Source organism: Tursiops truncatus, chromosome 5 (assembly GCF_011762595.2).
Source record: "Tursiops truncatus isolate mTurTru1 chromosome 5, mTurTru1.mat.Y, whole genome shotgun sequence".
Taxonomy (NCBI): Eukaryota; Metazoa; Chordata; class Mammalia; order Artiodactyla; family Delphinidae; genus Tursiops; species Tursiops truncatus.
Genome location: NC_047038.1, coordinates 87,017,710 through 87,089,798, shown reverse-complemented (window position 1 = coordinate 87,089,798; position 72,089 = coordinate 87,017,710). Strand labels below are relative to the sequence as shown.

Genomic DNA, 72,089 nt, shown 5'->3' with positions numbered 1-72,089 from the left:
GGCACTTGCCCATGTATTGCAGAGCATTTAGCAGCACTGGCCTTTGCCACTGCACATCAATAGCAGCTTTAATCATCATGACAGCAAAAAATGCCTGCAAAAATTGTCAGAATACCCCCAAGGGTTTGTCCCATCTCCATTACAAGGTTCTGTTTCTATACAGCAGTGAAAAAGGCTTAGGCTAAGTTCAGTTGCTGCAAAACTAATGCAATATGGTGGATTTGAAGGAGAGTGAGGACGCCTTCTGTTCAGTAGAGCCAACTGGTAGAGACTTTTAAATCAAAGCCTGCAGAGTTTATTCAAAGTCTTGAGAAGTTACTGGAATGTTCTAATGGCTTAACTTACTCTGAAATTCACACTTTAGTTTTTCATGTTTCATGTAATTTTTATACTGTCATAGCTCAAAAGGATCAAACACCTTGGGTAAAAAAACAGTGAGTTTGCAAGTTGTATTGACTCAATAGTAGATGTTTAAGCAGAGTCCAAATCCCATCTGTCTGTCATGGCCATTTGTGGTTAAAACATCAATTATAGGGAATGTTTATTTAAGGGATGTCATTCCTGGAATATCATGTCTGCTCACCACGTCAAATAGGTAACTACTTGTTATGTAATGAAGGGGGTAAGGGATTTCCCTGCTGGTCCAGAGGTTAAGACTCTGTGCTTCCAATGCTGGGGGCACGGGTTCAATCTGTGGTTAGGGAACTAAGATCCCACATGCTGTGCAGCACAGCCAAAAACAAAAACAAAAAAAAGGAAGAAAAAAAGAAGGGGGTAAGAATAGAGCACCTCTAGAATTTTCATTTCATGGAATTTTATAGTCTTGCAACAATTCAAATCTTGAAATCATGTCTTAAGTTAGGAAAGAATCAAGAACATACCTGACTTTTCTTGGGGCAGCTGACCATATTTTTACCCCAGACTGCTCATGGTTTTGGGTCACTTTTCTCCCTTGTGTCTAGGTCTCTTACTTTATGCTGACTGTCTTGTCTAGGGCAATTTAAAGCTTAAATATTTTAGTATCTTCCAGAGAGTATTATAGAAGGGTGCCCCTGATTTCCACAGAAACATGTTATTTTCATAGCCCAGCATGAATACATACCAGTCATCCTTTCTAGGCAGAGTGGATATTTTTTCTTGAGTCCTAGGCCCAAGGAATCTTCTGGGACTTGGTAATTTCCTAGAGAAAAGTATAGGACAATTTCAAGGACAGGGATTATATCTTATTTCTCTTGTATTTCCAGCACCTAGGATGATGTCTAGCACATAATAGGTGTTCAGTAAGTGTCTTTTTATTGAACAAATGTGGGATAAGTGTGTAGGATAGTTGCTGTGCTTTGTGATTTTCCAGGTTTTTCCTCAATTTGGTCTTCATCTGTTTATGCTGTCTGGCGAGCAGAGGGAGTTGAAGATGCACCTCAGGATTAGAGATCAAAGTGGGGAAAGGAGGAAATTTCTAGCCCATAGAAAAGCAGCTGTCAAAAAAGGAGACAGATAAAGTTGAAATTTCCAAGAGGGCTTAATTTAAATCTTTCAAGAAAAGATTACTTTTGGAGTGTTAACTCATCTTGATACCATGTGGATAATAGATTTGAGGAAAATATCTATTTTTATATGAGTTTGAAACATGGGACTACCAAAATGCTTAAAGATGAAAATAAAGATTGCCCAGAACTAACTTTGACTCATGTTTGACTGTATCTACTTTTGTTTCAGATACCTAATATATAGAATGTAAGCTCCTCAAGGAAAGGGATCTTTGTATTACTTACTAAATTATTCCAAGCAACTATTAGAATACTGCCTGGTACATACAGATACTAAATAATTAAACTGTTGAATCAATTAATCAATTAAAATCATACTGTACATACAGTTTGCATTATTTTTAAATTTAACATGATATTATCCATCAATGGAAGGATGGATAAAGAAGATGTATATATACATACATGTATATATATGCATAAATTTATTTATATATATACACACATGCATTATTGTGTGATGAAATATTATTAAACCATGAGAAAGAAGGAAATCCTGTCATTTGTGGCAACATGGATGGCCCTTGAGGGCATTATGCTAAGTCAGACAGAGAAAGACAAATACTGCATGGTATCACTTATATGTGGAATCTAAAAAAAATGTAAAATTCATTGAGCAGAAAAGTGGTTGCCAGGGACTGGGTGCTGGTGGGGGAAATAGGGAGAGGCTGGTAAAAGGGTACAAACTTTCAGCTATAAGATGAATATGGTCTCAGGATCTAATGTATAGTCATCAATGATGACTATAGTTGATAAGACTGTATTGTATAGCTGAAATTTGCTAAGAGAGTAGAACTTAAATATTCTCACAAAAGAAAAAGAAAAAGATAAGATGTGTTACTTAACTGGATATGGGAATCTTTTTTTAAAATTTTTTATTGGAGTATAGTTGCTTTACAACATTGTGTTAGTTTCTGCTGTACAGCAAAGTGAATCAGCTATACATACACATATATCTCTTCTTTTTTGGATTTCCTTCCCATTTAGGTCACCACAGAGCACTGAGTAGAGTTCCCTGTGCTATACAGTAGGTTCTCATTAGTTATCTACTTTATACATCGTTGTGTATGTATGTCATTCCCAATCTCCCAATTCATCCCACTACCCGCTTCCACCTTTGGTGTCCATATGTTTGTTCTCTACATCTGTGGCTCTATTCCGCTTTGCAAATAAGGTCATCTATACCATTTTTCTAGAGTCCACATATATGCATTAATATACGATATTTGCGTTTTCTTTCTGACTTACTTCACTCTATATGACAGTCTCTAGGTCCATCCACATCTCTACAAATGACCCAATTTTGTTCTTCTTTATGACTGAGTAATATTCCATTGTATATATGTACCACATCTTCTTTATCCACTCCTCTGTTGATGGACATTTAGGTTGCTTCCATGTCCTGACTCTTATAAATAGTGCTGCAGTGAACATTGGGGTGCATGTGTCTTTTTGAGTTATGGTTTTCTCTGGGTACATTCCCAGTAGTGGGATTGCTGGATCATATGGTAATTCTATTTTTAGTTTTTTAAGGAACCTCCATACTGTTCTCCATAGTGGCTGTATCAATTTACATTCCCACCAACAGTGCAAGAGGGTTCCCTTTTCTCCACACCCTCTCCAGCATTTGTTTTTTGTAGATTTTCTGATGATGCCCATTCTCACTGGTGTGAGGTGATAGCTCATTGTAGTTTTGAATCCCTTTTCTCTAATAATTAGTGATGTTGAGCAGCTTTCCGTGTGCTTCTTGGCCATCTGTATGTCTTCTTTGGAGAAATGTCTATTTAGGTCTTCTGCCCATTTTTGGATTGGGTTGTTTGTTTTTTTGATATTGAGCCGCATGAGCTGTTTGTATATTTTGGAGATTAATCCTTTGTCAGTTGCTTCATTTGCAAATATTTTCTCTTATCCTAAGGACTTTTTCCATCTTGTTTATGGTTTCCTTTGCTGTGCAAAAGCTTTTAAGTTTCATTAGGTCCCATTTGTTTATTTTTGTTTTTATTTTCATTACTGTAGGAGGTGGGTAAAAAAAGATCTTGCTGTGGTTTACGTCAAAGAGTGTTCTTCCTATGTTTTCCTCTAAGAGTTTTGTAGTGTCCAGTCTTACATTTAGGCCTTTAATCCATTTGAGTTTATTTTTGTGTATGGTGTTAGGGAGTGTTCTAATTTCATTATTTTCCATGTAGCTGTCCAGTTTTCCCAGCACCACTTATTGAAGAGGCTGTCTTTTCTCCACTGTATACTCTTGCCTCCTTTGTCATAGATTAGGTGACCATAGGTATGTGGGTTTATCTCTGGGATTTCTATCCTGTACCATTGATCTATATTTCTGTTTGTGTGCCAGTGCCATACTGTCTTGATTACTGTAGCTTTGTAGTGTAGTCTGAAGTCAGGGAGCCTGATTCCTCTGGCTCCATTTTTCTTTCTCAAGATTGCTTTGGCTATTTGGGGTCTTTTGTGTTTCCATACAAATTGTAAACTTTTTGTTCTAATTCTGTGAAAAATGCCATTGGTAATTTGATAGGGATTGTATTGAATCTGTCAGTTGCTTTGGGTAGCATAGTCATTTTCACAATATTGATTCTTCCAATCCAAGAACATGGTATATCTCTCCATATGTTTGTGTCATCTTTGATTTCTTTCATCAGTATCTTATAGTTTTCTCAATACAGGTGTTTTGCTTCTTTACATAGGTTTATTCCTAGATATTTTATTCTTTTTGTTGCAATTGGTAAATGGGATTGTTTCTTTAATTTCTCTTTCTGATCTTTCATTGTTAATGTATAGGAATGCAAGAGATTTCTGTGCATTAATTTTGTATCCTGCAACTTTACCAAATTCATTGATTTGCTCTAGTAGTTTTCTGGTGGCATCTTTAGGATTTTCTATGTATAGTGTCATGTCATCTGCGAACAGTGACAGTTTTACTTCTTCTTTTCCAATTTGTATTCCTTTTATTTCTTTTTCTTCTCTGATTGCCATGGCTACTTCCAAAACTATGTTGAATAATAGTGCTGCAAGTGGACATCCTTGTCTTGTTCCTGATCTTAGAGGAAATGCTTTCAGTTTTTCACCATTGAGAATGATGTTTGCTGTGGGTTTGTCGTATATGGCCTTATTATGTTGAGGTTGGTTTCCTCTAGGCGCACTTTGTGGAGAGTTTTTATCATAAATTGGTGTTAAATTTTGTCAGAAGCTTTTTCTGCATCTATTGAGATGATCATATGGTTTTTATTCTTCAATTTGTTAATATGGTTTATCACATTGATTGACTTGTGTATATTGAAGAATCCTTGCATCCCTGGGATAAATGTTGTTGGATTCCATTTGCTAGTATTCTGCTGAGGATTTTTAATCTATGTTCATCAGTGATATTGGCCTGTCATTTTCTTTATTTGTGCTATCTTTGTATGGTTTTGGTATCAAGGTGATGCTGGCCTTGTAGAATGAGCTTGGGAGTGTTCCTCTCTCTGCAGTTTTTTGGAAGAGTTTGAGAAAGATAGGTGTTATCTCTTCTCTAAATATTTGATAGAATTTGCCTGTGAAGCCATCTGGTCCTGGACTTTTGTTTGATGGAAGATTTTAAATCACAGTTTCAATTTCATTACTTGTGATTGGTCTGTTCATATTTTCTATTTCTTCCTAGTTCAGTCTTGGAAGGTTGAACATTTCTAAGAATTTGTCCATTTCTTCCAGGTTGTCCATTTTATTGGCATATAGTTTGCTTGCAGTAGTCTTCTAATGATCCTTTGTATTTCTATGGTGTCAGTTGTAACCTCTTCTTTTTCATTTCTAATTTTATTGATTTGAGTCTTCTCCCTTTTTTTCTTGATTAGTTTGGCTAAAGGTTTATCAATATTGTAAATCTTCTCAAAGAACCAGCTTTTAGTTTCATTGATCTTTGCTCTTTTCTTCATTTCTATTTCATTTATTTCTGCACTGATCTTTATGATTTCTTTCCCTCTGCTAACTTTGGAGTTTTTTTTTCTCTTCTTTCTCTAATTGCTTTAGGTTAAGTTTAGGTTGTTTATTTGAGGTTTTTCTTGTTTATTGAGGTAGCATTGTATTGCTATAAACTTCCCTCTTAAAACTGCGTTTGCTGCATCCCATAGGTTTTGTGTTGCTGTATTTTCGTTGTCACTTGTTTCTAGGTAGTTTTTGATTTCCTCTTTGATTTCTTCAGTGATCTCTTGGTTACTTAGTAGCATACTGTTTTTTCTACATGTGTTTGAGTTTTTACAGTTTTTTTCCTGTAATTGATTTCTAATCTCATAGCATTGTGGTTGGAAAAGATGCTTGATACGTTTTCAATTTTCTTAAATTTACCAAGGCTTTATTTGTGACCCAAGATGTGATCTATCCTGGAGAGTGTTCCATGTGCACTTGAGAAGTAAGTGTATTCTGCTGTTTTTGGATGGAATGTCCTATAAATATCAGTGAAGTCCATCTTGCTTAATGTATCATTTACAGCTTGTGTTTCCTTATTTATTTTCATTTTGGATGATCTGTCCATTGGTGAAAGTGGGGTGTTAAAGTCCCCTACTATGATTGTGTTACTGTCGATTTCTCCTTTTATGGCTGTTAGCATTTGCCTTATGTATTGAGGTGTTCCTATGTTGGGTGCATAAATATTTACAATTGTTATATCTTCTTCTTGGGTTGATCCCTTGATCATTACGTAGTGTCCTTCTTTGTCTCTTGTAATAGTCTTTATTTTAAAGTCTATTTTGTCTGATATAGAATTACTACTCCAGCTCTCTTTTGATTTACATCTGCATGGAATATCTTTTTCCATCCCCTCACTTTCAGTCTGTATGTGTTCCTAGGTCTGAAGTGGGTGTCTTGTAGACAGCATATGTACGGGTCTTGTTTTTGTATCCATTCAGCCAGTCTATGTCTTTTGGTTGGAGCATTTAATCCATTTACATTTAAGGTAATTATCGATATGTATGTTCCTATTACCATTTTCTTAACTGTTTTGGGTTTGCTCTTGTAGGTCTTTTTCTTCTCTTGTGCTTCCTGCCTAGAGAAGTTCTTTTAGCATTTGATGCAAAGCTGGTCTGGTGGTGCTAAATTCTCTTAGCTCCTACTTTCCTGTAAAGCTTTTGATTTCTCTGTCAAATCAGAAAGAGATCCTTGCTGGGTAGAGTAATCTTGGTTGTAAGTTTTTCCCTTTCATCACTTTAAATATATTCTGGCACTCCCTTCTGGCCTGCAGAGTTTCTGCTGAAAGATCAACTGATAGCCTTATGGGGATTCCCTGGTATTTTATTTGTTGTTTTTCCCTTGCTGCTTTTAATATTTTTTCTTATATTTAATTTTTGTTGGTTTGATTAATATGTGTCTCAGCGTGTTTCTCATTGGGTGTAGCTCTCTGTGCTTCCTGGACTTGATAGACTATTTCATTTCCCATGTTACGGAAGTTTTTGACTATAATCTCTTCAAGTATTTTTTCAGATGCTTTCCTTTTTTCTTTTTCTTCTGAGACCCCTATAATTTGAATGTTGGTGCATTTAATGTTGTCCCAGAGGTCTCTGAGACTGTCCTCAATTCTTCTCATTCTTTTTCTTTATTCTGCCCCTTGGCAGTTATTTCACCTTTCTATCTTCCAGCTCACTTATTCACTCCTTTGCCTCAGTTATTCTGCTACTGATTCCTTCTAGTGTATTTTTCATTTCAGTTATTGTGTTGTTCATCACTGTTTGTTTGTTCTTTCATTCTTCTAGGTCCTTTTTAAACATTTCTTGTATTTTCTCGATCTGTGCCTCCATTCTATTTCTGAGATTTTGGATCATCTTTACTATCATTACTCTGAATTCTTTTTCAGATAGATTGCCTATTTCCTCTTCATTTGTTTGGTCTTGTGGGTTTTTAGCTTGCTTCTTTGTCTGCACATATTTCTCTGTCATCTCATTTTGTCTAACTTACTGTGTCTGAGGTCTCCTTTCTGCAGGCTGCAGGGTCATAGTTACTCTTGCTTCTGGTGTCTGCTCCTGGTGCCCTGGTTGGTGAGGTTGGTCTAGGGGCTTGTGTAGACTTCCTGGTGGGAGGGACTGGTTCCTGTACTCTGGTGGGTGGAGCTGAGTATTGTCCCCCTGATGGGTAGGGCCGTGTCAGGTGGTGTGTTTTGGGGTGTCTGTTAGCTTAGTATGACCTTAGGCAGGCTGTCTGCTGATGGGTGGGGCTGTGTTCATGTCTTCCTAGGTATTTAGCATGAGGCATTCAGCACTGGAACCTGCAGGCATTTGGGTGGAGCCTGGTCTTGCTGTTGAGATGGAGACATACAGGAGAGGTCATTCTGATTAATAGTCCCTGAGGAGGAATTCTCTGGTGGTCCAGCATCTTGGACTCAGCACTCTTACCATGGAGGCTCAGGCCTGAGCCCTGGATGGGGAACCAAGACCCTGCAAGCTCATGCCATGGTGAAAAAAAAACAACAAAAAGGAAAAGAAAACAAACAAACAAAACCCAAGACAAATAGCAAAAACAAAAGCAAACAAACAACAATAACAAAAAGAAAAGAAAACAGACAAACCCAAGACAAGTGGTAAAACCAAAACCAAACAAAGACAAAGAAAGAGATCCAAAGAAAAAAACAAAGGAAAAAAACCAATAGAACAACCAACCAAAGAACCCCAAATGAAAACAAACAATAAAAACAAAACTAACAAAAAACAAAACAAAAGCAGAAAGCAAACTAAAATAAGCAGAAAGAAAACATAAAACAAACACACAAAAATGATAAAAAAAGATAACAAAAGAAAAAACAAAAACAAGAAAAAACAACAAAAAAGTAAAGTAAAAATAGAAAAAATATATTAAAAAATTTTTAAAAGAGAAGAAAATAAAAAACAATGGAACAAAATAAAACAAAAAAATAGTAATAATAATATTTTCCCAGGGCCTTAGCTGTCAGTGGGTTTGCCCCCGTTGTGAGACACAGCCAACCCCTGCCTCCCCAGGAGGCCCTCCAATGCCTCTAGGTAGCCCTCTGGACACGCTCTGGGCCCTGTTGGGCAGCTCTGATGCTTACCTGGCCCAAGTCCCTTGTGTACTTGCCCCCAAAGTCTACAGCTGCTGAAGCTAGACCAGTCTCAGTTGTGGGATTCATGCATTCCACAGATGCAGGGTTTACCAAGCTGATTGCTGGGATTTAATCTGCAGCCTGTGCAGCTGCATGGGGAGACTTGCATTCCTCTTCCTTAGTTGCACAGCCCCTGTAGCTCAGCTTTGGTTTTGGCCCCATCTCTGAATGTGGGCCACCCTCAGGCATCTGTTCCCCACCCAGGCAAGAGGGGGCAAAAGCAGTGGCTGATTGGGGCACACTTACTTGCTCAGGCCAGGGAGGGATAAGGCAGCCACAACTGGGACATGTGCGAATTGTCTGTGGCGGCAGAGACCAGCAGTTGGCCCTGGATCACAGGACCTTCTGCAGTGGCAGGCTGTGCAGGCTCCCGGGAAGGTGGGAGCAGTGACCTGCACTTGCTCACAGTATCCTTGGTGGCAGCAGTGACAGCAGTAGTGGTCTGCATCCACCTCTGGGGTTCAAGATGGCAGCTGCAGCTCACTCCCACCCCTGAAGCTCATGGAGGTAGTGCCCTGCCACCTGTGAATGCACGGAGAAAGAATCTCCTATGGCAGGCTTGCCTAGATGGGGGAATTATTTCACAATGTTTATGTCTACAAGATCATCATAACATACACTTTAAATATCTTATAATTTTATTTGTCAACTGCACCTTAATAAAGCTGAAAAAATTGGCATTATATTGTAAACATTTTCCTACATTATATTTTTAACACATAATATTTCATTAATTATCTATATAATCACGATTTTATCTATTCAATAAAATTTTCATTTTCCTTTGATTGAAAATACTATTAGTCCCCACTCCCAGAGATTTTGATTTAATTGTTCTGGAATGGAATCTGGGCATAGATATTTTGTAAAGTTTGCCAGGAAATTTTAATGTACAGCCAGGACTTGGAAGCACTGCTCTAAGTTACACAGCCAAAGTACTTTCCAAAAGGTTGTACTGATTTATATCAGAATGCTATATACAGCACACAGCTGTTTTCACCAGCACTGATCATTATGTTTACAGTTTGAGTGGTCAAAGTATGGTCCTCAGGCTCAGCAACAGTGGCATTGCTCAGAGATTATGAGAAATGCAGTATCCCTCTGGTTCTTTCTTTGCTCCATTGAATCAGGATCTAATTTTTAACAAGATCCTCTGGTGGTTTGAACGCATATTAAAGTTTGAGAACAGCTGATGTAAAATATCTTAATTTGATAAGGCAAAAACAATATATTTTTATTTGAACTTGCAGTGGTTCAACTTTTGAAGTTAAACTGCCACTTCTGGTTCTTGTTTTAGAATTGTCCATTTCCATCCTTTGCCTGTTTTAAAATTAGGGCTATTTTCTGAGATGTTTTGAAGATTTGAAAAACCTGATGGGTTTAAAAAGGAACATGAATGAACTATGAAATAGAGATCTATTGACACTGAAGTTTAAACCTGTCTAGACGCAAATGACACAAAAGAGAGATAGGGGAGAATGTTTTGAACAAAGGAATAACATTTAAACTGATCCTTATTTAGGGCTCTTAGCATTAATATCTCTTTTCTTGGCATTTATGAAATACCCATTCATTCTTTCATGCATTCAGTCAGCATTTCTGACTGTCCCTATATAATACAGTGTACTGGTGCTATGAGTCTCTGTGGCCATAAAGAAATCTGTTTGCTCATCTTTGGGCCTTACATTCTATTTGGTGTGGTCACATGTGTGCAAAGTTATCTAATGGTAAAAATTTTGTTGATTATGGTGGATTGAGTACTAACTGTATGGCTTAGATATTGGGCTCATCTAGACATTAGAAAATGGGTAGTGGAAGGAATGGAACTCACATCCATTGAATGCTTACGCTGTATGTGTTCCATCTTATTCAATTCCCATGATAACTCTGTAAAGTAGTCAGGATATTTGGATCATAAATCATGTGAAGAGTGATTGTTATTAGTGACAAATCAAATAAAATTTATTTGGGGGAAGAGGGGGACAACTTTTCCTTACAGAAGAATTCGAACTAGTAAATGTAGAAAGAATGAGGGAAATAGTAAATTTCCATCAGAATGCCACAGTAATCATTGCTTTAGGCAAGATCCACAGATGAATGCTAAAATTAATGGTCAAAATTTTAAGGAGAAACACAATATTTGCAGAGCCAAAAATTATCTCTCCCAAATATTTATTTAGTCCAAAGAGAAACATAGTAAATTTATAGTGGAAAAGCCTAGCAGATATAACTTCAACATCACATAAGACATAAATGATACCATTTATCCCCCTGAGGAAGGGCACATCACCTCTGTGGAATGCTTCCTCAAAATTTATAACCTCAATCTAATTATGAGAAAACATTGGAAAAATTCAGATTGGGTTAGTCTACAAAACACCTGACCAGTACTCTTCAAAAATGTCAAGGTCATTAAAGACAAGGAGAGACTGAGAAGTTGTCACCAATTAGAAGTGGCTAAGGAAACATGGCAATGAAATGAAGTGTGGGACCATGAATTACATCCTGGAACACAAAAAGAATAGTAGAGGAAAAACTGGTGAAACCCACTTAAAGTCTGTAGGTTAGTTAATAATATTGTGCTAATGTAAATTTCTTAGTTTTGATAATTATACCATAATTATGTGACACGTTAACATTATGGGAAGTTGGTTGAAGAGTATATGGAAGTTCACTGTACTATCTTTGCAATGCTTTTATAAGTTTTAAATTATTTCCAAATAAGAAGTTAAAACATAAAAAACATTTTATACTATCAAGGAAAAAGTCTGTGCCTCTTCATCTTGATTCAGCCTTCAACATAGGACTGCGATCTTAACCATCTTCAAGAAAAAGAATAAATAAAAAATATAAATGTAATTGGGTTTTCCTTTTGTAAAGAGTGACCATTTCATTCCAGAATCCAGAAGTATTGGCTGTATAGAGCCACTTCTTCACTGTCAGAGGGTCTGCAAAGCATTGCTCCTGTGAGATGAAAATTACATACTATACAGAATAATAGGCACTTCTGAAACTTCTCTTCACAATCAATAAAGTTTCATCTTGGTCATCATGTATCCCAGCCTGCTTATTTTCATTTTGTAATTAAAAAAGAAGATGGAAATAACAGTATATGTTTATATGTTACTTTATATTTTGCAAAGGAGTTTTACATTTATATTTTACTTTATCTTCACCAACCCTATGAGACAGGGTAGTTATTATCAGCAGCCTTGCTTGGTGATTTCAAAATATAGGCTCTGAGATATTCATTATGTTCTAAGGACACAGTTATTGGTTGGTACTCTTTTCTACCTCCCTGAAACTTTCCTACACTCTCTGAAAGTGAAAGTGGAAAGTCAAATTCTCTTGTCCTTACAGGTCAGAAAACAGGGTAATACTTATAATGTAATTAATCATCATCATCATAATAATAACACCCAGCCTTTATTGCATTCTTAAAATATGCTAAAGAATTTGCCAAGTATTTTCTAAGCATATAATCTCATTTAATCTTTTTTACAAGGGGGTTGAAGCAGACATGGAGAGGATTGGCATCTGATTGGATGTGATGGACAGGAGAAGAGGGAAGCATGAAGGGTTACGATGGTGATGTGGCATGTGGTGGGACTACTAACAAATATAGAGGGTGCAAAAAGAGGAACATGAGGGAATATAATTTCATTTTTGAGTATGTTGTGTGTACTATCAACCCTACAATATGCCTCCTATTTGGCTTCTTTAAAACACTTAGAATAATTTGTGAAGGCAAAAAAAAATTTTAATGTGCATTTTATTATAGTGGCTCAGAGACTGAGATTTGATCAGATATGAGAATGTAAGCTCATAACTTTCAGCAGACTCTTCCAGTAGCCACTTGCTTGTCATGGTGCGCAAGCTTCCCTAAGAAAGTTTCTGGAAATTGCACTGGTACAGCAATGCAATCTGGGGAGACATTCCTTTGAAAAGCCCATCAGACTACAATTATAGTGTGTGGGTTAGACAGGGCAATGGAGGGGTTAAATGTTTCACAACTAACTATGAGAAGCTTGCTGACACAAAGTCTGATTTGAACAGAGATTAAAAAAAATACGTCTACAGGTATTATCATACGTGGGTTTTCCCTCTCTGTAATCCCACAACTACATCCCTTGGAGTGGAGGACAATGAGGAGAGACACTGCATTATTAAGCAGTCTTAGATCAGCTGATCAAACACACACAACACCCACAGGAATGTACAAAGCCGTCTTTCAGGTCAGAGACAAGTCCTTCAACCCACAACTCCACGGGGCCCAAGGATTCAGTCATCCTCACCACTTATTCACAGACAAGAGACCCTTCATCTCTCATAGAAATATAGAAGCATAGTTTATGATTCTATGTTGCTTTATACTTTGTAGGAGAAAAAACAAATCTTCCCTTGAACTTATATCTTTTCCATGGCCTTTAGATTCGTTTAATCTAGGGCCCCACACTTTCTTGTCCCAGGTTTCCAGAGCAAGTTGATTCCCCACAGGATGGGGCTCCTGAGGGGGTCTCGTCCCATGGGTGGAGCATCTTCCAGCCGGTCAGACCTTCCACACTGCCAAGATGGACCACATTTTAGCCGGTCTTGCATTTGGTATAATCCCTAAAACCACTCTCTTCCCTTCCTTTATTTACCTTTCTTCTCTACCAAATGCCTCGCCCTCCCCCTGTTGCCCTTGGTGGGCATGTCACAGTGATGGGGAGGGATGAAGGCTAACATACTAAATCATCTCACTGATACAAATTTTCAGGTAGGGAAAAGGAGGAAAAGAGGCTTCCAGTGATAGGAAGTTCCAACGTCACTTCTCACACAGACAGATCAACAGAGATCATTAAAGATTTCTTACTGTACAAAAATCCCTTTAAAAATTTAGGGAATTAGGTTGTATAAATTATGGTTAATTGATAAAGTAGAACACAATTTAGACATTAAAATTGTTTAAGCAAAATAATGACAGGAGAAAATACTTATGGTATAGAGTTAAGTGGAAAAAGCATGTTACATAACAGTATATATTACTGCGGAATAAGCTCAACTCTGAAAAAAATACATAAAATATGCACAGAAAAACGTGACTAGAAAGTATTTATCAAAGGGTGAAGGTTAGTAACATATGAATGGTGGGATTTGAGTTACTAATTTTCTTTCTTATAATTTTCTGCATTAAAAAATTTTTCTATCTGCTTCTACTTTAAAAAGCAAAGTCGTGGGCTTCCCTGGTGGCGCAGTGGTTGAGAGTCCGCCTGCCGATGCAGGGGACATGGGTTTGTTCCCCGGTCTGGGAAGATCTCACATGCTGCGGAGCAGCTAGGCCCGTGAGCCATGGCCGTTGAACCTGCGCGTCTGGAACCTGTGCTCCGCAACGGGAGAGGCCACAACAGTGGGAGGCCCACATACCACAAAAAAAAAAAAAAAAAAAAAAAAAGCAGCAAAGTCGTAATAATCAGCTGGTGATTGGCTGAAAGTCTCATTATTTGATAAACTGCACCAGCTCCAAAAATAGTGGATATTTTTATAGTCTTGGTATAATAATGTGTTTTACTTTTTAAATGGAAACATGTATACATATTCAAAGTAAGCAGAATAACTTGTGTAATATTTTGGAGTCTAGCATACACATATACAAATATACTCACACACCCTCCATATCAGAGTCTTGTTCAGTTTCTCTTTATTCATGACAAAAGGGGACCATTAGCATTTAATTTTTGAGAATTCCAGAAGTATTGTATTTTTAATGAATAATCACTTCTTATTTGATATATGGTGACATGAGGCACCATGTGGGGTTGTTCCTAATTTAACAGAATCAGCAACCAAGCCTCAGTTGAGAACAGGGGTGAGTATCCACACTCCTAGTTTCAGGGGTGAGTATCCACACTCTTAGTTTCGGGGGTGAGTATCCACATCAGGTGTGGGGACTGGCCACTTCGTTGAGCATCATACACCTTTTGATTGTTCATAGATCTTCCCCCTGCCAGAGATACTGTGGAATGGGTTAGGAGTAAAGATCAGGAATGGAATCCTGGTTTTCAGTAACGATAAAGTCATTTGGACTGATTCTTCCTGCTCAAGACAAGTAAAAACTGAATGACACACAAAAATTTTAAAACCATCAAAGAGTTAATCAGATAGTGTAGATTACTAGGCTAAGATCCAGGAGGGGATGGAAATCTAGAGAGAAGAGTCCAGCATTTAGGGCCATTTTTGCGCTGATTCTAGTTGCCAATCTAGAAGAGTTTGTTTAATAGTCTGGCCAGCCTGAAGGGACAGCAGTCAGAGTCCAGGGCCCACCAAAGGTGGGAGCCCTGGACCTGCCATTGATTAGGGACCAGTAAGGGTGAAACAGAAGTGAGTCAGCTGCCCTCGAGGGACTGCTGCCTGTCCTTCTGTTATTTGGAGGGCCCAGAAAAATCTCAAACTCTAAAACTGGATTAGGATGATCCAGGTTGTTATTTCCCTGGGCTCCTGGCAGAAACAAACAAAAATACCCTCTGACACTAATTGTTTCTACAAAAATTTTTAGCAACAAAGTTCGACATATTATCAAAGATAACCTGATTCAATAGGAGGCAAGATCCTATGGGAAGAATGAGAGGAAAACCAGAAAATAGAAAGCAACGGATGGGGAATCAAGATAATTAGAATTATACCTTGCTTTGAGAAAACTAAGACTACATTCAAAGAGGTAAAAGCAAGCCTTGAAATCTTTGACAGGCAACAGGAAACTATATAATATGGTGTAGCCGATTTCAAAAAGAGCCAAATATGAATTCTGGAACTGAAAATGTCAATAAACAAAATTAAGAGAACCAATGGAGGGGTTTAACAGCATGTTAGATACATTTGGGTAAAGAACTCATGAATTCATAGGTCCAAAGGTTAGAATGTAGGGTGAAAGTAAACATCCTTAGCAATATATATTGACATCCAGGAGGTTGAATTCAAAATATTGAGGATGCTATCTGCAACATGAATCTGTCCACAACACCAGTGGAATTCACCTGGAATCGTAGTGGGAGGGCAGTGTGTTTATCTGCACAGAAAGTGCTCTCATGTGTGCTATCTTCCTTCTATGATTTCTAGTCTATGACTTCTCAATTATATTCTCAGTTACATAGGGACACAAATAAAATGTCAGGATTTTTGGGTCCTAAAAATATTTGATAGATTCTGTAAGGGACATAAGTACAATACTTGTTGAGATGTTCTTATATGTAATGTCTTCTTGCAGTTTAAAGGAAGTTTAATTCAAATTAGCTGTTCTTTTAAATTTTATTCTGAAGTGAATAATTGTTGCAATTATTTGTCCTACGTGTTGGTCTAAGATCTGTCATGACCCATTTCGTATTGGGTATATGGTAACCTGTTTTAGTTTAACAAATTTAAAGTTTTAACTATATTAATAATTAAAAGTTCAACTTGTGTTTGCTTAGTCCCCTTGAGTTTCTTGAATGTGGCTTCTTACATCTTAGATCTTATATCTTACATCTGCCAGTCAGGTCTGCCAATATTTTACCGGGAGGATAGACCTGTATTTTTATGGCCCTTTAGTGTGACTTCGTTTCCTGGCCTGCAGAGGCCTTCTTACCCAAGGGATACTTAGACAGTTGAAGGAGTTATAGAATTTGGTTTCCTTCTTTCCACACCACTCCCATGGTATTATAAGTCATCAATCACTTATATATGGATACTTTACTCATACACTCTCTGATTTTCCTTAAGTGTTGTCCTTAATCACCCTTCCTCCTGAATACTTGAGTTCTTACTTGGATTTATGTATAGCTATCATATTTGAGACGTAATTTGTTTTTAAAAGTATCTTGTCCCACAAAAGGGACACTTGCTGCTTTTTCTTTGACTCTAGCTGGTTCATTACTTGTAGTTTTCTTTCTCAGGGCCACTAGGGGGTGATATTTTCTATCTCTTAGTCCTCATTTCTAGCAAACCATATCAATTTGCAAACACTGTGGGCTAATATTTTAAAATACTAACCAGTAATTTTTTGGGTATATTTAAAAAAATTAATAGACTTTAAAAAAATCAGTTTTAGGGCTTCCCTGGTGGCGCAGTGGTTGAGAGTCTGCCTGCCAATGCAGGGGACACGGGTTCGTGCCCTGGTCCGGGAAGATCCCACATGTCACAGAGTGACTGGGCCCGTGAGCCATGGCCGCTGAGCTTGCGTGTCCGGAGCCTGTGCTCTGCAACAGGAGAGACCACAACAGTGAGAGGCCCGTGTACTGCAAAAAAAAAAAAACCAGTTTTAGGTTTACAGAAAAATTGAGCAGAAAGTACAGAGAATTCCCTTTTATCCCCTTTTTGTCTCCTGCACAGTTAATCTTATTGTTAACAGCTTGCATTAGTGTGGTACGTTTGTCAAAATTGATGATCCAATAATGACACATTTTTATTAACTAAATCCCATAGTTTACATTAGGGTTCACTCTTTATGTTGTATATTATGTGGGTTTTACAAATGTGTAATTATGTGTACCTACCATCTCAGTATCATACACAGTAGTTTCATTGCCCTAAAAATCCTCTGTTTCACCTGTCCATCCCTCCCTTCTCCCAAAACTCTGGCAGCCACTGATCATTTTACTGTCTCCACAGTTTTGCCTTTTCCAAAATGTCATCCAGCTGGAATCATACAGTGTGTATCTAGCAGATTGGCTTCTTTTGCTTAGTAATATGCATTTAAGATTACTTTATGACTTTCTGTGGCTTGCTAGCAGAATAATATTCCACTGTATGTTGTACCACAGTTTGTTTATCCATTGAGCTATTGAAAGACATCTTGTTTGCTTCCAAGTTTGGCAATTATGACTAAAGTTGCTATAAACATTTTTATGCAGATTCTTGTGTGAAGGTAAGTTTTCAACTCACTTGGGTAAATACTAAGGAGTGCAATCCTGGATTACGTGGCTAAGAGTATTTTAAGTTGCGTAAGAAACTGCCAAACTGTCTTCCAAAGTAGCTGTACCATTTTGCATTTCTACCAGCAATGGATGAGAGTTCCCGTTGCTCCACATCCTTATCTGCATTTGGTTTTACCAGTGCGTGAATTTTAACCTTTCTAATAGATATTCAGTTGTATCTCATTGTTTATGAATTTACAATTTCATGCTGACATATGATGTTGAGCATTGTTTTCCCATATTCCAAATAATTGCCATCTGTATGGGTTTTTTTTTTTTTGGTGTCTGTTCAGATTTCTTGCCCATTCAAAAAATTGGGTTGCTTGTTTTCTTATTGTTGAATTTTATGAGTTCTTTGTATATTTTGGATACCAGTCCTTTATCAGATATATGTTTTGCTAAGATTTTCTCCCAGTCTATGGCTTTTAAAAAATTCTCTTACCCTATCTTTGGCAGAGCAGAAAAATTTAACTTTAACTTACCATTTTTTCTTTCATGGAGAGTACTTTTGATATTGTATCTAAAGAGTCATCTCCAAATCTAAGGTCATGTAGATATTCTTTCTGTATATTCTAGGGATCTTTATTTTTGCATTTTACATTTAGGTCTATGAGCCATTTTGAGTTAATTTTTGTGAAAGGTGAAAGGTCAATGTCTAGATTCTTTTCTTTCTCTTCATCTTACAATGATTTTATATTATTTTATGATCTGGTCTTTTCTCTAACACTATTGATTAAATTTGATTTTTATTTTTGTTAATTTAGAAAAGTTTCTTTCAACTTTATAACTTGTTATGCAAACCCATGTTCAAACTCCATCTCCACCAAATGCTAACTCCTGAGTGACCTTGGAAATGTTACTTATACCAAGCTTTAGATTTTCCTGTTGTTAAAATAGGGGTGTTTCTTTTAACCCTGTGGCTCTTCCATTATATTTAGACATGCACTATCCAGTATGGTAACCACTAGCCAAATGTGGCTATTAAGCACTTGAAATGTGGCTAGTAGTTTAAATTGAGATGCAAATTGAAACACACATCTAGTTCCAAAGATTTAGTAACCAAAAAAGAAAAAAAAGATAATTAATTAATTAATTTATTTTTGGCTGCATTGGGTCTTTGTTGCTGTACGTGGGCTTTCTCTAGTTGTGGCGAGTGGGGGCTACTCTTCATTGCAGTGCACGGGCTTCTCTTTGCTGTTGCTTCTCTTGTTGCAGAGCACAGGCTCTAGGCACGCAGACTTCAGTAGTTGTAGCATGTGGGCTCAGTAGTTGTGGCACATGGGCTTAGTTCCTCCATGGCATGTGGGATCTTCCCGGACCAGGGCTCGAACCCATGTCCCTTACATTGGCAGGTGGATTCTTGACCTCTGCACCACCAGGGAAGCCCCAAGATCATAAATTGTTTGTATTATATGTATGTCCAGGGTATAATATTATATATATATGGTTAAATAAAATATATTATTAAAATTAACTTCACCTACTTCTTTTTACCTTTTCATGTGGCTACTAGAACATTTAAAATTACATATGTGATTCATGTTGTATTTCTATTGGACAGCATTTCTCTCTAGAGTTTGGTATCCATTACCTTACCAAGAGTAAGTTAGAGTTCTATTTTCCAAAAATATTTTGCACTTCTTACATAGAATGCTCTCAGTATATATTATTTCCCTTTGCTTTGTACTACAAGCAGAACTTGTCACCTAGAACGTGGGAGGTGTTATTATGAAATTTTTGCTTTATAATAAGGACATAAATAGGATTATTGCAAAAATAACACAAAATACAGAGGAAGAAAGGGCAAATACAACTGGGTAAAAGTGGTGAGGCAGAGACAGATTAATTATAAAGCCAATAAAGTTTAAGTTTAAGCTGCAGGGACTTTCACTCACACAGGCTCCTTCCAGGGCCCTGAGAGTATGTGTTTGTGGGGTCTTATATTTGTAGCTCTTGAAAATGTAAGATAATCACAACCAGTGAAGACATCTGTTTCTCTCCATGTTGACTTTTCTTTCATCATACTTTGTGTCAATGGCATTGGGGTTATCACAGGCATTTTTAAGATCTGCCTCAGAAAGGTTGAATTGGGGAGATATTGAATTTGGGTTTAGTGGGCTATATGTATGTGGCTTGTGAATAAGTTGCCACTTTAGAAATGGCTTCAGGAATAATACTGCTACCCCCTACTGTCTCCAAGTTTCAGTGTTGGGACACCAAAGTGAAAGGCGAAAGTTGGCCTTGCCACATGAACTTGTCTTTTGGTGCTTGGCAGCAGAAGTATGAGTAATGAAAGAGAAAAAAGGTCTGTAATGTTTGAAGCCAGAAACTAGTTTGTGTAAAATTCTACCAGACTGTAAAATTGGAAGCAGAGTTTTCAGTTTTCACTGATGCCTCCTTTAAAGGGAAGATCTTTTCTGCCAGGAATATATTTGATATTGCAGCACATGCAATTATACATTTACTATAGCTTTTTTCTTTTTTGGTGGGAATTGAATAAATTAGATTTTATCAGAGTTACTGTGTGTGTAGGGCACAGACTAGCAGTACAATAAGCAACGAGAATGTCTGTGTGTAAAGTCACACACATGTGGTAGATCACTATGCTATTTTCAATATATAACCAGGGAGAGGATTAAAAAATGTGAATGTAACATCATTCAAAGTTATTCTCAAAATTTGGTGAGGATTCTTGGGGGTCCCTGAGATTCTCTTTTTTTTTTTTGCAAAGTTTGATAAAATTTTAGTGACTGCATATACTCCTGGAAACATGACCACACTCAAGATACAGATGTTTCCATCACCATAAAAACTTTACCCGAGCAACCGTTGTGTCGATCCTTCCACTGACCCTGGCCCCAGGTGGCCACTGATCTGTTTTCTGTCACTATAACTTTGCATTTTCTGAAATTCCATGTAAATGGACCTGAGATTCTTTTGATAGGTCAGTGAGATAAAACTATTTTCATAATAATATAAAGATTTCAATTTCCTTTGTCATTCTCATTCTATGAAGAATATACGGTAGAATTTTCCAGCAGCTACATATGTGATATTGTGACACATGAAGATTGAATGCAGAAGCAGATAAGAGAATCCTAACATCTTCTATTAAGTCAGACATGAGAGTTCAAAGATAAAACCATTCTTCTCACTAAATTTTGTTAATTAAATTGAGCATTCTCATCAAATTAAAAAAGTTATTTTTAATTTAAAAATGATGCTATTTGTATTGACATGTAGTTTATATGTCATTGATATTTTAAAATGAATTAATAACTAAACATTTAATGTTTTGTAGTTTTAATTTCTACCATCAAAAATGTTTTCAGGGCTTCCCTGGTGGTGCAATTGTTGGGAGTCCGCCTGCCGATGCGGGGGATATGGGTTCTTGCCCCAGTCTGGGAAGATCCCACATGTCGTGGAGTGGCTGGGCCCGTGAGCCATGGCCGCTGAGCCTGCGTGTCCGCAGGCTGTGCTCTGCAACGGGAGAGGCCACAACAGTGCAAGACCCGCGTACCGCATTAAAACAAAAAATGTTTTCAATGATCAAATTCCTATTCCAGTAGGTCCTCATTTAATTTCATTGAAAGCTAAGAATAAGAAACTACCTGAGCTGTAAAAGGCCATTAAAAGGACATTGTCATTCTCAACACCAGCACCAGTATTTGAAATTCTTTGTTTGTTTTGTGTCCTGGAGGTTTTCTATGACATAACACTTTTCCACAGTGAGATCAGTGACAGATGAGACATAAGTCTTTTTTCTGTAATGTGAGAAAAGAGTGACTATAAAAGTAGAGGAAGAAATGTAGTACATGTTCTCAGATCTATCTTAGGAAAGTCCATATGTGGGATGTAAATGTGGAAACTGAGCCCTTAAATCCATCTGTTTGCCTTTAGCCTTGGGAAGTTTTCAGATTCCCCCAAGTGTAGCATACCCAGGAAGACACCTGATCTCAGTGGTTTAGCTGGCAATTATATACCTACACTAATAATTAAAGTATATTGAGGAAGACCAGGGAGAAGATGTGGGGCTGGAAGGACAGGTAATTTTAATTGGTTTGAAGGATATTGAAAGTAAACAAAATGAATTTCTACAGTGGTTTGGAGTTTACAGAACACTTTCATGTATTACCTGTTTTGATCATCTTGTTAAACTTGTGGGGTATCTATAACAGGTTTTTGCCCCCATTTTACAGATAAGGAAAATGAGGCTCAGAGAGAATGTTTTTTGATAGAGGGTTACCTAGGAAATCTTTTGATTAGCACTTTTTTTTTTTTTTTTTTTTTGCGGTACGTGGGCCTCTCACTTTTGTGGCCTCTCCCGTTGCGGAGCACAGGCTCCGGACGCACAGGCCTAGCGGCCATGGCTCACGGGCCCAGCCGCTCCGCGGCATGTGGGATCCTCCCGGACCGGGGCACGAACCCGTGTCCCCTGCATCGGCAGGCGGACTCCCAACCACTGCGCCACCAGGGAAGCCCTGATTAGCACTTTTAATTAGTATCACATGACATTAATGGCAAAGTATTTTTTGAAAATTAAATTCTAATTTACTCTTATTTGGCTATAAAAATCTTAACAATTCATAATATGTTATTCAGCTCTGCAAATTTGAAACACTGTGGCTAATAAATCTTTAACAACTAGTAAAATTTTAACCACCTGAAAAACATAACATGGAATATATTGTGTGGGTATATATTTAGGTTTTTTCCATACTGATGGGGCTGACTCAAATATAATGAGGAATGTTATTAAACCTATTCATATCTTTCCTATGTGGGACCTCTACTGTAGTTTATAGTAATCCCTCCAACTCCCTCCCACTCTGAATGAACTGCAGTGGTCTGGGTTATAAATTTAAATCAGATTAAATTCTACCTTTTAGATGTGCAGAGCAAGAGTCTCAACTTTAGTGGATACTTTAAAAATTTTTATTTTATTTATTTTTTTAAATTGAAGTATAATTAATTTACAATGTTGTGTTAGTTTCATGTGTATAAAAGTGATTCAGTTATATATATTTGTGTGTATATATACATTCTTTTTCAGATTCTTTTCCATTATAGGTTATTACAAGATATTGAGTATAGTTCCCTGTGCTATATTGTAGGTCCTTGTTGTTTATTTTATATACAGTAGTGTGTATATATTAATTCCACACTCTTAATTTATCTACCCCCCCATTACCCCCTTTGTTAACCATAAGTTTGTATTCTATGTCTGTGAGTCTATTTCTGTTTTGTAAATAAGTTCATTTGTATCATTTTTTAAGATTCCACATATAGGTGATATCATATGATATTTGTCTTTCTCTGACTTACTTCACTTCATATGATAATCTCTAAGTCCATCCATGTTGCTGCAAGTAGCATTATTTCATTCTTTTTTATGGCTGAGTAGTATTCCATTGTATATATATACCACATCTTCTTTATCCATTCATCTGTCGATGTACATTTGGGTTGTTTCCATGTCTTGGCTATTGTAAATATTGCTGCAATGAATGTTGGGGTACATGTATCTTTTCAGATTATAGTTTTCTCTGGATATATGCCCAGGAGTGGGATTGCTGTATCATATGATAGTTCTATTTTTAGAATTTTAAGGAATCTCCATACTGTTCTCTATAGTGGTTATACCAATTCACCTTCCACCAACAGTGTAGGAGGGCTCCCTTTTCTTCACACCCTGTCCAGCGTTTATTGTTTGTAGACTTTTTGCTGATGGCCATTCTGACCTGTGAGAGGTGACACATCATTATAGTTTTGATTTGCATTTCTCTAATAATTAGCAATGTTGAGCATCTTTTCATGTGCTTTTTGGCCACCTGCATATCTTCTTTGGACAACTGTCTATTTAGATCCTTTGCCCATTTTTTTGATTGGGTTGTTTGTTTTTTTTGATATAGAGCTGTGTGAGCTGTTTGAATATTTTGGAGATTAACTCTTTGTGGGTTGCTTCATTTGCAAATATTTTCTCTTATTCTGTGGGTTTTCTTTTCGTTTTGCTTATGGTTTCCTTTGTACAAAAGTTTTAAAGTTTAATTAGGTCTCATTTGTTTATTTTTGTTTTTATTTTCATTATTCTAGGAGGTGGATCCAAAAAGATATTGCTGCAATATATGTCAAAGAGTGTTCTGACTATGTTTTCCTCTAAGAGTTTTATAGTATCCAGTCTTACATTTAGGTCTTTAATCCATCCATTTTGTATTTATTTTTGTATATAGTGTTAGAGAATGTTCTAATTTCATTCTTTTACATGTAGCTGTCCAGTTTTCCCAGCACCACTTATTGAAGGACTTGTCTTTCTCCATTGTATATTCTTGTCTCTTTTGTCATAGATTAATTGACCATAGGTTCATGGGTTGATTTCTGGGCTTTCTATCCTGTTCCATTGATCTGTATGTCTGTTTTTGTGCCAGTACCATGCTGTTTTGATTACTGTAGCTTTGTAGTATAGTCTGAAGTCAGGGAACATGATTCCTCGAGCTCTTTAGCAGGTATTTTATCAATTTCATTTCTTACTCAGGCATACCAAATTAACGATTAAATGCCATAATCACTAGCTCTGTGTATAAGCAACTTGAGGACAGACAATATGAATTATAATTCTTGACTTCCACTGCATATTTTAGATGCATATGTAATTTGCTTTTAATTTGAATATTAAAAATTAAATTTGTGGCTCTTATGGGATAGAGTGGGTCATAAGGTAGTTGTGAGGAAATTAGAACTCTTCTTACACAGCTGGATGTCCACTCCCATGACTGCAGCATTGTCTGCTTCCAAAGAAAGTCTAGACCAAGAGTACCATCTAAGTATCCTGAAGTAATGGAGTTTCTGAAATTGTCCAACTTTCTTTCACCCGCAAAGAAGAAAAAGAGTCAGTTTCAAAATACATTTTAATATACATATCTTCTGGGTCTAAGGTGGCATAATGTTATATTTTAAAGATAAATTTATCCATTTAATTAGTATTCTTTGTCAGTAGTCAGTATTCCCCAGGAGTGTATATCTTCTGAAATTTCAAGAAAAAATTTTTAGGTAAACTAAGAATTAATTTCTTCTGATACACTCCAGTATGTCTCAGTCTATTCCATAATATGATCAATGAAAATGATTCTTATGGATCACCACATTTGAGGTGGCTTAGTTGAAAAAATTTGAGACAGCTTACTAAATTCCTGGAAGAAAAAAAGACACTTTTTAAATGTAGGTAAAGGCATATTGAATTCAAACATGTTTTACTTGAGATCAAAATTTCTTTTTTTGGAGCAAGAGTATCAATAGCAAATCATTCTTTTGTCCATTTGGATATTTGGAACATGTGGGTCTGGACATCCTCACAGGTTAAATGATTATCTCTGTCTGTTGGTACTAGAAGAGCTGATTTTTGCAACATTTCTTAAGTCCCATCTGAGGGGAGTGGCACATGGGTTCATGCATTGCACTAATTCTAGTCTATTGCTAGTGGCAGCTTGCAACCTTCTGAAGCCTCAGAACCTTCCCTATGTTAGGAAGGTTCTGAGGCTCATCCATGCTTAGTGAGTGGAAAAGAGTATCTTGATTGATTAACTGTGTCCTGTGTGTGTTTGAAGGGTGCGGGGGGGATGGGAAATGGAGAACACTGTCTGTTTCCAAATATTTCCAGCTCCGACCTAACATGGAAAGTAAATTATGCCAGCAATTAAATGTCTTCTTTCTGGATAGATCCAATAGGGTTGGTAGCCCAGTAAAAATACTCCCTCACATTGCTGTAATCAAATGTGAGTGAGTAAGGGGGCTCCCTGATATTACTGGGATCTGTATTTGTCAAGGCAAGACAAAGAACTCCTCTCTCACTCTGCAGATGACTTTCACGGCCCTGGGGCACTTTCCTGGCTTGGAGAACTTACCTTTTGGTGACCCTGTGGTGGTTTCCTCAGTGGTCTGTATGCCCCTTTGGATGCCTACAGGGGTGGTCTCTGCAAAGTCGTCATCTGTGCCACTGGTAGTTGGGAAGGGGCCCTCTGAGTTTCCCCGGATGGCAGGATTTGCTCCTGCTTGTCCTGCAGGAAGGATTCCATTCTGGACATCTGGTGGGCAGGTGGGCAGGTGGGCAGGATGGGCAGGTGGGCAGGATGGCTCCGGGAAACAAGGGATGGAAGATAAATCCTGTTAAGATTTGGGGGGTCGCTGGCTGGAATGAGAGAAGGAAATAGAAAACAAAGTCAAAGGAACACAGTTAAAAGGTGGTCAACCAGCTTTTTCTTCCTTGAGGGCAGCAAGTTTTGGTAGGATTTACAGATGGAGAGGGTAGAGTCAGAAAAGACAGTAAAGATCGAGCGTTCCTCAGAGGAAATCCCTCCCTCTCCCAAGCCAAGCCTGATGCTGTTTTCATTACTGGGATTCCTTGCTGTGCTTCATTTTCCTCAGAAAGGGAAAGCCAGAATCAAGCCAGTCACAGGAAGAGGAATAATGCATCATTTGTTCATATCAGGAATAATGCATCATTTGTTCATTTGTTCATATCAGTCACAGGAAGAGGAATAATGCATCATTTGTTCATCATTTGAGGTAGAACTAAGGGAGAAAATCCATACAATTACAGGGGGCTGCATTTCTGTTGTTGACCTAAAGCATCATCTCTCCTTTGCCCATATTTCTTTTTAGAGTAATTTAAGAGACTAAAAGTTAATGGAAAAATTAGTTCAAGTAGATTAATCAATTCTTATCTCATGGTTTTCACCCCTTCAAGTTTCTTTTGATGTATTTTTCAAAGGCATTGGAATATTCAGTCAGAAACGTTTCTTTTGGCAATTCAGCCACTGGTGTATTCCTTGAGGTTACTCAGTGGGTCTTCTCTCTTTTGGGCAGTCAGTGATTTGCCCACTGGTAATGAATGTTGTTGCTACTTACACTTGTTGTTGTTGTTTTTCCCCTGGGAAAAAATTACTGTGAAAAGTTCTTCCTAAGAAGTAATAATTTGAAATCAGCTGGTTTTGGAGAGAGTTCAGGCAAGAACCAGTTCTCTGGGACCTCTCAGTTCTGACAGCATTCTCACATAATAAAAAGCATTGAGAATTCAAAATTAAGATACAGGTCCATTTCTTTGAGTGTGGATCTCAATTGTTAGTTTGCATAAGCACCATCTGGAAGGCAGAAATACGCATTTTTAACCAGCTCTCCAAGTTGTCCTGGTTTGATGGTCCAGGACTGATGTTTGGAAAACACTGTCTTAGATTTATGAGGTATTGGAACCAGAATTAGACTTATGCTGAGGGAGAGATAGGAGTACAGTACAGAAAATTTCAAATTGGGAGTTGGGACTTTCATACATTTGAAATAAAGAAAGTGGCTTCCCTGGTGGCGCAGTGGTTAAGAACCTGCCTGCCAATGCAGGGGACACAGGTTCAAGCTCTGGTCCAGGAAGATCCCACATGCTGCGGAGAAACTAAGCCCATGCACCACAATTACTGAGCTTGCTCTCTAGAGTCCTCAAGCCACAACTACTGAGCCCACATGCCACAACTACTGAAGCCCGTGTGCCTAGAGTCCATGCGCTGCAACAACAGAAGCCACCACAATGAGAAGCCCACGCATCGCAACGAAGAGTAGCCCCCACTCGCCATAACTAGAGAAAGCCCGTGCAGCAACGAAGACCCAATGCAGCTAAATAAATAAATAAATAAATAAATAAATAAATAAAATAAATGTGAGTGGTGCCCATCATTAAAAAATAAGGCAAAAATAATAGACTATAAATTACCAGTGCACTATATATACTAAGGGTAAATATTTGTTCATAAAACGTGTGTGTGTGTGTGTTAGTTACATAAAAAATATAGCTATTACTGTGAGTTTCACCAAGAAAAGAAAAAAAAAGAAAAAGAAAACCATTTTTCTATCCACTAGTATAGTGGATAGAAAAATGGTTTTCAATCTGGATTTACTTTTATTTTTTTGACCTTCGGACCTAATTTGCTTAAGCTTTCCGAGTCTCAGTTTCTTTTTATATAAAGTTGGTATCTCTACTCTACTTTGTAATCTGGTGAGGATTAAAGGCAACACATGTAAAAAAATCTCTATTTTGTAATCTGGTGAGGATTAAAGGCAACACATGTAAAAAAATCTACTAAGGTGCCTGTTTTATAGAATCGGGTCAATAACTGGTTGATATGGGTATTCATGTATCAGTGTTGGCAAAACATCCCTGTTACTTGATTTTATTTATGGACAGTCTAGGCAAATCCCTACCTTTTTAATAATAGAGGTTTAAAAACTGTCTTCCCAGATATTGCCTCAACTCTTTACTTCAGTGTCATGTTTAGATACCATATTAATTCAAATAATTTTTCTCTGAAAATGACTTATGCAGAAATGCATAGAAATGCCTAGTAATGGTACTATGAGTTTTATTTAGGGTCAGCCCTCTAGTTATTCATATGTATAGAGAAGAGTTCATTCATCACCATAAGATGCTAGAAAAATAATAAATTTTTCTATAAACATTAAACATCTAAGTCAAAAAATTAATCCTTCCTGCGCTAAATATCAATATGTATATTATTCTAAATCTGCATGCATTTCAGTAACTTACAATCCTACATTTTAATCAATACAAAGTTTAAACTATGAATTGGCTTTCTGGATAGAACTGAATCTGACATCAATATGTGGAAAACAAAAGCTAAGTCAAATTAATGGGGACAAGTAGCTGGAGAAGGATGATGAAATCCCCAGCTAGACAAAAGCTAACCTAATGTGAGGACCTATAAAAGTGTTCAGTTTATGATAGTATGCACCAGATTTAGGGGTTGTGGTCAAAAGTGGCTATATGACGATAGAAAACAGCATTGTGGTAGCAGTGAAAGGAATTTGAAATACTAGTAATTAATTTTTCTTTTTACCAATTCCTCTGAGCTTAGGATAGCACCCTAAAAAGAAAATAACACAAGTTATTAGACAGATTTTTAATATATTTGAGGCAAGGTTTAATATATTTGAGGCAATATATATATTATATATATTATAATAACTTAAAAACTTAAAATAGTTATAAATATTATAAAGAGATATGTGTTTATTTTCAACAGTAATTTAAACTGCCTTTGTGATTTGTATCACAAAACTCAAGTTAGCACATGACATTGAACTACTAACGTTTATTATTTGAGTGATGGGAGGTCTTCTGCATTACAGAAGTTACATGTTTTCTATAATTAGGTAATAGATACACATGAGGGGAGACTTGGAAGATACAGAAAGCAATAAAAAAAATCCCATCATGCAGAATGTGATATTTTTTCTTGCAGATGTTTTTCAAACATTTCTTTTTTACATACTAGAAGTCATGTAATTTTTACAACGTGTCTTACCTTTTCTGTTAATACTACACAGCAATCATTTAACCACATTACCAACAAATTTTAATAAATATAATTTTGAATGGTCACAAAGTATTTGATTTTATGTTGTACAGTTTACGTAATAATTTTCCTTTTGTTTAAATGTAGGTTGCACCTAATATTCTTCTCTACCATAAAATTATTTTGATGAATTTATTTGTAAATAAACCTTAGCTGTATTTCAGATTATTTCCTTGGAATGTGTTCCCATATGTGGAATTAAGAGTTAATATGAATTTTATACTTGATTCTGCTTTTAGAAGTAATAGCTGCCATCTGATGTTCATATTTGATCTTGGGTCTTGGTAATTTTATCAGTGATCTCAAGAATTACCTTTCACAAAGGAAAATAGAGAGAGAGGAAAGTGTGTCATTTTTAGGGAAAAGATATATAGTTAATAAATAAATTTGAGATAAAAATCCCCCAAATCATTAATTATTAGATCAGCCCATTAATTTAATATTTTCTTAACAGTGTGGTTTAAAGGATTGACTGGTTGCTTCATCTGTGACATTTACTAACTGTGTGATTGTAAATAAATAACTAACTGTAAGTATTGCCAGTTACTCATCTTTACATTAGAAATAAAAGTATTGTCTATAAAAGGTTGTTTTGAAAATTAGATGAGATAGTACATATTAAATAAAAAGTACTAGAACAGTGCCTGGCACATAGTAAGTGCTCGATAATTATTCTTGTTATTATCAGTGTCCATACAGTGCAAAGTAAATAGGAAACTTGGCAACTATTTGGTGAATTGAGATAGGATGAAATATTTCACACTAAGATGATTTAAAATAAAAATCATTTTACAAAATAATCCTACCTGGGCTCCAAGGTGTGCTACAATAACTGGTAACACCTGAAAAAAGAGTGAGAGACATAGGAAAAAATATACTAAAAGGTAAGTTCTGGTAGTGATATAAATATTGAGACTTTTAAAAAGCATACAATATTTACTGAATAGATATTTGTTTAATGTATCATCTATGATCATATATATGGACTCACAGAGCAGGACGGGAATTGGAACTCATCCAGTTTGTAAAAAGATTAGACCCAGAGATTTAGAAACCAGTCCAAAGCAGCACATGTAAAAGGTAGAAGTTAGTAAATTGGATGAACAAAAAATAACTTTGATTTCAAGCTATCCCAAACCTAAAATTATTCCAAGCAATCATGTTGATAAAATCCATGTGTTTCTTTTATATGACATCTCAGAAGATATATTAAAACATGTAATGGATATTTTAAAATATCACGATTTCTTGAAGCATGTGTACTTAGTCTCATAATTGTTGCCTGGATATTTTGATATTAAAATAGAACACTGGAAGGAAATTTTGGTTGATATTGTTCAACAACGCTCATCCTAACAGAGTTCTTAGAGCTAAGTGAGAAATACCACACTGGTCACTGATAACTGCGTACATGTTATGGATTTGTAGTTGGAAAGATCTGGGTGAGGTGTTGGTGTGCTCTAGCACTCTAAGAACTAACCATGGGGTCTGTCAGAAAGAACTAGGGTTTTAAGGTTTATTTTTATTTCTATAGAAACTCATAGAGTGTCACAAAAGTTATCAAAATGGGACTTTTAATATTCCAGACCTAAAAGATTTGAAAGTCTTATAAAAAGACTCTTAACTTTATTATTTCTCAAGAAGTTTGTACAGTAACACCCATAATGCCAAAAGGTAAAAAGTACACACATTTAAGAAAAAGCCTTACTCTCTGTCAGATCCCTGGCTACTGACCAAAAGCAACTCATCTTCAGGGTGGCAATGGAAAAGTGGATTGAAGGGAAGGGACACAGGATTTGGGAGAAAACAAAATTGAAATTTCTTCTTTAAAGGCAAATTGGAAGGAAAAGAAAGATACAAAAGGAAACCACAAATGTCTAAGTAAAAAATGTATTGTAAGAATTAAGTAATGTAGCACCAATGTAACAAGGAGAAAAAGTGTTAGTTTTCGACAGAGATATTGTTTGAAATAATAATAGCTAACACGTATTGAATGAGTACCATGTATAGGCACTGTTCTAAATGTTTTATGTAGATTTACTCATTTAATCCTAACAGCTCTAGTGGTAGATTCTAATTAATCTCTATTCTATATGATGAAGAAAGGGAGTCACAGAGGATTAGGTAACTTGGCCACATAGGCAGTAAGTGGAGAGCTGGGATTTGACCAGAAGTTTTGGCATTCTAGAGTTCACTCTTAGCCACTCTGGCCTGCCTTAGATAAATGAACGCTGTGGGCAGCTGCCCAGGTTTCTGGCGGGGATGTAAGGTCCTCTACATAGGGAGAGACAGGGTCGGAGGGACTGGGGCTGCGCAGGAGAAGGCATGTGTGGGGACCCTTGGTGGTGGCATAGCCTAGAGACATCGAAGAATCCCCACAGAGAACGAGGATTGATTTATATTATTGCATGTTGGGGAGTGTGGAATGTCGAACCGTCTCTACTGAATCTTTAGTAACATCTACAGTGCCCACATATGCCTTTGACTCCAGTGGATATATTCTTTGGTGGATATGAAGATGTACTAAGCCTGACCTCCAGGTTAGAGCAGGCCAGCAATTGAAACTGAACCTGGGCAATTGGCAGATGGATTACACCAGGGTCATGTAGTAAAGGGATTCTCATTTTATTTGCTACTCTCTCTAGTCTTTTTCTGAGGATGACTTTTATTATTAAGATATAAATAAGCAGCAGGTACTTTGAGTGAAGGCTCTAATATATCTGTAAGGAATAAGTAATGACTGATAGACAGGTATACACATCAATATTAAAAAAAGAAATGTAAAAATTAGTTATATTACATATTTTTACAAATATGAATAAATGAAGCAGTATAGTTTCTTGTGTTGTTATTTGGGACAAAAGGCACAGAAAAAAGTATTAGTTGCATATGATATAGAATTAAATTGAGCAGCTTAAAATAATTTTGTAAATTAAACTCAGTTTTGATTATAATTACTAATTAATATAAGCTTGCTACTATAAGTTGGACGTGTCCATAGTGGTAGGAAGATGGTTAGGGTATAGTCATGCTTCATTATTTGGGAATGTGTATTAAAATTCTTACAGTTTTGAATATCTTTGGACCCACAAATTCTATTCCTAAGAACTGGTCTTAAAGAAATAATCACTGAAGTGGTCAAAGCCTTAGTCAAAGGATGTTCACTGTAGAATTGTTTATAGCAGCAAAAATTTTGGAAAAAAACCCAATGTTTTCAATATGATGGAATACTAGCAATCATTTAAAACAATGTTATAAGTGATTCACAATGTTATAAGTGAATATTCAAAATATAGGAAAGACTATTCAAAATGTATTAAGTGAAAAAATTAGATTATAGAACATCAGCTATAGTAAGAACATATTGTCTTTAAAAAGTGTACTTATATGCATAGAAAAAGAGTGGAAGGACATAACCTAGAATGTTGACAGTGTTTAATTCTGGCTGGTAGGCTTATGGGTAAATTTTATTTTTTCTTTTTCCTTATCTGTGTTTTCTAAATTCTCTATAGTTAACATATACTATGTATGTAATAATCAAGAAAGCTTCTACAAAAAATTAGACCATTACGTGGGAATGATAGGGGCTGAGGTCATGTGTTAGGGAGAATTAGTTAACAGTAACCAATTTAGTCATAAAGGGATCATTATATATTTCTTTAGAGTAATTTAACTATTTAGAGAAGTTCCAAGAAGACAAAATTTGGACTTTGCAGTTAAAATGCAAACACTTTGGAAAGAGGTGATGTCCTAAGTATGTCATTTATATCTTCATGTGAGGGTTTTTTGGGGGGTTTTCCTGAAAGCAAATAACGATGGCAGGAGAGAAGGAACAAGAGAACCCTTGGGGACTCGAGAGGAGTCATGAAAAAAGCACACAAAAAGGATGAGATTAGATTTGCTGGAAATAGACTTTATCCATCTCTTATTTTTTCTTTGGAATGATTTTGGTCACCCAGAAGGTCTTCAATAGAAACAGAGCAAGCTGGAGAAGAATCCTGATACCTCTCAATCCCCCCGTTTATTCTTTACTTCTCGATCTTCCCCAACTCTTCATATTTCCTGTTACCTATTACAAATGTATTCTAGAGAGGTTATGGGGCAGCATGCTATTTTCTTGGTGTGTTCTCATGGGATTTCAGCAAGAACCAAATTGCCAAAGACTGCTTTAAATTTAGTAGGACATCCCTCTGCAAATTATCAGGGTAGAACTTTAAAGAACCTTGAAAATATTCTTTCTTCCCCTTTAGGCTTTCACCTGAGGGAAAATGCTCCCCATTGTTAAATTTAGTAGGTCTTTGAACTCACTTGTGGTTGCAGCTGCTGCTGTACCTTCAATCCCCCCAGGGTCAGTGGGAGGGTCTGGGTACCAGGTGCCATCCCTGCAGCAGGATTTAGCTGTAGGGCAACGAGGAAGATTTTCATTGTGTTGTTTCAGTTCAAACATCCAGGACCCGAATTCATATTTAATAAATGTAAAAGGGAGGATTAGCTATGCAAATATATAGTATACTACACTGCATTTGGAATTAGATATAGAAATGAAGTGCAAAGACTTGTTTAATCTACTAGTACAACAATCAAGTCCAGGACTAATTTTCTCATATTAAGTTTTTCTTTGGCATTTAACCCATTCTCCTGAGGATTACTTAAGTGATTCTATATTTGCCTTCCCTTTTTGGCTGCAACAGCAAGGGTTCCTGGAATTTTTCTGATGACTTTCTTATGAAGGACTGAGTTCCTTCATAGGTATCCCCATGAAAATTGTGAGGCTCAGAATAAAATATCTAGTCTGAATATGGTCTAGTACTATATTTAAATCAGACCAGTGGAAAAAATCCATTTTAAGCAGGAAAGAAACATTATCTTATCCCCCAAACAGATTAAACTATACAGATATTCTATGAAAAGAATGTAGATATTTCTTTTTTTTTTTTTTTAGAATGTAGATATTTCTACCCCTTCTTGTTTGCTCTTGTTTTTGGGGCAATGAGAGCAGTCATAGTGTTTGTGTGGGTATGTGGATGTTGTATGGGCCATGAGGAAGATGTGTCAGAGGAATGGGGAGGGGAGCTCGGAGAGGAGGTGAGAAGAACTAAAGAAGTAAAGACTTAAGAATTAGATTAATTCCTTTAGAGATTCTCTTGCTAAGAAAATTTTCTAATGATGTATTGAATAGCATTGAACTCTCTTTGACTTTCCTCTGTCACTACAATGAATATGTGTGCATGTGTACATCTATGGATACACACACACACATACCCTCCACATTAGGTATTATTTTTATTTAACAATGGATATTAAAATGATAAAAAAGAGTACTTACCAGTTGCAGGTCTGACCCCAGTGTGAGCATCTGTGTCAATGGAATTAGACTTAAAGAAGGGAAGACCTGCAGGGCATTGAAATTGATGTGTGAGACAAGAGGTTGTCTGGTTTTACAGTGCTGTCAGTGGAGGATATCCTCAAGTAACCTATACTCCAGTCACAGGTGGATTTACCACGAAGGTAAAGCTTCAGGGCCTCTCACTAACATTGCCCCCTTCCATGGCCCTAGGAGGCACACTAGCGATGTGTCAAGTTTAAGGTATTTATCAGCTTAAAAATATGTAATTTACTCTTATTTCTTATCTAATTATAAATTATTCACGTTAGTAACTAATTTTACATATCTAACTTTGTATTATTTTTCAAAGAAGGTCCCCAGAGCTTCTAGTTCCTTAAGGAGGGAGGTCAGCTACTGACATGAGTATTGTATAATGTCCATAGACCAAAAAGAGAACTTTAGACTGGTATTATTGTACTATTTCACAAAGTCTAGACATAGGTAAGGAGAGGTCCTTTTGAACAGAGCAAGGGTGGGAAGAAGCGGGTGTGTAGCCAGGAGACCATGCAGTTTTCATATGTATTTAAATATGTTTCAAAGACAGATTTTACAGTAACACATCAGCTCATCAGCAACAATGAAATTTAAGAAAACCACGAGGAAATCTGCAATTATTTTTATAGATTACTTCTTAATCCCTGCTAGTTCTGGCAAATGCCATACATGATTAAGTCACAGTACTTCAAGGGCATAGATGACCAAGCTGTTTCAATAGGTGTAGCTATTGCTTTTCAGAGTTTACTAGATTTGGTTGCTAAACCAAATTATTATTCAGACAAAAGGAAAAAGAATGAAGATGTGTTGCTTTTCTTGCTCAAAGTTTTGAAAACAAGTATTTTCTTGTTTTTATTTTCCCCCAAATAAAGCTTTTCACTCTGTTGCTCAGTCATGAGACTTTGGCTGAATCTTGATTTTAAATCCACTAGTCTTAACATGTTTCCTTTGCTGGTCTGTATATGTTCCCCATTGTAGGACTCTTACCTGATTTGGCTGTTGTTGGTTTAGCAGTGTTGCCTGACCTGGAACCAGCTTTGTTGGAGGAACTACCAAAGCAGGGTTGAGCTGCATCTGTGATAACAAATTTTTGCAGAAACAGGGTTGTGTTTGAGGTTTTGCATCCATTTATTTCCAGGAGGTAACAAGTTGACCCAAATGCAAAAACATCTGTCTTTAGCCTCTGTGGGTTTTGGAGCAGTTTTAACTCCGTGGAACATTTTGTGCATGACAGGAGATGGAATTGTGGAGCAGAAAAGTGCCAGACCAGGAGGGGTGCTCTGGGGAGGGACAGAGGGTGAGATAGGGCACATGGATTTCTGGAGGTAGGTCCTAGGTTCCCATTTCTTTTCTGAAAGTGCTTTCCTCATTTTCCAGGACATGAAATATATAGTCCACACCTTAGCTCTATACACATTTGCTTTTTCCCAAAGCTTGAAGGTAAGCTGCCATGATTTCTACTGCATTTTCACAAAGCTTCCTAATTTTACCTCGTGCCTGAAAAGTCACTTCCTGTAATGGAAATTCTGTCCCCTTCCTGGCCAGGATATTTTCCTAGTGTATTGAGAATAACTGAATTTTAGGGGTAAAAATCTCCTTGAATCCATATGATCTAGTTGTATTGTTTTATAGAAGAGGGAAGTGAGAAGCAGTGTCAGCTGCCAAGGTGATATTTTGAGTTGCAGAGCCTGTACTAGGATCCCTGCAAGTGCTTTTAGTCCTTGAAGAAATGAATCCTTCTATTTGTTTTTCTTTGTATTCCATCTGCATTCAGGTGGAAGCTCTCTGGCCAGGTTGACTCTGGTTGGCATTTGCTCCTGGCTGCATCCCCAAGGGCAGTGTGCTGTGGGCCCCCCAGCACTGCATTAACCCTTGGATCACTTGGATATATCCTGGAGCTACTAATGACTCTTGATTTCACTTCGGTCTTTTTTCTCAGTTGTAAGAGGTAAGATTGGTACTATCTGTCCTTAGGGGTCCCTTTAAGCCTTAAGATTATGTAAGTATAAATTCTGCAAATGTGTTTTCATCCGCTACAATCCACTGTCAGCATGGCAGTCAGAGGGATCCTTTTAAAACAACAGTCTGGTGTGTTTACGTCTTTGTTCAATCCGTGGCTTGACTTCTTTTTCAGCCAGGGACAATACAATGGCCTAAAATGCCCTCAGGCCCTGGGCCCCCAGTGCCTCTCTGACCTTCCATCCTACCTGATTTTCTCTTGTTCACTCTCCTACTGTTATTTAGGCTACTTGCTGTCTCTGGGACACTCAAGTCTGCTTCTTGCCTCAGAGCCTCATCTCCACCTGTTCCCTCTGTCTGGAATGCTTTTTCCCCCATCGTTGGCTCACTTTATCACCAGCTTCATGTTGTTGCTCGAGCTCACCTTCTTTTTGAGGCCTAGTCTGACTATTCTTCTGAGTATGCAACCTGTCGCATCTCCAGTATGTACCCTAGTCCAAAACTTTTGATTTACTGAAAACAATTGCTAGGCTGCTTTAAGTGTTCGATTCATTTTATATACCTTTATGATAATTCAATAAATTCATGTACAAATCATTTTTAAAAACCTTGTCTATGTGTCCTGAGTTTTATTTAATAAATACCAATACTATACCTAATAGACATTTTAATGTTACTTCCCACATTCCCTGCACCACTGTTTCTAACTGCGCTCCCAATCTGCATTAACCTGCACAGCACTCCTCAATCTGCTTTGAATGATAGCTGTGCTCCAGGAAAGTTTTATTTGTCTTGGGTCTTTACAAATTTTATAGTAATTTAAATTCACTAGAGACACCTTATTTAGAAGAACCTTTTGACAAACTTCTTCGGTGAAGCGCAAAATCCATGTTTTACAAAGAATTTAACTTCCTAATTTACCTTGTTTAAACATCACATTTTTGTAGACAACTTCTTTAAAGGACACATGTATATTTGTTTTTGTTTTTGTTTTTGCGGTACATGGGCCTCTCACTGTTGTGACCTCTCCCGTTGCGGAGCACAGGCTCCGGATGTGCAGGCTCAGCGGCCATGGCTCACAGGCCTAGCCGCTCCGCGGCATATGGGATCTTCCTGGACTGGGGCACGAACCCGTGTCCCCTGCATCGACAGGGGACTCTCAACGACTGCACCACCAGGGAAGCCCGACAAATGTATATTTGCAATGAAATAAGAAGGAGGATGGTTATTCATGTTTTGTTCCATCCCCTTCCGCCAAGATCACCCTGTTCAGGTCCTTCATAGAACTAATCATGGTTATAATTTATAATTTAACATTAAAAATATTTTTTAGTATCTATAGCCCTTGTAAACACCATGAAGGATCATGCCTTTTTTTCTTACCATTGTATCTTCAGCAACTAGCACAATATATGGTATACAGAGAGTTTTCAGTAAATATTTGCTGATTGTATGGATGAGTAAGGAAGTGTTAAGTGAGCTTGAGGCCTAACTGAGAATTATTTCTTTTTGTTCTGCTAATTCATAGTAAATATTTAAAAATTTTTTCTTATTGTCCACACTGAAGCATCTCAAACAAAGGGAAATTCACTTAGAGACCCAAACCACCCATATTATGTCTATAAAATATTGAAGGACAGTTGGAATACACGTTTGAATACTAGTGCTCTTTTTTATTCAAAAAACTGTTATATATGAACAGGTTTTGTGATGAAATGTTCTAAGTAAAAAATATTGACTGCTTTCTAATATTCCCTTACTATTGCATGATTTGGTAGACATTTTACAGTTTATACAATCTAGATGTTTCATGCTTCCAATTAGAAAAATCAGAATGTTTTAGTTTACATCTTTGGTCATGACAAAATAATTAGTTGGCAAGAAAATCTTAACTTCTTTTTGGAAGTAGAATCATTATCCACTTTGAGCAGACATAATCTAAAGCATTCCTTTTTCTCCTAATTTCTACCCTATTTCTCTGCCAAAAATAATCAAAATTAATTTATTATTCAAAATAAATCAAATAATCAATAATTTATTATTCAAAAATAAATCAAAATAATAATAAAAATTAATTTATTATAAAATTAATCCACTCAATCCACGATAGATTGGATGTATTTTAACAATGTAAGTACATTGAAATATGCAGTAACACTTCATTAGTTTATCATCTTTCAACTTTGAAAATAAAAACAGGAAACTAAAGGAATGGGTCACGAAGCAGTTTTAGCAGAGGGCAAGGAGAGAGAGAGATGCAGCTCAGGCTGGTTGGTTCATAAAATATACATTTTTCACTTACTGGTAATGATAGAGTTGATCCTAGAAGACAAAACAGGAGAATCGTAGCCTTCATGTTCAAATTACTACCTGAAACAACAAAATAGTGTTATTCTTTCACTCTATTTTTTTCTTTTTGAGACAAGGTGGTACTTGAAAAAAAAGAATGCTCTATTTGAAACATAGTCATTTCTGTTACCTTTTTCTTCACTAGGCAAAATGTACAGGTGAGACAATATGCAAAGTCCAGTTGATTTCTCTAGTTTCTATGATGAAAAATTTTACCCTTTCATGAGCTGTGAGTTTGTAGTAGGAATTTAAACTTGACTCCAGGAGGCTGGCAACTGAGGGACCAATGAGGACTTAGCTGTTTGTGAAATCATTTGGTTTCTTTCATTTCCCAACACTTCATTAGGTGAGTTATTAGCGGCAGACATCATGTTACCCAATGTCTACCATTTGAATAGAGGGTATTTCAGGAAGATATACTTTGTGTAATTAAAAAAAGTGCAGACAATGAAAAATTACAATCCTTCTTCACCTCCATCTCCTTCCCAAATGGCTTCCCAGACATCCCTAGTTTATCATGTATACATAATAAATCAAACATCAAAATATAACTGTGTATGTTAAAAAATAAGACCTATTATGTTTATTGCTCTGAAATTTACTTTTTTACTTAACAAATAATGGATGACCATATATGTCAGTACAGATTTTATTTCATGTATTTAATGACTACATTATATTACATTTCCTTTTGATGGAAATTTAATCCATTCCCATTTTAATTTGTAATTATAAAAGTGGTACAATGAACATCCTTATAAATTTTTTTCACACACGTGGGAGTATTGCTGTAGGTATTATTCCTAGAAGTACTGTAGTAAAGGATATGTATGTTTTAAGTTTCAATAAGTATGGCCAAATTTCCTTCCAGAAAAGTTGAATGGTGTACTTTATTTTAAATGGGGAAAAATCTACTTTAATCTAAGCAAAATGCAGGGATCCACTGAGGTTTCTTTCACAGAAAGAACAATGAGGTGCTCACCATAGGTTTTCAGGTCCCCAGGCTTCCCCTGGAGTTTTTGAGATATGCCTCTTCTCTAATGATTTATATATGGATGGAGGTGGGGTCTGTTCAACAAATTTTGAGTCCAATTAAAGATAAATCTGTGTCATGCCAGGATTTCACATGGAAGACCATCTTAGTTCCTATTTTTTGTTGGCCATTCTGTGCTGAACAGGGATAGAACATGTGTCTCCTGCAGTGGAAGGGTGGAGTGTTAACCATTGCACCACCAGGGAAGTCCCATGGAAGGCCATCTTAGATTTGGCTAGTTTTAGGGAACAGAATGTCTGTCTGAGACGATTAGTTGTTCCCAAAACCTTTTCTGTAACTATTCATTACACAATCAACTTTTGTTACTGTCTGGTAAGAATGAGAGAAACACAAAGGTTAACCCGTGTATGCTTGGTAAATGTAATCCTAGGAGTAGTCACAGGTACGAAGGGGAGCGTGGTTAATTTTGTTGGGGACAGACAACAGAGAAACCCAGTAGAGGAGGTGACCTTTGAACTAGGTTTTGAAGAATAAAAATAATCCATTCATTAAGAATGCAAGAAGAGCAGAACAAGTGTTTACATATGAAGGAGAGATGTTATTGTTGCTTATCACTGGAACCAAATGAGGTGAGGCTAGCAGTGAAAGGTTGGAGAGATACCTAATTTTAATCACCTGTAGTATTTTTGATTGTTTGCTTCTATTATTTACTTTGGCTCTTGATCAGACATTATCTCACACAGCTCCTTCATTATTTCCTGACTGTATGTTTCTCTTGAAATAGATGGAGAGTTCCTGGGGCCTTGTCTTATATTTCTTTAGTGTCTTCTATATTAATAACTTTGTAGAGCAGCAGATGGTCACTGCATGTTGATGGATAAATGGTAGAGGTATATACTCTAGGGAGTTGGAGCAAGGTAGAGTTCAGAGAAGAGATGAGACTTTAAGTGGATTTGAAGGATATATATGATTGATGGGACAGAGAATAGCTTGGTAAAGAAGGTGAAATTAAGAGGAACAATGAAACATAAGAGCTAAAGTATGTGGAAGGGAAGCAACTTTATGTTCTCACAGGCTTTCATAGACATATTCATTCATTCTTTTTTTTTGCGGTACGTGGGCTTCTCACTGTTGTGGCCTCTCCCGTTGTGGAGCCCAGGCTCTGGATGCGCAGGCTCAGTGACCATGGCTCACGGGCCCAGCCGCTCCGCAGCATGTGGGATCTTCCCGGACCAGGGCACGAACCCGTGTCCCCTGCATCGGCAGGCGGATTCTCAACCACTGCACCACCAGGGAAGCCCTTCATTCTTTTGCTCAGTCAATTCATTCTTCCAACCCATTATTTAGCATATATTCACTCTATGTTCTGCTAGCATCGTTTCAGTTCCTGGGGATAAAACTGAATGGAAGGGGCAAAAATCCTTGCCCTTAAAGAGCTTACATTTTGTGGAGGTACATTAAATAGTCAAGCCTCATTGAGTAGGGGGAGCCCACCACACTGGGTAATTCCCTCTCCCCTGGGCATTATTTTCAGTGAATGTGTAGGGGGAGGGGCTTCCTTAAATATATATATATTTTTCTTTTTTGGAAGAGGCAGAGTTGAATTTTATGACACTGTTTTTCCTCGGCTTAGGTGAGGAGACGGGTTCTATTCCCAATCTAGAGTATGGTGCTAATGAATAGCTCATTTGAATTGAATCACTGTGTGACTGTCTGGACATCAGGTGATTCAGGGAACTGACAGTGCGTCAAATGCCTGTTGCAGACATGTCTCCAACCCCAAGCTAGAATGGGACATGCCCTAGCTTGGAAAATGAGCAGTCAGTAGACTTTGGCCAAAATAAACAAGGGAAATTAAGAAGGGTGAGTAATTTCTTAGACAACGAATTTTAAGTTTGAAAGCTGATAACTTGCAGTAATATAATTATGGAGGTGTGTGTCAAGAAATATGTACTATAAAAGGGGGAAATTCCTCAATCATTCCAAAACTGAGAGACATCAACAAAAACAGTGAGGTAATTTATTTTTCTTAAATGATATGAGGATTCATTAAAGTGTTTTGTGAACTACAGGTGACACCTAGCCCTGTAGGTCTAGACATTTCTTGATGTTTTTTATTGGTTTTAGTTTTAAGTTTCTTTGGTTTATGGAATATTTTGAGAATCTGATTGAATCTATACACCATCTCCTCAGAAAAAAGGCACATATGCCCGTGAACACAATATGTATCTAACAACACATGTGTATCATGGATGTCCTGAGAGCCTAACTGTGAAGACCTAGGTTAAGAGTCCCTGGTTTAGAAGAATCCTGGTGAAACCTCTCTTGTGTGACCCCTGAACTTCCTAGGATTTCTCAAGCCAAGTAATGTACCCTCTTCCCAACTCCATTACACCCAATGGATGTGGGAAGATAGGAATTACCCAGACCCAAGGCACTCTTTGTGAATCCCAGTCTAAGAGGACCTGTTCAGCAATGAAAAGATAAAGTAGACTGGAAACCTCTTTTTCTCCTTCTACCACTTGATCATTCAATCACAGTATTAAAAGGATTTGAGACACATGATTGCTATTTATTATTGTGATATTGTGATAACGTAATTGAATAATTAAGTAAATTAATAGTTGGAAACTGCAGTCAGCATTCCCTGGTGCATAATAATTCCAACAACACCTACTAAATATAAACCTAAATTGTCCTAGCCCAGACATTGTACTAGATGCTAGGGTACAAAAGTGAATAAGACAGAATACCTGCTTACATTCTTATGGGAAATACAGCCAGTATCAATCACTGTATAATGTGCAGGTGAAATGGAAGTATGCACTGGATGTCAGAAAAGAGCCTTAGTGGATTTTCATCTTGTTTCTCTAAACTTGTTCATGATATTCCCTCTGCCTGGAGTCTCCCATTTCATCTCTGGCTGTCAATGTTCTACTCATTCTTAAAGATCCTTCTTTATGCCACAATTGTCATTGTCTTTCTTCCCCTAATTTGGAGTCAGGATTTCTTTTCCTTCCCTGAAACTCTATTTTAACTAATGAATTTCATATTTATTTTATTCTACTTTGGCTGATGCTATAGTTATTTGTGTTCTTATTTTGAGATATTAGATTTAAAGGAAGATCTTGTGTCTTGTTCATTTTGTATTCTTTGTACAACCCAGCAAAGTATCTTGCATGTGGTAAAGCAATAAATATGAGTTGAATTGAGTTATCACTTGCTTGACTTTGTAAATTTACAAAATTCTTTAAAATTGTTGACCAGTTCATACTACCCAGAGGAAATTAGGGTATATGCTTGAAAACCTTCTGTAGAGCCACTTTTCTATGGAGTGGTTTGATGAATGTCAGAAGGACAGCCACTGAATTAAGTATATCTAAAATTCTACTAAATAGAAAAAACTATATAGGTTTATTACTAATCTTTTGAAGTTTTTTTCAGGTTGGATATCAGGAAAATATGTCCAGACTTCTTGGGAGAGTGGGTTGGCCATTGGTCATAGGTGATAAAGTTCAGTATGTAATGTCATTAGAAATACTGGATACATTATATCAAATTTCCACATTCATCAGGGTTGAGCTCAACACGTTGTGGTAACATTGTACTCTGTTTATGTGGGAAAATTTCAACTCACCATTAAAAGTACACTCTTATGGATTTAAAAATAGCAGGCTTTGTTGTAGATGATTTTTCAGAATGAGAAAGAATGTCCTGCAAATGGTCACAAATGAGGATGCTGAGGGGAGAAATGAGAGATGTGGTACTAGTATAAGGATTAATTCATGTTTTCAGTGTTTGGATGGTGGTATGATGGTTTAGATAATAAGGTTGTGGAATGGTGTTGGGAATTTACATAGTTTCAGAGTCGAAACAATACTGACAATTGGGTAGTTACTTTCAGTTTTGTAGGAGTATCAGGAAAATATATAGTTTTAAAGGGAAATGCAAGGTCAGTATTTGATTCTGTGGTGCCATAAGAGATTCTGTGTTTCAAAGTTAGACAAAGAGCCAGTTTAAGATTAGGTGCCATCATAGGGAAATCTTTTTGTTTCAAAGTAATTGTTATAGGTGCCAGCTTTGGGGCTGTTTTGGATGGGGTGGTTTGTTTTATAGTTATAGCTGATGTTAGTGTGGGGATTATGGTTAGAACTTAGTTGTAGATGTGGTGGCAGTGGTAGAAGTTGCTTTAGAAGCAGTGGTAGCAGGGACAGTGAAAGTTATAGTACTAGTTTGTATTTGAGGGTGAGAGCTTGCAAATGAAAATATTAGATCTGGATGTGGGTTTTGATAGAGGAGCAGGGGAGGAAAAATTTCTTTTTGGTGAGATTGAGTTTGTCCAGGTCTTTTGTTGATTTGTTTGAAGTTTGGTGTGGGCAGGTATTTTTTGATGTGGCTTTTAAAGTTTTTTATAAATAGTAGATTTTGGAAAATACTTTGATAGCTCAGGACTTGATTGACTATGGGGTTTTATATGAGTTTTTGAGAGCAAGTTCCTGACTGAATAGCTGTTTTAAGAAGAGCTCTGGACAGGACAATTCATTGCCTAATAGCTGCTCTTGGATGACTATATGGAAAGACAACATCTAATTAAGTAAATGTTTCTGGATGCATTTTAGATGGGTTCATTCTTTGCGTATTAGCTATTCTTGAATAGTTTTGTGTACATCCAGGTCTCAGCTGAACAGCTTTTTTTGGACCAGCTATGGACAGGGAAATGCTTTCCTGATGTTAGCTTTTGGAGAGTTTGTTTAGAGGCAGCTGTTTTTGGATGAGTACTGGCTTGTTTTAGATGAGGTTGTTTGAGGTAGCTCCTTACTGAATAGCTTCTTTGGATGAGAGAATTCTTTGCAGATCAACTTGTCTTGGATGAATTTGTATAGAGCTAGGTCCTGGCTAAACAGCTGCCTTTGGATGAGCCTTGGAAGAGAAAGCTTTTTTCTGACAAGGTGATTTCAAATGAGTTTGTATAGAACTAGATCTTGAATAAACATTTGTTTGGGGGTGAATTTTGGATGGTAAACTTCTCTGTTGATTAGCTGGTCTCCACTGAATTTGTATAGAGCCAAGTCTTGTCTGAACAGCTATTTCTGGATAAGTTTAGGTTGGGCCAATTTTTTGCTCATCAGCTGGTTTTGGAAGAAGTTGAATTTGATCAGAGTTTTATAGAGATGAATTTGGCCTGAAAGCATGTGAATTGGACTATGCTCTTTGCTTGGTTCTACCTTTCCTTTGCTGACTGTTATGAAATTGATCAGAGACAAGGGTAAGCATAAGAAACTATCACTGAATCTTAGAAGAGAAACAAGTGGGTAAACTGGTAATAGTGTGTTTATTTGACCCTCATTTTACTGGGAGTTCTAAGCTAGCTCTCATTTGGCTACATAATTTAGCTGCATGAATTTCTTGATTGTACACCCCAGGCCAAATACTCCAAACAACTTCCTAGATGTGTTTTAAAATCACCAGATGTCAAGAATGTCCTTAAGTATCTCTTGTTGGACAATTGTCAATTGTCTGGCCTAGGTAGTTTATGTTAACTGTTATGAGAACATGTTGATGTGGGGTGGGGAGGAATTTCTTGTCTTGGGGCTTGCTTTAGTGGCTGGTTCCACACTGTGTCCTCATCCCCTTACCCTAAGCCCAATTGAGTTCTAGTCTTATAACTAATTAATTATTCAAACAAATGTCTATTGGGTATTTACTATTTTTCAGACAATGAAGATTGAGCTTGAAGGTTGCCAATTTGCTATCTCTGATTTAATATGAGAATAGACAAGGCCCAAGATTCAATCATGCCCAAGACCAACATCTTGAAGTGTGGATGGAGGTAGAGAAGTCAGCACAAGAGATTGAGAAGGAGCAGCACCACAGGAGAAAACCTTCGAGAGGGTGGTTTTACACAAGGCAAAGTAAGAGTTTTTCAAGAACGGCAAAGTGATCAAAGTGTGGGGAATTGCTAAGAGGTCAAGTACAATAATGACTGAAATAAGTCCATTTAAATTAGCAGCAAATAAGTCTTTGGTGAACTGAGGAAATCGTGCCCAGGGGTGTAAGGTGAATCAGAGCAGGGTGAGAGGTAAAGATGTGGACACAGGATGATGGGATGTCTGTAGACAACTCAGCCTTTTGAAGACTTCAGCTGTGAATTGGTGAAGAAATAAAGGAATAGAGGCCCTGGGAAGGCAGGGTGTTTTTGTAACTAGAGCACAAATGGAGGGATTGATCTTTTACTGGGCCATTTTAACAGGAATAAAGACAAAGAAGATGGGAACAGATGCACCATTTGTAGATGTGGTAGCAATAAATTGAAGGAATCAATCTGATGACTGCTGTTTGCTCTGTAAAATATTAGGCAAGTTCATTTACTAAGAGCTGAGGGAGAAGGGAAAGAGATGGAAATTTTAGGCTAGAGAATATGTAACATAATCCTTTTGAAACATAATCCTTTGGTACCCTCCGAGACACAAAAGCCTTTCTGTGTCCCCTGTTTCTTGTTTATAGAAAAAAGCTTTAGTCTCCTAGACCTTCCCTGAGTTCCAAAGAGCAGATTCAAAGTTACTAACTAGGAAAGTGAGGGAACACAGAAACAAAGGAAAAGCAAGCTCAACATATTTTTTTCCAGGATTGTTAGGTTAAACTAATGCCTTGATTTATGACCCCAAACTGTTGAGATAATGTCCTGTGGCTTCAACCAACTGGCCCCAAGCAGACTTAAAATTGATGACCCAGGGAGAGTCAATTAAGAACTGAACCTCCCGAACCATCATGAAGGCTCTAAATAAATTATAAAGTGCCTCAATCATCACCTTTGCTATCTCCTAGAAAGAAGTTAAGGGATCATAAGACCATGATTTACTAGTTTACTTTACAGAAACACATAGATCAGTCGTGATCACCAATGACACATCGAGTCAAAAAACGGTGTCAGGAAGTCTGCAACTGAGGTCTTATCAGGAAGCTAAAATCACAAAGAACCCCCTCCTCTTTACCCTTTATGCCTTTAAAACCCTTGAGCCCCTGGCCAGCCAGCAAGGTGGATTTGAGACAAGCCTCCGTTTCCCATCTTCTGGGTTGGTGACTCCAACTGATAAACCTTTCTCTGCTCCACACTTCGACTTTTCTGTTTGCTTGGACTCACTGTGTGTCAAGCACATGGACTTGGGTTTGACAACACTTGGGAGTGTGAGTGAGCATGTTGACTAGAGACTAGTGGTCTGGGGCAAGCATTTCTAGTAATTCCAGTTGTTCTGCTGTGCGATCATTTCCAGTAGCTCTCAGCCTCTTGGTTACAGTGGCGTGGTTCAGATGGTTGTGTTTTCAGTGGGATGCCTTCATTATTATGGACACTTAGCCATGGTGTTGAGGATAGTCAAAACTTCACGGCAAGTATGGACCTAGCTAGGGATCCTCACCTGAGATTATTCTTCCTCAGGTCTCTTCCTCACCCCTAATCCTTCCAGCTGATTACCTCTCCTTCTTTAACTGAAACAACATGGAGGAAATAAAAGACATAGGGGAACTCTCTTTTCTTCTCAGCCTACTTGTACGTGGACTCATCTCTTTCTTGTTACGATGGAAGAAGTATCCTTACTCCTACTAACGGACCACTCCTCTACATTTGTTCTGGATCCCATTCTTTTTTACTATCTTAAGTACTTCACTTTTTTCAGTTATCTTCCTATCTCTTTTTCTTGGATCGTTTCTATCAGCATACCAACATGACCCACATTAAGAAACATAAAACAAAACTCTCTTGACTCTACAGATTCATCCAGCAGCTGCCTTATTTTTTTGACTCCAATTCCATAAATAGGAATTGTTTGCATTTTCTATCTCTGTTTCTTCACCTCCTATTTACTCATTTCACAGCTGCTACCATTCCTATGACTCCATTAAAACTGCTAATTACCTTCAAGTTGCCAGAGATAAGGGACACTATTTGGTCTTCATTCTGTTCTGCCTTTTGGTGGCGTTTCTACTATTAACCACTGCCTCTTTCTTGAAATACTTTCCTTTTCTCTCTGGGCTTCCATGATACCACTCTCCTGGTTTTGCAGATACCTCCCTGATTGTTCCTCCTAGTTTTCTGAATTATCTTTAGAAAAGTGAGAGTGCCTCACTATTTACAATGGCAGGACATGGAAGCAGCCTAAATGTCCATCGATGGAGGAATGGATAAAGAAGATGTGGTACATATATACAATGGACGGTTACCCAGCCATAAAAAAGAATGAAATAATGCCATTTGCAGCAACATGGATGGACCTAGAGATTGTCATACCGAGTGAAGTCAGACAGAGAAAGGCAAATACCATATGAGATCACTTATATGTGGAATCTAAAAAAAATGGTACAAATGAACCTATTTACAAAACAGAAATGGAGTCACAGATGCAGAAAACAAACTTATGGTTACCAAGGGGAAAAGTGGGAGGATGGATAAATTGCGAGATTGTGATTGACATATACACACTACTATATATAAAATAGATAACTAATAAGGACCTACTTATAGCACAGGGAACTCTACTCAATACTCTGTAATGACCTATATGGGAAAAGAATCTAAAAAAGAGTGGATGTATGTATTTATATAACTGATTCACTTTGCTGTACAGCAGAAATTAACACAACATTGTAAATCAACCATACTCCAATAAAAATTAATTAAAATGTAAAAAAAGAAAAAAAAGAAAAGTGAGAGTGTTTCAAGGTGTAGACCTGAGCTTTCTTCCCTTGCCTTCTCATTCATTCTCTTCCCTTCCCTTTTCATCTCTTCTCCCAACTCTTTCCCTATATGATCTCACTCAATTCCATGTCTTTAAATAAAATCCAAATGCTTATAACTCTCATATTTATATTTTTCCCCAGATTTTTCCTATGAGTTCATACCTCTATATCTAATGAACTACTTGAGATCTCTATCTGGACAGTCGTCATCTTGAACATAATGTGCTTCAAACTGAATACTTAATTGAACTCCATTCTCCTCTCAGTCTCATTTTTCCTCAAGTCTTCACTATCTTGGTAATTGGCACCACTGCGACCCAGTTATCCAGGTCAAACACTGAAGGTTTTTACTTTAACCCTCTTTGGCGTGTCCTGTCGGTACTACTTCTAAAATATTGATATATCCCAAACCTCTCAAATTTTCTCCAAATCTGTTTTTTTCCCCAAGTCTCATCTAGTACTGGGTTTTTCAACCTTGGTACCATTGACATTATGGACCAGGTATTTCTTTTGTTTTTAGGGAGACAATCTTGTGCATTGTAGGATGTTTAGCAGCATCCTAGGCCTCTACTCACTAGGTGTCATTACTGCCCCTCCAGTTTTGACAAAAAAGTCTCAAGATGTTGCTAAATGTTTCCTGGGGGGGGGGCAATATTGTACCCAGTTAAGAACCACTGATCTAGTAGTTTAAGACACCATGACCTCTAGCATGAATCACTGCAGTAACCTCCAAACGAATCTCTTGGCTCTTACTCCTGCCTCCTGGTCCTGGGTATCGTTACCTGATGGCTGTGATGACTTTTTCACTAATCCCCTGCTTCCACTCTTATTCGCCTACTGTTCATTTTCCACCCAGTCACTATTTAAAATGTCATTCAGATAATGTCCTGCCTTATTTAGCATCCTTAGTGACTTTTCATTGAATTTTGAGTAAAATACAAACTCATTATTATGGTCTACAAAATCTTTTAAAACTATTTTATTTCTTAAATTAAAAAAAAAACTTAAAATAATTTAGTTTCTGTTAACCTCGTCTGGTACAAGTCTTCCTGTAGTTCACTGTGTTCTTGCCATTTTGGACTTCTTTCTATTCTCCTCAAACATGTCAGAGGCTTTGCCTTTGCTTTTCTATCTGTCTGAAATTTTGGGCCCCTAGATGTTTGCCTGGCTGGTTCCTTTTCCATTTTTAGGACTTGGCTTAAATGTCTTATTTTCAAAGAGGCCTTTTCCGGAACACTCTAACGCCCAAGGAAGTGCTTGCTCCCCATCACTTTTCATCACATCTCCCTGCTTACTTCCTTTACAGTACTAACCACCACTTCCAATGACCTTGTTTATGTGCTATTTAGTGACTAGAATGCAAGTTTCATGGAAGTGAGGGCATTGTCTTTTCCATGGCCATCTTTCTGCCCAGTACATAATAAGCACTTGATAAATATTTATTAAATAAATGAATGACACAATTTGTTATAGTGGAAAGTGCACTGGCATGCTAGAATCAGATATTTGCATTTGAATCCTGTCTTTGTTATTTACTGGCTGGGTATCCCTAGGCAAATTAAAGAATATTGCTAGTCTTAAATTTTCATATATAAAATAGGTATTTTTGTCCTCATCTTATAGAATTGAAGGTTTGTATGGCTGTGAACATCTAGCAGTATGCTGGGTAGTAGCTACTTAATATTTATTTTCACTTTGGAGTCTGAGAGCCAAGGCTTAAACTGACAGCAGATGGTGTCTGTGGGAAAGACGTGTTCATTGAGTCCCTTTGCTTCTGGCTTTAAGCAATGATAGGTCACTTCTTCATAAAAGGTGAGGGGCTTCTCTCTCTCCATCCACCATCACTGCTGGTTCTCTACTTCTTGATCAGAGGTGTGTGTTTTCTAAGCATATGTGGGATATGGACTCTCAGCATCACTGGGGGTCAATTTTCCTGGGGAGTCCCCTATTGCCTGGGGCTCAAATATTCACTAGAGAATATCCACAGATTAGAAGGGTTACAGGGAACAGTTTAGATAACCCAACTCTGGGATCCTACCCTCTGTCTCTTTCAATCTAATAGCAGGATATTCAGATGTTTTTGACATATTAATATTCAGAGTTATTTTGTCCTCTCTTTGCTTACATCCTTCCATTGTAGCCCTCAATTCTATCTTTGCATATTCAAAAAATATTGTTAAAAGAAGGAACAGTTTTATCTTTAAAAGGAATGCTACTCCCTCTAAAACTCAAACTGCAGCCAGGCTTAAAAGTAAAATATCTTTCCCCTTCTACATTTGTAACTCAGTGGAGAAATAAAGTTAATAGATCATTAATGAGTTCTGTTCCTAATATATGCCCAACACTGACATAAAGGGGAAAACAAGAAGGAAAACAGTAAAATATCCAAGTGTTCTTTGAAGGCTGTTTTAGAAATTATCTGACAAAGTTGTGGCGTTTGTTCAGGGAAACTACATGAGGATGCTTCTTATTGTTCTTGTTCAGCATAGTCCCTTGGTCAGCATAGTAAGGTAAAGGACTGTTTACCTCTAGGTAGCTCCTGGGTTGATCTGTTTGTCTTGGAAGATAGGGATCTGCAACCAGATGCTTTCACTTTGGAGAAGAGAATCTTGCTTCTAATGTAGTTGATCTTCAGAAACTAAGTCTGGATAATATCTCTTTATTTTGTTGAAGCCTGTTGGTGATGATATCCACACTCTTTTAGCATATCCATACTCTTCTATATTCTTTGTATGGGCTATTATATATAAATAATACAGTTAACAAGTTAAAAAGTGAGATTAAATTACATCCTGCATCACTGCTACTTAAAACATGATGCAGTGTGCCATTTGCTGTCACTTCTAAATTCCGGAGTTTTAGATTGTACCTTTTAAAGAGACCCAGTTTCCCCCCGACCCCCGACAAAAAAATAAAGTAACAAAGCAAGTGTGCAAACAAGCAAACAAACAAAACCAAACACACACCACCAGAATCTGCACTTCACGAAGGCTGCGACCAGAGGGTGCAGCTGTTAAGAGGCTGTAAGATTTACTTTGAACAGTTTTTCTTTATTATTATTATTTTTACATCTTTATTGGAGTATAATTTCTTTACAATGGTGTGTTAGTTTCTGCTTTATAACAAAGTGAATCAGTTATACATATACATATGTTCCCATATCTCTTCCTTCTTGTGTCTCCCTCCCTCCTACCCTCCCTCTCCCACCCCTCTAGATGGTCACAAAGCACTAAGCTGATCTCCCTGTGCTATGCGGCTGCTTCCCACTAGCTACCTATTCTACGTTTGGTAGTGTATATATGTCCATGCTACTCTCTCACTTTGTCACAGCTTACCCTTCCCCCTCCCCATATCCTCAAGTCCATTCTCTAGTAGGTCAGTGTCTTTATTCCTGTCTTAACCCTAGGTTCTTCATGACATTTTTCCCTTAAATTCCATATATATGTGTTAGCATATGGTATTTGTCTTTCTCTTTCTGACTTACTTCACTCTGTACGACAGACTCTAGCTCCATCCACCTCATTACAAATAGCTCAATTTCATTTCTCTTTATGGCTGAGTAATATTCCATTGTATATATGTGCCAAATCTTCTTTATCCATTCATCTGATGATGGACACTTAGGTTGTTTCCATCTCCTGGCTATTGTAAATAGAGCTGCAATGAACATTTTGGTACATGACACTTTTCGAATTATGGTTTTCTCAGGATATATACCCAGTAGCGGGATTGCTAGGTTATATGGTAGTTCTATTTGTAGTTTTTTTTTTTTTGCAGTACACGAGCCTTTCACAGTTGTGGCCTCTCCCATTGCGGAGCACAGGCTCTGGACATGCAGGCTCAGTGGCCATGGCTCACGGGCCTAGATGCTCCGCAGCATGTGGGATCTTCCCGGACCGGGGCATGAACCCGTGTCCCCTGCATCGGCAGGCGGACTCTCAACCACTGCACCACCAGGGAAGCCCTATTTGTAGTTTTTAAAGGAACCTCCATACTGTTCTCCATAGTGGCTGTACCAATTCACATTCTCACCAGCAGTGCAAGAGTGTTCCCTTTTCTCCACACACTCTCCAGCATTTATTGTTTCTAGATTTTTTGATGATGGCCATTCTGACTGGTGTGAGATGATATCTCATTGTAGTTTTGATTTGTATTTCTCTAATGATTAATGATGTTGAGCATTCTTTCATGTGTTTGTTGGCAGTCTGTATATATTCTTTGGAGAAATGTCTATTTAGGTCCTCTGCCCATTTTTGGATTGGGTTGTTTGTTTTTTTGTTATTGAGCTGCAAGAGCTGCTTGTAAATTTTGGAGATTAATTCTTTGTCAATTGTTTCATTTGCAAATACTTTCTCCCATTCTGAGGGTTGTCTTTTGGTCTTGTTTATGGTTTCCTTTGCTATACAAAAGCTTTTAAGTTTCGTTATGTCCCATTTGTTTATTTTTATTACCATTTCTCTAGGAGGTGGGTCAAAAAGCATCTTGCTGTGATTTATGTCATAGAGTGTTCTGCCTATGTTTTCCTCTAAGAGTTTTATAGTGTCTGGCCTTCCATTCAGGTGTTTAATCCATTTTGAGTTTATTTTTTTGTATGGTGTTAGGGAGTGTTCTAATTTCATTATTTTCCATGTAGCTGTCCAGTTTTCACAGCATCACTTATTGAAGAGGCTGTCTTTTCTCCATCATATATTCCTTCCTCCTTTACCAAAAATAAGGTGACCATATGTGTGTGGGTTTATCTCTGGGCTTTCTATCCTGTTCCATTGATCTGTGTTTCTGTTTTTGTGCCAGTACCATACTGTCTTTTTTTTTTTTTTTACATCTTTACTGGAGTATAATTGCTTTACAATGATGTGTTAGTTTCTGCTTTATAACAAAGTGAATCAGTTATACATATACATATGTTCCCATATCTCTTCCCTCTTGCAGCTCCTTCCCTCCCACCCTCCCTATCACACCCCTCTAGGTGGTCACAAAGCACTAAGCTGATCTCCCTGTGCTATGCGGCTGCTTCCCACGAGCTATCTATTCTATGTTTGGTAGTGTATATATGTCCATGCCAATCTCTCACTTTGTCACAGCTTACCCTTCTCCCTCCCCATATCCTCAATTCCATACTCTAGTAGGTCTGTGTCTTTATTCCTGTCTTACCCCTAGGTTCTTCATGACATTTTTTTCCCCGCCATTCCATATATATGTATTAGCATATGGTATTTGTCTCTCTCTTTCTGACTTACTTCACTCTGTATGACAGACTCTAGGTCTATCCACCTCATTACAAATAGCTCAATTTCGTTTCTTTTTATGGCTGAGTAATATTCCATTGTATATATGTGCCAAATCTTCGTTATCCATTCAGCCGATGATGGATACTTAGGTTGTTTCCATCTCCTGGCTATTGCAAATAGAGCTGCAATGAACATTTTGGTACATGACACTTTTCGAATTATGGTTTTCTCAGGGTATATGCCCAGTAGTGGGATTGCTAGGTCATATGGTAGTTCTATTTGCAGTTTTTTAAGGAATATCCATACTATTCTCCATAGTGGCTGTACCAATTCACATTCCCACCAGCAGTGAAAGAATGTTCCATTTTCTCCACGCCCTCTCCAGCATTTTTTATTGTTTTTTTTAATTGTTGAGGCTTCTTTTAATTATTTATTTTTATTCTTGGCTGTGTTGGGTCTTCGATTCTGTGCAAGGGCTTTCTCTAGTTGTGGCAAGCAGGGGCCACTCTTCATTGTGGTGTGTGGGCCTCTCACTGTCGTGGCCTCCCTTGTTGCAGAGCACAGGCTCCAGATGCGCAGGCTCAGTAGTTGTGGCTCACGGGCCTAGTTGCTCCATGGCATGTGGGATCTTCCCACACTAGGGCTCGAACCTGTGTCCCCTGCATTAGCAGGCAGATTCTCAACCACTGCGCCACCAGGGAAGCGCTCTCCAGCATTTATTGTTTCTAGATTTTTTGATGATGGCCATTGTGACCAGTGTGAGTTGGTATCTCATTGTAGTTTTGATTTGCATTTCTCTAATGATTAATGATGTTGAGCATCTTTCATGTGTTTGTTGGCAGTCTGTATATATTCTTTGGAGAAATGTCTATTTAGGTCTTCTGCCCATTTTTGGATTGGGTTGTTTGTTTTTTTGTTATTGAGCTGCATGAGCTGCTTATAAATTTTGGAAATTAATCCTCTGTCAGTTGCTTCATTTGCAAATATTTTCACCCATTCTGAGGGTTGTCTTTTGGTCTTGTTTATGGTTTCCTTTGCTGTACAAAAGCTTTGATGTTTCATTAGGTCCCATTTGTTTATTTTTGTTTTTATTTCCATTTCTCTAGGAGGTGGGTCAAAAAGGATCTTGCTGTGATTTATGTCATAGAGTGTTCTACCTATGTTTTCCTCTAAGAGCTTGATAGTTTCTGGCCTTACATTTAGGTCTTTAATCCATTTTTAGCTTATTTTGTGTATGGTGTTAGGGAGTGATCTAATCTCATATTTTTACATCTACCTGTCTAGTTTTCCCAGCACAACTTATTGAAGAGGCTGTCCTTTCTCCACTGTACATTTCTGCCTCCTTTATCAAAGATAAGGTGACCATATGTCCGTGGGTTTATCTCTGGGCTTTCTATCCTGTTGCATTGATCTATCTTTCTGTTTTTGTGCCAGTACCATACTGTCTTGATTACTGTAGCTTTGTAGTATAGTCTGAAGTCAGGGAGCCTGATTCCTCCAGCTCCTTTTTTCGTTCTCAAGATTGCTTTGGCTATTTGGGGTCTTTTGTGTTTCCATACAAATTGTGAAATTTTTTTGTTCTAGTTCTGTGAAAAATGCCATTGGTGATTTGATAGGGATTGCATTGAATCTGTAGATTGCTTTGGGTAGTAGAGTCATTTTCACAATGTTGATTCTTCCAATCCAAGAACATGGTATATCTCTCCATCTATTTGTATCATCTTTAATTTCTTTCATCAGTGTCTTATAATTTTCTGCATACAGGTCTTTTTTCTCCTCAGGCAGGTTTATTCCTATATATTTTATTCTTTTTGTTGTAATGGTAAATGGGAGTGTTTTCTTGATTTCACATTCAGATTTTTCATCATTAGTGTATAAGAATGCCAGAGATTTCTGTGCATTAATTTTGTATCCTGCTACATTACCAAATTCATTGATTAGCTCTAGTAGTTTTCTGGTAGCTTCTTTAGGATTCTCTATGTATAGTATCATGTCATCTGCAAACAGTGACAGCTTTAATTCTTCTTTTCCGACTTGGATTCCTTTTATTTCCTTTTCTTCTCTGATTGCTGTGGCTAAAACTTCCGAAACTATGTTGAATAATAGTGGTGAGAGTGGGCAACCTTGTCTTGTTCCTGATCTTAGTGGAAATGCTTTCAGTTTTTAACCATTGAGGATGATGTTGGCTGTGGGTTTGTCATATATGGCCTTTATTATGTTGAGGAAAGTTCCCTCTATGCCTACTTTCTGCAGGGTTTTTATCATAAATCAGTGTTGAATTTTGTCGAAAGATTTCTCTGTATTTATTTAGATGATCATATGGTTTTTCTCCTTCAATTTATTAATATGGTGTATCACATTGACTGATTTGTGTATATTGAAGAATCCTTGCATTCCTGGGATAAACCCCACTTGATCATGGTGTATGATCCTTTTAATGTGCTGTTGGATTCTGTTTGCTAGTATTTTGTTGAGGAATTTTGCATCTATGTTCATCAGTGATATTGGCCTGTAGTTTTCTTTCTTTGTGACATCCTTGTCTGGTTTTGGTATCAAGGTGATGGTGACCTCGTAGAATGAGTTTGGGAGTGTTCCTCCTTCTGCTATATTTTGGAAGAGTTTGAGAAGGATAGCTGTTATCTCTTTTCTAAATATTTGATAGAATTCACCTGTGAAGCCATCTGGTCCTGGGCTTTTGTTTGTTGGAAGATTTTTCATCACAGTTTCAATTTCAGTGCTTGTGATTGGTCTGTTCATATTTTCTATTTCTTCCTGATTCAGTCTTGGCAGGTTGTGCTTTTCCAAGAATTTGTCCATTTCTTCCAGGTTGTCCATTTTATTGGCATAGAGTTGCTTGTTGTAATCTCTCATGATTTTTTGGTATTTCTGCAGTGTCAGTTGTTACTTCTCCTTTTCTATTTCTAATTCCATTGATTTGAGTCTTCTCCCTTTTTTTCTTGATGAGTCTGGCTAATGGTTTATCAATTTTGTTTATCTTCACAAAGAACCAGCTTTTAGTTTTATTGATCTTTGGTATCGTTTCCTTCCTTTCTTTTTCATTTGTTTCTGATCTGATTTTTATGATTTCTTTCCTTCTGCTAACTTCGGGGTTTTTTTGTTCTTCTTTCTCTAATTGCTTTAGGTGCAAGGCTAGGTTGTTTATTCGAGGCATTTCCTGTTTCTTAAGGTAGGATTGTATTGCTAACAAATTCCCTTAGAACTGCTTTTGCTGCATCCAATAGGTTTTGGGTCATCGTGTCTCCATTGTCATTTGTTTCTAGGTATTTTTTAATTTCCTTTATGATTTCTTCAGTGATCACTTCTTTATTAAGTAGTGTATTGTTTAGCCTCCATGTGTTTGTATTTTCGACGATCTTTTCCTTTAATTGATATCTAGTCTCATAGCACTGTGGTTGGAAAAGATACTTAATACAATTTCAATTTTCTTAAATTTACCGAGGCTTGATTTGTGACCCAAGATATGATCTTTCCTGGAGAATGTTCCATGAACACTTGAGAAAAATGTGTATTCTGTTGTTTTTGGATGGAATGTCCTATAAATATCAATTAAGTCCATCTTGTTTAATGTATTATTTAAAGCTTGTGTTTCCTTATTTATTTTCATTTTGGATGATCTGTCCATTGGTGAAAGTGGGGTGTTAAAGTCCCTACTATGAATGTGTTACTGTTGATTTCCCCTTTTATGGCTGTTAGTATTTGCCTTATGTATTGAGGTGCTCCTATGTTGGGTGCATAAATATTTACAATTGTTATATATTCTTCTTGGATCAATTCCTTGATCATTATGTAGTGTCCTTCTTTGTCTCTTGTAATAGTCTTTATTTTAAAGTCTATTTTGTCTGATATGAGAATTGCTACTCCAGCTTTCTTTTGGTTTCCATTTGCATGGAATATCTTTTTCCATCTCCTGACTTTCAGTCTGTATGTGTCTCTAGGTCTGAAGTGGGTCTCTTGTAGACAGCATATATATGGGTCTTGTTTTTGTATCCATTCAGCCAATCTGTGTCTTTTGGTGGGAGCATTTAATCCATTTACATTTAAGGTAGTTATTGATATGTATGTGCCTATTCCCATTTTCTTAATTGTTTTGGGTTCGTTATTGTAGGTCTTTTCCTTCTCTTGTGTTTCTTGCCTAGAGAAGTTCCTTTAGTATTTGTTGTAAAGCTGGTTTGGTGGTGCTGAACTCTCTCAACTTTTGCATGTCTGTAAAGGTTTTAATTTCTCCATCAAATCTGAATGAGATCCTTGCCGGGTAGAGTAATCTTGGTTGCAGGTTTTTCTCCTTCATCACTTTAAATATGTCCTGCCAGTCCCTTCTGGTTTGCAGAGTTTCTGCTGAAAGATCAGTGGTTAACCTTATGGGGATTCCCTTGTGTGTTATTTGTTGTTTTCCCCTTGCTGCTTTTAATATGTTTTCTTTGTATTTAATTTTTGACAGTTTAATATGTGTCTTGGCGTATTTCTCCTTGGATTTATCCTGTATGGGACTCTCTGTGCTTCCTAGACTTGATTAACTGTTTTCTTTCCCATTTAGGGAAGTTTTCAACTATAATCTCTTCATATATTTTCTCAGTCCCTTTCTTTTTCTCTTCTTCTTCTGGAACCCCTATAACTTGAATGTTGGCGCATTTAATGTTGTCCCAGAGGTCTCTGAGACTGTACTCAGTTCTTTTCATTCTTTTTTCTTTATTTTGCTCTGCAGTAGTTATTTCCACTATTTTATCTTCCGGGTCACTTATCCATTCTTCTGCCTCAGTTATTCTGCTATTGATCCTATCTAGGGTATTTTTAATTTCATTTATTGTGTTGTTCATCATTGCTTGTTTCATCTTTAGTTCTTTTAGGTCCTTGTTAATGTCTCTTGCATTTTGTCTATTCTATTTCCAAGGTTTTGGATCATCTTTACTATCATTATTCTGAATATTTTTCAGGTAGACTGCCTCTTTCCTCTTCATTTGTTAGGTCTGGTGGGGTTTTACCTTGCTCCTTCAACTGCTGTGTGTTTTTCTGTCTTCTCATTTTCCTTATCTTACTGTGTTTGGGGTCTCCTTTTTGCAGGTTGCTCATTCGTAGTCCCTGTTGTTTTTGGTGTCTGTCCCCAGTGGCTAAGGTTGGTTCAGTGGGTTGTGTAGGATTCCTGGTGGAAGGGACTAGTGCCTGTGTTCTGGTGGATGAGGCTGGATCTTGTCTTTCTGGTGGGCAAGTCCACATCTGTTGGTTTGTTTTGTGGTGTCTGTGGACTTATTATGATTTTAGGCAGCCTCTCTGCTAGTGGGTGGGGTTGTGGTCCTGTCTTGCTAGTTGTTTGGCATAGGGTGTTCAGCACTGTAACTTGCTGGTCGTTGACTGAAGCTGGCTGCTGGTGTTGAGATGAAGATCTCTGGGAGATTTTCGCCATTTGATATTATGTGGAGCTGGGAGGTCTCTTGTGGACCAGTGTCCTGAAGTTGGCTCTCCCACCTCAGAGGCACAGCACTGACTCCTGGCTGGAGCACCAAGAGCCTTTCATCCACACGGCTCAGAATAAAAGGGAGAAAAAGTAGAAAGAAAGAATTGGTAGAAGTAGAAAGAAGGAAAGAAAGAAAGAAAGAAAGGAGGGAGGGAGGGAGGAAGGGAGGAGGGAAGGAAGGAAAAAAGAAAGAAAGAAAGAAGATAAAGTAAAATGAAATAAAGTAAGATAAAATAAAATAAAGTTATTAAAATAAAAAATAATTATTAAGAAAAAAAATTAAAAAAAGAAATGGATGGATAGAACCCTAGGACATATAGTGGAAGCAAAGATATACAGACAAAATCTCACACAGAAGCATACACACACACACTCACAAAAAGAGGAAAAGGGGAAAAATCATAAATATTGCTCTCAACGGCCACCTCCTCAATTTGGGATGATTCATTGTCTATTCATGTATTCCACAGATGTAGGGTACATCAGGTTGATTGTGGAGCTTTAATCCGCTGCTTCTGAGGCTCCTGGAAGAGATTACCCTTTCTCTTTGTTCTCACAGCTCCCGGAGCTCAGCTTTGTGTGTAGGACGCTGGAGGGCGTCTGTTCTTCGCTCAGACAGGACGGGGTTAAGGGATCAGCTGCTTTGCGGACTCTGGCTCACTCAGGCCGAGGGGAGGGAGGGGTACAGAGTCCGGGGCGAGCCTGTGGCAGCAGAGACCAGCATGATGTTGCACCAGCGTGAGACGTGCCGTGCGTTCTCCCGGGGAAGTTGTCCCTGGATTCTGGGACCCTGGCAGTGGCGGGCTGCACAGGCTCCCTGGAAGCGGGGTGTGGATAGTGACCTGTGCTCACACACAGGCTTCTTGGTGGTGGCAGCAACAGCTTTAGCCTCTTATGCCCGTCTCGGGGGTCCACGCATTTAGTTGCGGCTCGCGCCTGTCTCTGGAGCTCCTTTAAGCAGCGCTCTTAATCCCCTCACCTCACGCACCAGGAAAAAAAGAGGGAAGAAAAAGTCTCTTGCCTCTTCGGCAGCTCCAGAACTTATCCCAGACTCCCTCCTGGCTAGCTGTGGTGCACTAATACCTTCAGCCTGTGTTCACGCCGCCAACCCCAGTCCTCTCCCTGGGATCCGACCTCCAAAGCCTGAGCCTTAGCTCCCAGCCCCCACCCGCCCCAGCGGGTGAGCAGACAAGCCTCTCGGATGGGTGAGTGCCGGTCGGCACTGATTCTCTGTGCAGGAATCCCTCCCCGCTTTGCCCTCCGCACCCCTGTTGCTGCGCTCTCCTCCACGGCTCCGAAGCTTTCCCACGCCGCCACCCACAGTCTCTGCCTGTGAAGGGGCTTCTAGTGTGTAGAAACCTTTCCTCCTTCACAACTCCCTCCCACTGGTGCAGGTCCCATCCCTATCCTTTTGTCTCTGTTTATTCTTTTTTCTTTTGCCCTACCTAAGTACGTGGGGAGTTTCATGCTTTTTGGGAGGTCTGAGGTCTTCTGCCAGCATTCAGTAGGTGTTCTGTAGGAGTTGTTACACCTGTAGATGTATTTCTGGTGTGTCTGTGGGGAGGAAGGTGATCTCCGTGTCTTACTCTTCCACCATCTTCCAGGAAGCCTCCCATAAGTGTGTTTTCTAAATGTGTGACTCTTTTCTAAATGTGATTTGTAATTCAGTTCCTGTGTAGCCATGCTTACATTCCCTCTATCAGTTATATCTTATGATGTTTCTTTTTCTGTGTGACTTATTTCACTTAGAATCATCGTACCTGAATCCACTCATTATGCTGCTAGTAGATTTATGACTTTGATTTCACTGTTGAGTGATATTCCATTGTACATAAATACCACAACTTATTTTTCAATTTTTCTCTTTCCTGGGAGATTTAAGGTGTACCGAAGTCGAGGTTGTTGTAAACAGAGCAGCCCTAAACTTTGGCGTGGCTGTGTCTTGTTGATTTTTAGTTTTCCCAAGATATACGCCCATGAGTGGAAGTGCCCTATGCTCTGTAGCTCTGTTTTTTAGATGTTTTAGGAAACACCATACACTTCTCCAGAGTGGCTGTTGGCAATTTACATCCCTCCCATCAGCGTAACAAGGCTCCCTGTTCTCCATGGCCTGTCCTGCGTTTCTGTTTTTTACACTTTTTTCGGGTGGCCCTTTTGACAGGTGGAAGTGAGACTTCTTTGTAGTGCAGATTTCCTTTGCAAGCTTGCTTGGTTGGCCGAAAAGGGCATATGCGTTTTTTCCTGAATATATTCAAGAGAAAACGCATACGCCCTTTTTGGCCAACTGCATCATTGTCAAAGTTCTGCCGCTTTTCATGTGCTTAAAATGCGACTCCAATCTACCTCTTGAAATCTGTTTCCTGCATTTCTGCCTTGGTTTCAAATCCTCTTCGTTGCCTTACCTCAGTATAGTTTTGGACGATAGTTGTCCTTTATAACTCTGCAGGTTTGTGATGTGCAGTGCCCCTGAGCTCCATTTTTCAACTCGCATGTTTGTGAGCTGGCCGCAACACCACAGGAATTTTTCAGGCCCTATTCTGGTTCCTGGGTGGCAGGCTGAGCATTTGGTTAATTCTTGCTGATGGGAAACTAGAGTGACCTCTGCCTGACCAAACACCTACAGCTAGTCTCTCATTGGTTCCTCCTCTTGCCGTTCATCCTCCGCACAAATTGCAAACTGTGGGAAACAGGATGTTAAAGGCGCTGACTTTCCAAGTGGGGAGATTGTTAGTAAAGTGGTTGGAATGGCGAACCCGAGCACCAGGAATTGAAAACTGAGGTGCGTTTTAGAAATATTTCCCAATCACATGGTGTATTATCCTTTGGATTTCCAATGCAAGTTTTATCTGTAGGAAAGTTCCCTTGGACCTGGAGAGGTGGGACCCATGGAATGGGTATCACGCAGTATTACTTTAAAGGGTCTGCATTTGCTCACCCACCCTCACCAATCCTCTCAGCCCCAAGTGTTTCCAGCCTTATGTGTCTTCCAGCTGTGGGTGTACATGTGGTCAAATGGGTTGCATCACAGGCCCTGAACGAATCTTGTAAGAATTTCTCTCTTTCACTATCTTTATTTTTTTGTAATTTATATTTATAATGGGGTTTAGCTGATTTTCAATGCTGTGTTTATGCCGCTTCACACCCACTTGATTCACTTACAGAGAGATATCAATGAATACTTTTTAAGATTCTTACTATGCATATATATTGTTTTGTGGTGAATAGGGTGTGTTGAGTCTGGTTCATTGAGCAATGAGTAGGTCTTGTCTATTACATATTTGGTTGATGGAACAGTATCTGTGCTAATTTCAAACTCTTGTTTATGCATCATGCCACCTCACCTTTCCCCTTAAGCAGCCATAAGTGTGTTTTCTAAATGTGTCTCTGTTCTGTTTTGTAATTCAGTTCATGTGTAGCGGTTTTTACATTCCCTCTATCAGTTATATCTTAAGGTAAGTTTCTTTATCTCTGTGACTTACTTGTCTTAGAATCATCCTTCCTAAACCATTCATTATGCTGCTACTAGCCTCATGACATTGATTTCCTGGCTGAGTGATATTCCATTGTACATAAGTAGCGCAACTTGCTTATCCATTTTTCTCTTTCGTGGGATATTTAATGTGTACCCTATTCGAAATTCTTGTAAACAGAGCAGCCCTAGACTTTGGGGTGCCTGTGTCCTGTTGATTTTTGGTTTTCCCAAGGTATACACCCGTGTGTGGAAGTGCCCTATGCTCTGGAGCTTTGTTTCTTATATGTTTTAAGAAACAGCGTACACTTCTCCAGAATGGCTGTTGGCAATTTACATACGGCCCATCAGCGTAACAAGGCTCCCTTTTCTCCATGTCTTTTCCTGCATTTCTGGTTTTTACACTTTTTCAGGATGGCCCTTTTGACCGATGTGAAATGAGACTTCTTTGTACTGCTGATTTGCATTGCCCGCTTGTTTGGTTGGCCAAAAAGGGCCGCATGCGTTTTTTTCTGAATATATTTACGAAAAAACGCATATGCCCTTTTTGGCCAACTGCATCATTGTTGAAGTTCTGCTGCTTTTCATGTGCTTTAAAGGTGACTCCCATCTACCTCTTGAAAACTGTTTCCTGAAATTCTGCCTTGCTTTCAAATCCTCTTCGTTGCCATACTTCAAGATATTTTTTGACCATAGTTATCATTTATAACCCTGCAGGTTTGTGAATTGCAGTGTCCCTGAGCTCCATTTTTCACCTCGGTTTTTTGGGAGCTGGCCGCAAAACAGCAAGATTTCTTCATGCCCTATTCTAGTTCCTGGAGGCAGGCTGAGTCTTTGGTTAATTCTTCTTCCTGATTGGAAATTAGAGTGACATGTGCCTGTCCAAACGCCTATATCTAGTCTCTCATTAGTTCCCCGTCTTCCCGTTTATTGTCCAGAGAAATTGCAAAGTGTATGAAACAGGAGGTTAAAGGTGTTGCTTCTCCAAGTGGGGAGATTGTTAGTAAAGTGGCTGGAATGGAGAACCAGAGCACAAGGAGATGAAAAATGAGGTGCATTTTAGAAACCTTTTCTGATCACATGGTGTACAGTCCTCTGGGTTTCCCATGCATGTTTTAGCTGTAGGAAGATTCCCTTGAACCTGGAGATTTGGGACCCATGGAATGGGTACCCGGCAGTATTACTTTAAAGGGTCTGCATTTGCTCACCCAACCTCACTAATTCTCTTAGCCCGAACAGTTTCCAGCCTTATGTTTCATCCTGCTATGGGTCTAGATGTGTTCAATCCATGTTGCATCACAGCCCCTGAGCAAAAGTTGTAAGAAATTTTCTCTCTCTCACTGTCTTTTATTTTTTTTTAATTTATTATTATATTTGTTATAGCTGATTTTCAATGCTCTCTTTCTTGCTGCTGTATATCCTCTTGATTGACGTACAGAGAGCTGTCAATAAGTTCTTTTTCAGATTCTTACCAGTCGTATATATTCTTTTCCGGTGACTTGAGTGTGCTGAGTGCAGTTCTTTTAGCTACCGTGTAGGCCTTGTTGATTATCAGTTTGGTATTTGGAATGGTATCTGTGCTAATTTCAACCTCCTGGATAATGCCTCACCACTCCCCACCTTTCCCCTTTAGCAGCCGTATGTTTGTTTTCTACATATTTGACTATGTTTCTGTTTTGTAATTTATTTCATGTGTAGCCATTTTTGATTCCACCTTTATGTGATATCTTATGATATGTGTCTTTTTCTTTCTGACTTATGTCACTTAGAATGATCGTATGTAACTCCTCCCAAGTTGTTGCAACTGGCTCTATTTCATTGATTTCCTGGCTGAGTAATATTCCACTCTACATAAGTATCACATCTCTTTTATCCATTTTTTTCCTTCCAGGGACACTTACATTGTATCCAAGCTGAGGCTCTTTTAAACAGAGAGGCGGTAAAGGTTGAGGTGTCTGTGTCCTGTCAATTTTTGTTTTCCCCAAGATATACACCCATGAGTGCAAGTGTCCTATGCTTTTTAGCTCATTTTTAAAGATTTTTTAGTAAACACAATACAATTCTCCAGAGTGGCCTTTGGCAATTTACATTTCCACTATCAGCCTCACAGGGCTCCCTTTTCTCCTCACCCTGTCTTGCATTTCTGGTGTTTACACTTTATGAGGATGGCTCTTCTGACTGATGCGAAGTGGTACATTTTGTAGTATTGATTTGCAATGCCCACCTGTTTGGTTGACTAAAAAGGTTGTATGCCCTTTTCTTGAATATATTCACAAAAAATGCATACACCCTTTTTGGCCAACTGCATTGTTGGCGATGTTCAGCCCCTCTTCTTGTGCTTTAATGGCGAGTCCTTGCTACCTCTTCAAATCCCTTTCCTGCCATTCTTCCTTGCTTACAAGTCCTTTTCAGTGACATACCTCAAGACATTTTTCGGTGATAGATATTTTCAACTCTGCAGTTTCGTGAATTTTAGTGTCTCTGAGTTCCATTTTTCAACTTTTTTTTTGGGAACTGGCCACAAAACAGTGGGATTTCCTCAAGCCCTATTCTGTTTCCGTGGGCAATCTTAGCCTTTGGTCAATTTATCTTCCTGATTGGAAATTACAGTGACATGTGCCTGTCTGAACACCTAGGACTTGTCTCTCATTGTTTCTCATCCTTCTGCTTCATCCTCTGGAGAAATTCCAAACTGTGTGCAACAGGATGTTGATGGTGCTGACATCCCCAAGTGGGGAGATTGTTAGGAAAGATGCTGGAGGGGTGAACACGACTACCTGGAGATGAGGAGATGACAAGTCTTTTCCAAACTCTTTCCGATCAAATGGTGTACCATCTTCTGGGTGTCACAGGCATGTGACATGTACTCTAACCCTAACCCGCTGTCGTACCCTAACCTTTACCCTAAACAATACCCATTCCCTAACCCTAAACCCTTATCCTAAGGCTTACTCTAACCCATACCCTAATCCTAACCTGTACACGAACACTAACCCATACCCTAACACATACCCTAACCCTAACCCATTGTCATACCCTAACCTGTAGCCATTCCCTTTATGTATGGAGAACACCAGGGATTTTTGCAAATCAGTGTCTCCCCGAACCCCAAACGGGAATTTTTAAGCTACAGCTACACGTATGTTCATTAAGGGCCTTGGGCAGTAGGCAGAGTCCAAACTTTAGATGATTGAAGTAATCAGGGTCAGAAGCGCTCACCATCAGCCTCCCTTAGGTTACATTTTGTCTGTCATTGATAGATGATGTTGATAAAAATATCTATTCTTTTTCAGATTATTTCCTGTTATAGGTTATTGCAAAATGTTGAGTGTAGTTCCCTGTGCTATACAGTAGTTCCTTGTTGATGATCTATTTTATACATAGCAGTGTGTATGTGTTAATTCCAAACTGTTAATTTATCCCTCCTCCCACCTTTCCCCTTTGGTAATAATAAATTATAAGATTTTATACTTCTCAGAAATGGGGGAGCTGAAAGAGAGGTATCATTTTCAATGGAAAAGCATTCAAAACAAGATTGAAGCTTCAGCCAAGATTATTAGATGTACATCCTTGGAAAGAAATCACTTCATTTCTCTAATGTTGACCTGACAAATAAGGCAAACCCCTTCACTGAACTTGCTTATAATAAAGTGATGGAAATAACAAATGGAAATGTTAAAAACATCTTATTTTACCTGAGCCTTATACACTGCTCTATGTTAATTACAGTTTGGCTCACACATCTGTTCAATGAAGTTACAATGTTCTCAATTTCTGTTACTGATCCTACAGAATGGGCCCCAACAAGGGTCCCCCCTGCCCAGTGTCATGGGAGTCAACAGATCGAGACTCAGTTTGGTCTCGATCAAAGGAAAATTTACATTTTGATCAGAGAATGGAGAGGTGAGAGCATGCGCTCCCCCGCGGGTTGTGGGCTTGGCTGCTCTGTAGGGATACTGGGAGCGTCAGAGGGAAGGAGGGAGGGTCAGAGCTCTCGAGGGCCGGGTTGGCTGCAGCTCAGGCTCTATGTTGCGAAGTCTTCATGGGGCCCCATGAGCTGAGGTGTCGGCCCAGGCTTTTAGCACTAGGAAATCTGGTCTGAAGTGTTGGGTGTGGGATTCTCTACATGTGGAACCCTAGGGGCACGTGAAATTAGACAAAGCACAAAGGAAAAAAAGGTTAGAATTTATTTTATTGCCCAGATTCTATTTTTTTCTCCCAGGAATTTTTCATGGGCTTTGCCGGTGACAAAACCCCCTCTGCCTTTTGTCCATTTCCTCATTCTTGGGGCACTGAGGGTGCAGACCCATCTTCTGTAAATGTTTCATGCTGAGTTGGGAGTCCTCATACCTGGGGGGCAGGGGAAGAACTTCTCCCCAGCAGCCTCCAGGTGAGCTTGATTGTCCCCAGGCCTCCTGCCTCACCGCTCGTCCATGTGAGCACCAGCATTGGAAGTGTTATAGATTCTAATGACCTTTAAGGCTCCAGGAAAGAGATGCACAGAGACGCTGGGCAGGGGTCGGTTTTACCCCACCCCACATTTGTTTGGCTACCTTAGGCTGATGGTTTCTGCCAGCATAGATGCTCTGACCAGTATTCTGCGCTTTCTTCAATTAGGCCCCTGAATTAACGTACAAACAGCACCAGGTGTCAGAGCACTACCCACTCAACTCCCAGACAGTCCAGGGCCGGTGGTGATCCAGGACCATGACAGCCACTGAGTCAACGGCCTTTTGAAGTAGCCAGGAGTCCAGCCGGTCTCATTGGCTACTCTCACCACAGTACCTGTAGGATTTTCTATGGTGACAGCATGATATATGGTTCCCCCACCAAGCATATGAGCTCCCCTCTGGGTGCAGTAACTCCTGCAAGCAGTAGTCTTCTCTTTTGGGGCACACTCTTGTTGTTTTCTGAGAGAAACTCCAGGTCAAGTGATGGTCACATGAGTCGTCATGCGGGCCCGTTGCCCCTGGTTGTCTCTCTGGAGGTTGGAGCTGGAGGGCCTCCTCACTGGAGGTCGGTGTGCCCACGGAGTGACCCCTGCAACTTCAGGGCATGATGGGTGGTTAGGATCACCACGTGGGGACCTTTTCCCTTGGGAGGGAGCTGGCCTTGCAGGCTGCTGATTTCCAGGATTATAGATACCCCCAGTACCCTGGCCAGATGTGGCAGTGGGCCAAGCCCTTGGTGACCATAGCTTATCTTACCTGGAGGGCATTCTTGCATTGTTCCATTTCAAGTGGTCCCAGTTTTTGCACTAATACTCCAAGGGCGATTCACCTTGTATGGGGATGTAAAGGTCAAAGGGTTTAGTTAAATTAGGGAGTTCCAGGGCAAGGGTCTGAATTGACTGCTCTTTCCATTCTTGAAAGGCTGCTTCTGGATTCTATTCGAAAGGATCATCATCTTTTCCTTTCAGTGTTTCATATAGAGGCCCAGCTAGTAGACTGTAGTTAGGGATCCAGAAGCAGCAAACCCTGGCCTCCCCAGGAACCCCTAAGCTGTCTTCTAGTTTTAGAAAGTGGTAAGGCTGCAAATGGTTTCTTCCCTTTCCTGGGATGGGTTCTCTGACCTTCTGTGAGAATGAAGCCCAGGCAGGTCACCGCAGTCTGTGATATTTGAGCCTTTTTCTTCGACACCTTCTATCCTGTATTGGCTAGGTAGTTCAGAGGCCTCCTTAGTAGGGCTGGCGATCAGAATGTCGTCTGCATATTGAAGGAGGGTTTCCTTTTCCAGAGGTAGAACTTTTAGGTGGTTAGCTAACGTTTCCCCAAAGATGGTGTGGGAATTTTTGAACCTTTGGGGCAGGACGGCCCAGCAGTATTGTTTTTGTTGTATGTTGAGTCATGCCACTCACAAGCCAAAATTTCTTGTGACTCTGGCACTAATGGAATACAGAAGAAGGTATCATTGAAGTCTAATACAGAATACCATGTCCTGGTGGATGGTAGAATGACCAGCAGGGTGTAGGAATTAGGAACAACTGGAGGTATATCCTCGGTGGCTTCACTGACTGTCCTGACATCCTTTACCAGGTCCCCAGCTGCCCATGGGGCTCTCGTGTTCAGGCCCTTCCCAGGGTATGGAGCTCACCTGTGCAGCTACCCAGCAGCCCATGAGGCTCTCGTGGTTAGGGCCCTCCCAGGATACAGAGCTCCCCTGGGAAGGTACCCTGGCAGGGCTGGGCACACAGGCACCGTGCACATAGCGCTCATTGCAGAGCACCCCCAGCTCACCTGTCACTCAGAGCTGACACAGAACACCTCAGAGCAGGACTTGAACTAACAAACAGCAACACTGACAGGTCTGTGGCTCTGGGCATCACTTTTTGTGGCCTCCCTCCGCCTGGCCTTCCAGAGACTTCCACTGCAGATGGGGCACCAGGCCTCTGTCTCCACCCACCACCCCTCCTCTCCCTGACTCCTGGGTTCCTCATTAGGAGAGGGTCTTCTTGAAATTGTCTCCCACTCATGGGCCAGATAAAATGATTAGAAAACAAGCCAGAACTGCAGCCCCTTGTCTATCCTGACTCTCAGGAGCCCACACCTGTTCCTTGGACCTGGCCGGTTCAGCAAGGTCCATTTTCTGCAACTGTGAGACCCTGAGGGGTGATGATTGGCTGACTTGGGCAGCCTGACCTTGTGGGCCAGGCCTCCCCAGGTGTGCCTGGGTTGAGGTCAATATAAACACTGCTCCAGGAATCAAGCGCCCCTGCAGCTGTGTCTGACACCATATTTTCTGCCCTGTCAGCAGTGTTGGGGATGGGCTGGTAGGTGGGAGTGAGGGGCTACGGCTTTGTGGGTGGCCCGGTGTGAGTGGGGCTCTGCTGGACTTTCTGCAAGAGTTGTCAAGCTGCCACCTGCTAAAGAAGAGGATGTGTCACCCGTAACTGCTGCTGGAATTTCTCCCCATGCAGAGGTGAGGAAGGAAAAGAGCAGTGGGGGCCTGGACAGGAGGGGTATCTCAGGCAGGGAAATGGGAAGCTTCCAGAAGAGTGCCCGGGGCCAAGACAATCCTGGCTGGCCTTCAGGCACCAAGTCAGCCGGTGTGCTGTCACTGGTGTGGCTCCATGGCCCTTCCTCTAGGCTTTCAAGTCCTTGTACATATTCAGGTGTTTTACCTGGGAATGGTGGGAACAGTTCAGCAGCAGCTGGCCTGGGGCTCAGGTCACGTTTACTCATAGATGCCTCGGCACTGTCCCCCAGCTTTGCAATGAGGACGCTCCTTGTGGGGTGGGTGGCTGCTGGCTGCATGGGAGACGATTCCCCACCTCTGACCAACTTCAGCATTGTTTACCACTGGAGCAAGTACCCTGATAGTGTTTACCTCTGTATAACTGGTGGGTTCATTTTTTTTTTCTTTTTTGGTTCAAGTTAGATTTTATTCCTCTTTTTTGTATTTATAGATATAAGCATGGAAATAATTCATTCCTATAAATACATGTATGTGAAGGGAATACCTTTTTTTCTGTTTTTATAAATTTTGTTTAATTTTTAAATTTAATTTTATTTACTTTTTTATACAGCAGGTTCTTATTGGTTATCTATTTTATACATATATATGTATACATGTCAATCCCAATCTCCCAACTCCTCCCAACACCCCCCCGCCCACGTCTTTACCATCTCAGTGTCCATACGTTTGTTCTCTACATCTGTATCTCTATTTCTACCCTGCAAACCTGTTCATCTGTACCATTTTTCTAGGTTCCACATATATGCATTAATATACAATATTTGTTTTCCTCTTTCTGACTAACTTCACTCTGTAGGACAGTCTCTAGATCCATTGACATCTCTAAAAATGACCCAATTTCATTGCTTTCTATGGCTGAGAAATATTCCATTTTATATATGTACCACATCTTTATCCATTCGTCTGCCTCTGGGCATCTAGGGTGCTTCCATTACCTGGCTTTTGTAAATAGTGCTGCAAAGTATATTGTGGTGAATGTGTCCTTTTGATTTATGATATTCTCTGGGTATATGTCTGGTAGTGGGATTGCTGGATCATATGGTAATTCTATTTTTAGTTTTTTAAGGAACCTCCATACTGTTCTCCATAGTGACTGTATCAATTTACATTCCCACCAATAGTGGAAGAGGGTTCCTTTTATCCACACACTCTCCAGCATTTGTTGTCTGTAGATTTCCTGATGTGGCCAGTTCTAACAGGTGCGAGGTGATGCGTCATTGTAGTTTGGATTTGCATTTCTCTAACAATTAGTGATGTTGGCTTAGGGTAAGGATTAGGGTTAGGGATAGGGTAAGGGTTAGGGAACGGGAACGGTTTAGGGTAAGGGTTAGGGTACGACAGTGGGTTAGGGCTAGTGTACATGTTAGGATATGGGTTAGTGTTAGTTTATGGGTTAGGATTACGGAACAGGGTACAGTAAGGCTTTGGGTAAGGATTAGGGTTAGGGAATGGGTATGGTTTAGGGTACAGGATAGGGTGTGACAATGGCTAAGGGTTACCGTATGTGTCAGGGTATGGGTTAGTGTTAGTGTACTGTTTAGGAGTAGAGTACGGTTTAGAGTAAGGCTTCGGGTAAGGACTAGGGTTAGAGTTAGGGTAAGGGTTGGGGAAAGGGTACACTTTAGGGTACAGGTTCGGGTAAGAAAACAGTTTACTGTTAGCATACGTGTGAGTGTATGGATTAGTGTTAGTGTATGGGTTAGGTTTAGGGTATGGGTTAGGGTAAGGATTTGGGCAAGGTTGAGGGTTAGGGTTAGGGTTAGGGAACGGGTACGGTTTAGGGTACAGGTTAGGGTATGACAACGGTTCAGGGTTAGCATACGTGTTAGGGTATGGGTTCGAGTTAGTGTACGGGTTAGGATTAGGGTACGGGATAGGGTAAGGGTTAGGGTTAAGGTTAGGGAATGGGTATGGTTTAGGGTACACGTTAGTGTACGACAATGGTTTAGGGTTAGCGTACATGTTAGGGTATGAGTTAGTGTTAGTGTATGGGTTAGAATTAGGGTATGGGTTAGGATAAGCCTTCGGGTTATGGTTAGGGTTAGGGAACGGGTACGGTTTAGGGTACAGGTTAGGGTACAACAAGAGTTTAGGGGTAGCGTACGTGTTAGGGTACTGGTTAGTGTTCGCGTACCGGTTGGATTAGGGTATGGGTTAGGGTAAGGCTTCGGGTAAGGATTAGGGTTAGGTTTAGGGGACGTGTACGGTTTAGTGTACAGGTTAGGGTACGATAATGGTTTAAGGTTAGCGTACGTGTTACGGTATGGTTAAGTGTTAGTTTATGGGTTAGGATTAGGGCACGGGTTCGGGTAAGGCTTCGGGTAATGGTTAGGGTTAGGGTTAGGGAATGGGTACCGTTTAGTGTACAGGTTAGGGTACGACAACTGTTTATGGTTAGCGTATGTGTTAGGGTAAGGGTTAGTGTTAGTGTACGGGTTAGGATTAGGGTACAGGTTAGGGTAAGGCTTTGTGTAAGGGTTACGGTTAGGGTTAGGGTTAGGGAACGGATAGAGTTTGGTGTACAGTTTAGGGTATGACAAGGGTTTATGGTTAGTGTACATGT

The 72,089-nt window shown here is 38.8% G+C and overlaps 1 protein-coding gene across 1 annotated transcript; it reads right to left on the bottom strand.

Annotated features, from left to right (window-relative positions):
* Nucleotides 1-24,737: 24,737 nt before the first annotated feature.
* On the bottom strand, nt 24,738-38,664 carry AMTN (amelotin). Its single transcript, XM_019932639.2, is given in 9 exon segments — nt 24,738-24,745; nt 25,457-25,661; nt 25,663-25,740; nt 28,451-28,477; nt 29,776-29,811; nt 33,278-33,367; nt 34,296-34,361; nt 35,337-35,423; nt 38,611-38,664. Coding segments are annotated over 9 exon segments (651 nt in total).
* Between the last annotated feature and the right edge of the window lie 33,425 nt (nt 38,665-72,089).